Source organism: Mesitornis unicolor, unplaced genomic scaffold (assembly GCF_000695765.1).
Source record: "Mesitornis unicolor isolate BGI_N332 unplaced genomic scaffold, ASM69576v1 scaffold41600, whole genome shotgun sequence".
NCBI lineage: Eukaryota > Metazoa > Chordata > Aves > Mesitornithiformes > Mesitornithidae > Mesitornis > Mesitornis unicolor.
The window spans coordinates 1-55024 of NW_010161060.1; the positions used below are offsets into that span (position 1 = coordinate 1).

General features: G+C 34.8%; 1 protein-coding gene across 1 annotated transcript; it reads left to right on the forward strand.

Moving 5' to 3' along the window:
- Window positions 1–3962: 3962 nt before the first annotated feature.
- On the forward strand, window positions 3963–43599 carry AHI1 (Abelson helper integration site 1; the record flags this gene model as incomplete). Its single annotated transcript, XM_010191810.1, has 18 exons — window positions 3963–4088; window positions 4953–5068; window positions 11073–11683; window positions 12255–12415; window positions 13479–13692; window positions 14433–14625; window positions 16220–16303; window positions 17824–18006; window positions 20094–20246; window positions 22495–22627; window positions 23607–23730; window positions 25984–26213; window positions 27681–27784; window positions 28374–28492; window positions 31526–31656; window positions 32961–33101; window positions 34865–35058; window positions 43482–43599. Coding segments are annotated over exons 1-18 (3019 nt in total), but the record flags the coding sequence as incomplete, so codon positions are not given.
- Window positions 43600–55024: the final 11425 nt, after the last annotated feature.

Here is a 55024-nt window from a genome sequence, read left to right on the forward strand (position 1 = left end):
GCGGTGGCACGAAGCGGTGTGAAGGTGAAGCCTTAAATCGCTTACGTTGTATTTTATTTCCCCTTTTGGTACAGGCTTTGTACGTTACTCAGGAGAGACTGCGCCGTCAGTTCATATCCCGCGAAGATACGGTGCTCCTCCGTCCCTGACGTGTTAAGCACCAAAGCAGCGATGCCTCCCTCGCGTGGGGTGTGCATCTGTACGTTAAAGGCACTTAATCCTATCGGTTAGTCCGGTTCTGGCGCTGATAGGAATGTGCCTTTATATCGTTATTGTTTACCGTCGTTCCTCTATGCGAAGCAAAATGCCTCTTTGGAAATTAAAATACTCTGGGTGGTCTTTTGATGAGAACCCATTGTCAAAATTATCATCTAAGATAAGGCAGAAACTTTAAAATGTACTAAACAATATACGTCAGATGTATTTCCATACACAGAACTGAAGTCCGTAGTTTTGCCATCGGGGCAGAGACTGTTTTCAACCTTCTCCTCCCCAACAAAATGTGCCAAATCTTCTGGGGAAAAAAATGGCAGTTATCCTGAAGTTAAAGCTTTCTGATACATTACTGCTAGAAAACTCAGATGGGTAGCACCAGCTTTTTAAAATACCCTTTGAAGTTAGTGTGAACACAAGGTTTTAACAGGCATGTCTAAACTGGTAGAAAGCTACTACACTTTTAGATATTTACATGGTAGTAATAAAGCTGTCTGTCAGTTTTCTGGACTTAAATACTGAATTTTCATGGAAAAAAAAACCTGTTATTTTTTATGTCACACTTATCATTAGTGAAAAAGAACAGATTTGACTGATATTTTGCTGTCCAATTCAGAGCTTTTTCAGATATCAAAGTATGGTACATACAGATAGCTGAATTAGAAAGCTTGTAGTAGAACCCAACATTTCCCACTATGGTGACTGATCTCATCTAAAAGATGAGAACTAAGCAAGGCCTGGTCTTCTACTTGTTTTCAGCCACTGAAGATTACATCCACTTTTTTGTGATAAAAGTGAGGGATTTAATGAAATTCTTGAAGTGTGCAATTGTTTTGTCAACTCAAGTTTCCTAAGTGGTCCTAATTAGGTAGGAAATTTGTCACTTCCCATTATGTAATACAGATCTTTATGTTCTGCTTGATTATAATACAGGTTTGATTTTCTTAAATTTTTTTTAGTGATCAATAAAAGTATTTTGCGTTAATAGTGGGAATTGTGGCGTGTGTTGTACAGAGAATTTTTATCTTATGAATACAGACAGTATAGAAACTTTGAGTATTGTGAAAAGAGCAGGAATTTAATGTGGAATCACGTTTATAAATACAGTTGAAATATTAGAGCAATTTAGATGATTTATAGGAAGATATATAGTAGTTCTGGGAAGTTTAGTCTTCATGATTTTGTTTTCATGGTTTTTACTGGTGGCTGGAATATGCCACTGTTCTGGGTATGCATTTTGGCTATTCCTGGATTGCCTTATATTAAGTAACATGGAAGAGATCAAATCTGATCAGGCAAAATGCATCTTTCAAGATTAATCTTAATGATAGCTGAGTTTATTCAGATTGAGGCACTGTGGTTGCTGAACTTTGCTATAGGATTAAATCTCTCCTATTTTAAGGTGAGATTATACTGAGTAAACAGCCTTGTTCTTACCTTTGTTGATTAATGATCTATATTTACTCAACTGCTTTAATGCACCATGTCAAAGATCAAGTCATTCTCAATTGGAAATGTGTGCAAAACAACAGTCATTAGACGACTTCGTCTCTTAATTTTGTCACCACAAGAGGATAGAGTTTTACTGAATAAATAGAGGTAAATTGAACGTTATGCACCCATTGCTGAATTTGGCAAATTATGCATTTTGCAGAGAGTTCTGGTAGACATGAGGAAAGCCTAGCCTGTGGAAAGGTGTTTGTTCCGTTATAAGCAAAACTATCTGCAAAATTAATTAAACTTTTTTTTGGTGATGTGCTTTTATTTAACCTTTGACAATAAACTTATTTGCATACTTGGAACAGTTATACACTTTACTTTCTTTGGTGTTGTGTTCTATGTTGTCTTTCATAGTTTTTGTTTTAAATTTAAGAGCACTTCAGCATTTCATTTGTTGCTTGTAATTAGTTTTTCTGAGGCGTGGTTGAAATCACTCAACTAACCATAAGAGACTTTTCCATGTTCCTGCAATCCTCAGTGAATTATTAAAGTGATAGAATCTACTGTATTTTATAACTATATTTAGTTTTCTACTCTTTCAAATTATAAGTATTTTTTAGTCAATTGTGAAGCAACTATTTGGAAAGCAGCGCTTAATAACTATAGTACTTTTAAAATGGCCTTTTGGTGTAACTAAGTATAAATTGCAAAAGCAGATTTATCTTTCAGTAATATTTTCTGTTTTAGTTTCTTGTAAGAAGTGTTATTTTTAACTGTTACTGTTTTAGTTGTGACAGTAAAGCTTTGCTTTACAAGTCAAAATGTATTTTAGTTAGTGAAAGTATTGCTGTTTTGTCTAGGTCATCCTTGTTCATTTCAAACATCCTTAGATGGTTGGATACTTTGTATAAATACTGTGCTTAATACATGAAGTAAACTAATGACACCTGGCAAGTGAGTAATCAGCACTTCTATAAGCCCAAACCAACCCTAAGACTTTGCCATTTTTTTTTCCCCTCTTACTTTGGTTTGGTTTGCCAGTAGACCAAACTACTATAAGTAACAAATGTGAATTGACCTGAAAGTTTGTATGTGTGTATGACCTGAAAGCCCGTGGGGGACAGGGAAGAAGCAAGTAACGCTGTGAAAGAGCGATGAGAGAGGTCTGAGGGTACGGCAGTGCAGATGCTTGGGGACCTAAGTGTAGCCTCGACTCTTCTGTACTGGTAAGATATGTATGCCCAGGAGTGATTTTTAGTGTTGAGGCCAGCCAAGTGGTATGTTTGGCCCACTTTAATGCTATTACACTGTCTTATCCCCAGATCAGAGTGGCCGCATGCAAACTGCCTATTAACAATAATCCATACTAACTACTAAACTGTATTCAGGAATTGCTTGAGTGAGTGTTAGGTGGACCAAAATAGTGTCAAGGACAATGCAACTATATAGTCTGGCAGTATTTAATGCTATGTCTTAATTAATTAGGATAGATGTGTTCTGGGTATCCCATGGCTGGGAGCTAGTGGTGTTGATCAGAAGGTGTTACCTTGGGAGAATTTGGAGCTTTTGTCTGGTGGACTGTTGGGGATTTAGGTATGATAGTTTACTGCATGGAAAGCTAAGGGGAATATAAACACATTTGTAGAAAGCTAAGTTTCATTAGTTCCACTGTTTACAAAACAGCTTTTTGTATTAAAGTTTTTTGTAAAACATTCTGAATTTTCTTGATAAAAAGATAAAGCTGCACAATATTTTTATTTGCCTTTGAGCATTGTTTGAATTGCATTTGTAGGCTTTTCTCCACCACCAGGAGAACCTAATATGTTTTCTTTAGAGAAATGAGTTTCATGTAATTGCTTGTCTGCTTTATGTAAACATAAGTATTTAGAGATTGGTAATAAAGTTAGATTTGCTGGCAGATATTAATCTTTGCATTGAAAACATTCAGCTGGCTACAATAGGACTTCTTTGATGATGCTGTCAGGATAGGAACCTGATTAGAAAGGCTTCAGTATAAATGGCTTTATGGGTCATTATTATTTGAATAAATGCTAAAGTTTTTTAAGATGAAAGGACTACAGTACTAAAGTACTTGGCTATTACCAAGAAATATATAGCTAATTAAACTGCTGTAGTGTTGGTTTTTATTTACTCTCAAATAACAAGTATCAGATAGATGCTGAGAATCATCTGCTGAGATTTGATGGCAGAAAACTTCTAATAATTTAGACAAATATTCTAGAAATAAATCTTTCCATAAAAGACCTGTGCTCATCCTTGGTATTAATTAGCATGCATTTAATTGTTAGCTTCAAGTCTATGGACCAGTTATGTTAATGAAAGTTGTTAATTACTTTAAATAGAATGGTGGATTCTGAGGAAGAAGCAGCTGGTGTGTTGGGCCACTTCTAACTGAGGACTGAAAATGACAGCAGGTATGAATACTTTGTGTTTGATTTCCAATACGTATTTTATAGTCAGAACTAGATGCAAATGATAGGAGTTACTTCTATCTATAATTTTTTAATGTGACATTGGCTCTGCTTTGCATCCGTGTTTACAGCTGATTTTCAAAGTGTTGTTATTTTTTAATTATTTTTTTATTTTAAATTTAGGGGCTTTTGTAAAAATAGTAATTCTAATGGTAAATATACCATAGCTGAGGACTCAACAGCCTTTTTCAGTGCTGTGCCAGATTGCATTTTTCATTCGCTAGCTACAAATTAAGCATTACCTCAGAGGGGCTAGAACACCTGCTGCTTCAAGGGTTGAAATGCTGCCGATAGCAGTACCATGATTCACAGAAAGGTTGGAGCTCTCAACTCCAGCTGATTTCGAATCTGTGCATGCTCCTGCCTCTTACAGATCTGTCTCAGAGCGGTGCTCCTCTGGATTCCAGACTCAGTAAGACCGCAGAGCTGCTGCCTCTCCTGGAGACAGTGCGTCACCTCCATTATGATTGTGCTACTGTTCATAAACAGTGAGGGCAATAACCTCTACTTTGGCTGGCCTAAGTTTTGTGCTGATCCTGTTGTGTGCACTCTTCAAAATGTGCTTTCTTCAGAAAATAGAGTAGATGGTGCTGACTTCAGCAACAAGTCATAGCCTGGTGTGTTTGTTCAATGTTGCTGAGTTATCTCTGTATGGTTTACGTCACTAATGGAAATTCTTAACTGAATAGTAAGCAAATTTTTTAGTAAATTTTCCTTGATAAAGTAATTCTAAAAGCATGATTACACACTTTTTTAGTGGTGGTGATTATTGAGCTAGTGAATCATACTCTAAATTTCTTTTCACAGTTGAAAGTGAGGCAAAGGCAAAAACCAGAGTCCGCTTTGAGGAAATCTTCAGACGTCACGCTGCCCTATCAGACACTAAGAAATCAAAGAAAAAGAAGTTTCAAGAGAGTATTGTGGTGAGTTTGAACACATGTAAGCTTTGTTTGGTTGCCTTCCTTCATGGAAAAAAGATCGGGAAAATGTATTGTAGATGGAACATGTAAGCATTGAAAAAAAAATTAAAGTACATATGATTCTATGATTCTATTTCTGTACATATCCTTTGGTTTGGATGTGGTTTTTATTTGTTGTTTGTGTACCAGCAATGCATTCTTGTAATCTGGAGGTATGTCAAAATTATATAGAATGTAATACTGGTAAAAAGAAAGTGGCACATGCACTCATTGAAGGTCTGCCAGTACTTTTTTTCCATTCACATTTTTCAGAAAAGTTTTAAGATTTTAAAACTCAGTATTGACTTTAGGAGGAGTTTGAGTGGTGGGCTAGCAGAAATGTGGCTGTAAAATATTTAGTTTTGAGAGTATAAATCTCTGTAATACAAATACATCTGTGAAAAATTTCCATGAACTGAGAACTGATGAGAGTTTAAAATAATGTTAGGGATAATCATTAACATTATTCAGTTTCCTAAAAAATACTGGTATAAGAATAAGAATTTACAAACGATATTAAATATTTCAAACTTTTTTTTCAATTTGATCTCAGTAATCAGCATATTTCTGTATGTATGAGCTTTGTGTCCGAGTGGTCCCATGTTTATATGTCTACATAGGCAGTATACTTGTATAAAGATTTGTTTAAAAGACTTTGGCCTTAGCTTGTGACTTGCAGCTTAAGAGTGATTCTCTCACCCTGACCTCATGGTTAGGTGACAACTTTTTTTTGTGACATCTCTCTCATTAAATGAGCCTCAGAGATTCCTCTGAGTTATGGTTCATATTCTAGTTTTTTTCCTGAAGAGAAGAATAAATGTTTAATATGCATCCTGTATTTAAAAATTATTGACTTATAGTGCTTGGAATTTCAAAAGAAAGCAATTTGCTTAAAAGACAAATGTTACAGTTTATCTTCCTCCTGATAGGTTTTATGTTTTCTGTCTTCTGTCTTTTTTTCTTACAATTGCATCCATACCACATGCTGGAAGTGAATGTTCGTTCTGTAATAATGATTTAAGACAAAGGCATGCTATTTTCTATCAGTTCAGAATGTTACATATATTTATTATATATAATTATATTTGGAGTAGTTATATTAAACTTGTTATGCTGAAACATAATTTTGTCTTTTGATTGACAATTTGAGTATTTATTGATATAAAGTTGATATTTGTGTGGATTTCTTTTTCATTTTGCATTCTTTGAAGTATATGGTATTTAGTCAACAGTCTATCCAGAGAATCAATGTGATGTTTAAAATACAGCATAAAAGAGAGGGTGGGTTTTTTCCTTTTTTTCACTGTCATGTGTAAACAGAAGACTAAATTCTTCCTTGGTTAGCTTTAATTTTTTGCTGAAATGTGAGTTTTTCAATTTGTACTTTATAAGTATGATGTTATTATTTTTGAACATAAAATTGTATGTTCACGTGCAACTGCATATTACTCGTAAATATTTTAAGCTTACTTTGGTTTTATAATTGGTTTCCATTCCAGAACTCTCCGCTGTGAAACACTAGCGTTTAGGAGTTACCTAGAAACACTTAAAATCACCATGAACTGAATCAAAAGTTAATGGTATAGACACAAATTAAGAAGCGTTTTTAGGATCACCATGGAAACCTAACTTAATGCCTTTGTTGAAGCTGTAGATTTTTACTAGTCAAAGAACTAAAAACCAAAGAACTTATGGAGAGCATTTATCGAAACCTAATGCTGAACATTTTGAATAATTCCTTAAAGTCTAGCAAAGAGATCAAGTGGGTATTTTCCATGCTGATTGCATTCAAGTATAAATTTCTGTAAAAGCTTCAGCCAATAACCAGTCATTTATTTGTAAGAAATAAATGCGTATGGGAGGGGAAGAGGAGGTAGATGGAGGAGGTTGACTGGCCTTTTTCCGGTTTTCTTCACTTTATATAATTTAACTGTATAGAGCCTCACATATCTTGAAAGAATGTGAAATTTCTGAGTGATGGTTGTCTTTGTGTCACGTATTTGCCATAGATGATCAGAAGCAGGTCATGGTTGAGAACATATTTCCACTGTAAATGTTCCAGCCTGCTTCTTTCTTGTGTCTTTACTGAACTTAGCCTTTCTTAGATTAATAAAACCTTTTCTATCATAGTCCACTGTTTCCTTGAAACCTGAGTTCTGGAGCTTCAGGATATTGCTGTGATTTTTAAATGACAGATGTGAGGGTGAGGAAATTGCTTGCCTGCCTGCTCTGTTCTGTCTGCCTGGAGATAAGAAGAGCAGCCTGACTGTAAGAGGAAAGGCTGATGTCAGTAGGGCAGGATGAGTTTGAAGTTACAACTGTTAGGAATGAGCTTGAGGTGGAGATGGACATCGGCTGTGGCCAGTGAAAGGTCTGCTTTGTTGTTGAATAACCACAGGTGCAGTGGGTATGAGGCCTGAAGGTATGGCTGAAAAACAAGCAATTAGGACACAATCAGAAGGTGAATTTGCTAGTATCCCTTACAGGGCTAACAGTCACCATATTTATTTTTTACCAGTTATACCTCCTGTTACAAGTTTTTAGAATGAGGTAAGCTTCAGAGCAGACAGTGCCCAGAGAGAATAATCTGTCTGAAGTCACTGTGAAAATGTTTTCGCTTATTTGGTTCAATGAGTTTGTAGCCCTTTGTTTCTTATATTTAAAATAGGAGAACTGCTAGTAGTTGAGTATGTACTTGACCTACACATTTTCTCAATGTTTACCATTAAAATTTGCTGAAACTTCTGCAAGCCCATTCTATCTGTAAACTAATATTCTGCTAGCTTTGAGTGTCTACTTTTTGTAGTTGTATTATATTAACAACGGAAGTAAAAAAGGGCTCACTAATGCATAAAATTTTCTTAAACATCCCACCTAACTGGCCAGCATCACAAACGTATTCATTACCGATTCAGTTGTAAGTAAATGGTTTTCTACAACCAGTGCATATCAGTGGCCATCTCAGCCCTTCAGTGGGCTGGCAATGTCCATTCCTATTTTTTTCTAGGTGTGCCTGTATTATGGGAAGTTCATGTACCTGTGTAAATCTGGTTACCTGAGTTTCCAGATGACATGGGCAAAATCACTTGATGTGCTTCCAGGTTCCACTAATGCATATGTGAGAAATGTTTTTTAAAAAGGGTAAGATTATTAAGTAGTGTCCTTGCTGCCAGCTCTGGAACACAAATGGCAAGTGACATGACCTGGGGTTGGCTCACTGTGGTATGAGCCTCATGTCAGCCCACGTGCTTACATCTTGGCTGGCGCCCATCCCTCGCTACTGTTGAGCCAGTAGTGCAAGTAGGTCTGCCCTGGTGTCCTAATGTGGACATGGAGCTGGTTTGAAAAAAAGCTTTTCCATTTGTTCCATACTTTAAGCTGAGGAGGTCAGGCTCAGGTCAGCAACCTTCTGGAGTTACTCCAGAGACAGGCCTATCCTCTGAGCTGCTTTTCCAGCCTAACTGCTTTTTCTAATGCAGTTCAAGTGTGTTTATGTATAGACAATTGCTCTTTGTGGTTCTTTCTCAGTCCTGCATTTCACACAGAGAATCTATACCAGTATCCTGCCTCTGCCTCAGACCTAATCTGATGATTTTTATTAATCTCTTGGCTTTTACTTTATAATTTTGTGACTTCCTCCTGTCTTTCCTCTCAGCTTAATTACATCTTGTAATTAAACAGTGTAGGTGAAAAAAGTGTCCCGAGTTAAGATCATACAGGCTGTGTATCTGAGGAATTTGTGTTTGGACTGCTGAAGCAGCTTTCTGCTGCCTGCAGTAGTATCTCTTGATGTTCCTGTTGCTGTAGTTTGCAATTGTGTTTTGTTTCACTGTGAAGGTATTGTGTATTTTTTTATCACTTTGTTCCCATTAAATGGAGTGTTTAAGTCTTTACAAAATTGCAGTTTTCCTCAACAGGAAACTGACTCTCAAATTCTGTCCCACTAAACCAGGACAAACCTTCATTTCTTATACTCTGCAGTTAAAGCTAGCTGTAGGATTGCAGATAATGAAGTGGACAATCTATTAGAAAGCTTTTTTTTTTTTCCCTTTCTCTTACTCTATTCTGTATTTCAAAATATAGGTATGTAATCTTCCACATCCTCTTAAACTTGATTTATGAATAAAGAGGATGTTACTGGTCTATTTAAGCAAGTAAAAAATGAAGGTACAAAGACAAGTTTTTTCATAATTTGGTATTGAGATACTTTAAACTATTTTTAAATATAAGATGCTAAAAATAAAGATAGCTACTGAGAAGGTATATGTATGGCTTTAGTTTTTTTATGTAGTAGATAAACATACTTGCATTAAATTCTAGGTGCTTTCATTTTCTAAATTATACTTTATTAGGACAGTTGTTTAATATGTAGCATCAGTAAGCCTAGTTAGTGCATTTTTAAGCTTGTCTCTAGTTTCAGACATCAGCTTTTATTTCTGTGTTAAATTTTGCGTTGGTGTGTTTTTCTTGTCATACTGCTTTTATTTGGCTGTTTTCCTGTAAAAAGAATAAACTTCCTTGATTTTTTTATCTTTTTTTTTTTTTTTAACTTGTACTTCAAGCTTGCTTTTTCCTACCTCCTTCTTCAATACTTACAATACTTTCCTTGGTCTCCATGTTCTCTTTTCAAATGTCAGATGTGAATAAAACAAGATGGTGATGAAGGTTTGAAGGCTCACATGATTGAGGGTATACAGTATGGAGGCAGATGGCACATTGAGTGTTCTCTTCTTTCTAGTAATGGAATATTATGTTTACAGCTGGGGATTTTTAAGACAGGATCCATCTTCCAAAGCATGATTGCTAATGCAACTTCATTCTCTGTCCATATGAATTTTAAAATTATTATTTTTTCTTATAAGCTCGTACATTTTGGTGAACAGTTATTACACATATTGTACCTTTTTAAAAATGTTTGAAGTCAACATGATTCTGTAACTGGGAGAAGTATCCCAGCTAAAAGGGTGAGCTGTCTGTTTTTATTGAGGGAGAAAGATGGTCTTGGCAAAGAAAAGATTGCATGTAGATACTTACATTTTCTCCAACTTTCTTTTTGTTTGCTTTCTTTGTGTTTTGAATTCCTTTTAATGTTTTGTGTGGAGACTACAGAGATTTTTGGTTAAGAAAACAGAGTAAAAGAACTTCAGCAACTTTATAGAAGCTTCATCAAGGAGCAGAGATCTGTGGGTTGAGCTCCTTACAGAATTAGACCTTAGTTACTTGCTATGTTGTTTGGAGTTTTAACTTGTAGTAACCAGGAATGCAAACCTGAAAGAGAGAGCAAAGCTCCTGGTATGTTTTTGAAAAACCACCAGAAACTGGCAGAAGGAATGCAGAGAAAAATGCATTAGCTGAAATTTATCTTAGTTGTTTTTACTAGACTGTTCTTTAGATCACGTATTTGTTATCCTACTAAGAATAATGTGATAGGTTTTTTTGATTTTATACTTTTTAAAAAATAAAATCTTAATGGAAATCTGTTTTTCAGTTTTAGCACTTTTTAATATAATTTCATTGTTAAACTTTGTCAAGCAGCTTTCAGTAAAAAAGGCTCCAAACAAGTGAGCCTGAAGCCTGTCTTTAAATGATATTTTAAAAGTATGAAAATACTTGATTTCATGCTGCATATGGTCTTCAAATCTTCCATAGTCTAAAACATTAGCATTTGTTTGTTGAGTAGACTTGTTGACTTCTGTTTTTACTGGATATACATAAAAGTAATTTTAAAATACAGTGAAACAAAATTGAAGATGAAGTGCCCAGACATAAAATGTTGGTGGTTTGGGTTTTTTTAGTGTGAATTATCTGTTTGTTTTTTTTTTCAATCTCTTACTTGTTAGTTTTAGACAAGAAAATAACTAGATCTTTGATTTCATTTTACTTCGTGTGATGTTGCAAAAGAAATAAAGTACTATGTTTATCCTTAGAACATATTTTTTAGTACGTTTTATGTTCTGTTCATTTATAGCTTGACACCTTTAGAAGTAATATTGATCTAGCCAAGGAAAGTGTGAATGATGAAGCAATTATAAACAACACATATAATCCTGAAGAAGAGAGTCCGCGATTTACAAAAAACAAACTGAGAGAGAAAGCCTCAATTGCTGAGAAAATAAACAATGATGTTGTTAGTGGAGAGGAGAACAAGCAACCGAAGTCTAACAAGAAGAAAAAGAAATCAATGTTACAAGAACAGTTTAATGAGGAGGAAAATTTATGTGAGGCTAAATTGGAGAGTTATGAGAAAAAGATTAATGATTTTCCAAAGAAGAAAACAAAAAATAAATCACAAACAGATGTATCTCATCAAGAAGGTGATAGAAAGTTTAAAAATTCTTTGACTGAAACGAGAAGCGTAACTGAGATAGAAGAGGAAGAAGAGCTAATTCGAGCCTATCAGCTGCATGTGGCTGAGGATGAGGCAAATGCAATTAAAAAGAAAATAAGAATGAAACTTAAAGAGCAGATGTCTGAAATTACCTCCGGTGTTCAAAGCCATGAAGTTGCATTGAACAATGAAGTGGGCAAAAAAAAGAAAAAGAAGAAAGAAGTAGCAGTTTTAAGTGAAGCTGAAACAAGGTACCATGGCAAATTGTATACTGTGTGTTTGTGAATCTTAACTGAAATGTTTCATTTTGTTTTAAGATGCACAGAAGCTTTCTGATATACTGTACATATTTTCCGAGTGATTAACTACGTAATTTTGTTTTGAAAAAATGTTACCAAATATTTTTTCAAAATGCTGCCAAATTTAATATTAGACTTAGAGATTCTGTTTAACTTTTTTATAAAAGATCCTCCATGACTATCTGATGTTTATTTTCTGTGGAACTCACTCTTAACTAACTTAAGATAATTTTGTGCATGGCTTCTTAGTGATGAGTGGTGGCCCTGATCCAGGACAAGAGTATTAGCTTAGCTCTATTCACATGAATGGTTCTGCAGTTACCTGGAAATTAGAGGAAAATGAAGGGGAAGAGAAATGAAAAAGGCAAGGCACTAATGTTGAGGGGACAGTGTTGCATTTTCAAGGTACACAGATGATGAGTTGTAGAACTAGAGAGGAAATTTCAAGTGGATTAATAATGGTAATGAGCAATCCATATATGCAGTACAATGCAATTGCTGACAGTGATCCATTACATTGCAGTGCAATGTCCCTTTCTGAGCTACAGCGTCATCCAGCAGAAGATGACAATGAAAATCAGTCATTGAAAAAAAGAGCGGTTACATCAGAGGGACAGAAACTGGAGGAAGGCATGGAAAACCAGAAACCTAAAGCAAAGAGGATTAAAAAGAAAATCAGAAAAGGTCTGCCAACAAAATACTAGAATGACGTGCTGCTTTGCTGTTTTATCCAAGGGTTTTTTTGTTTCTTTGTTTTGGGTTGTTTGGTTTTTTTTGCACTGCTACAGAAATATTTTTCCACAGTAGTAGCACAATAGTGATTGAGCTGTTGAAGTTTCTTTGATGTTTCTTTAGTTAGTTGATTGTATTTTTTTTCTACCAATTCTGAGGCTAGTTTGTAAGGAAGTGAATTCTATGTATCAATCTGAAATCTTGATTGATTCAATGTAAGTAGTTTTGAAATTGATACATAATTTAAAAAATTAAAGGATAATATAATAATATTATACATACTACCTTTACTGTCTATTACTTAGATGCGTATTATAATTGTCTTTTTATTATTTTATATTTTTTTGTTTATGTTACAAATGTTGTATCATCACTGTTTTAACCTGATGCTCAGTTCAACCATAAGGAGTACTTTCTCATGCAATGCATAGTCAAAATGGAGTATTCATTTCCTTATTGTGGACACCAAAATAAAAAATTAGTTTAAAAAATGGAGATTAGATAAATTGATGAGAAGTAGGTCTTTATACTTATATAAATATATATTTATATATTATGGTCTCACTGTAACTTCTAAATGAGGAAGTTCTAAAAACAGTGTTTGGTAATTCAAGGAAAATGCACATGGAGAAAGTATCAGGTTCTGTTTAACTAGTTTTTGTAAGGAAAAAGTAGAAAACATAAACTGCTACAGGTTGTAGTCCAAAGGGTATTGAACTGTGTGGATTTTAAGTCATTCTGGCAGAGAAGAACCTATGTCAATCAAGAGAGAGACATTTGATTTTAAATAAAAATACTTGCTAATAAGAATAGATTATATTAATTAATATATCTTTTCATGTGTATTTTTATACTTGTTTACATTATCAAATTTTATTTTAACCTATTACATAAAGAACATGTTAAATATTATTGCTTTACTATTGATTGCTAAGACAACACAGAGCATTTTTACTCCTTTAAACTGTCACTAATAAGATATAGTAACCTCTGTTTACTTTGTTCCTATTTCCAGAAGAAAACACAGACATTGCTGCAGCAAATGATGAGGAAATGAAGAATTTAGAAATTTCAACTCAGTCTAAATTTAGTTTGGATGATGATCTTGTGTTGGGAGTTTATATTCATCGATCTGATCAACTTAAAACTGATCTCCTGGTATCGCATCCCATGGTTAAAATTCATGTTGTTGATGAGAGAAGTGGCTCATACGTCAAGAAAGATGATAGGTGACTTTGACAATAGAAACTGTTTATTCAATGATTACCGTAAATACATAGATTTTCCCTAGAAAATTTAAATATGAAAATAATGCTCAATTTTAAGCTTGTGACGTAATTCATTAGTTTCTATTTCTATGATAATACATACATATACCTACAGTAAATTAGGGTGGTATTTTTCTTCTGTTTTTTGGCACTTTAAATGTTCTGCCCTACTGTACTGCTCTCGATGTCGACACATTTACAGAACAGTTCATTCTGTATTCTTTCCAGAGAGAAGATTTCTTAAATCTCAAAAATGCGTAGAAACCAAGATATCGCAAAACTCTTGTTGCATAAATTGTCTGCCTTTTCTTTTTTTAGAAAAACTTTTTAAATCCTGAAATGAAGCTTAATTCTTCTTATTTCTCATCACTTCAGCTACTTCTTTCCACTGTTGTTATCCATAATTTTCCTGAAAACCAAATTCTGATAGTGTTTAAGCAGTTGACTCTACCATGATCATTATGCATAAATTTGGTAACAGTAACTTGATTGTTAGGTTTTTGAACTTCAGCCTGTAACTTTTCTATATACACTGCAAATTGCCTTATATTTTGGAAGGTTTTAGATTTTTTTTCCTAAAATCAAACAAATGGTATCTTGTATGTTTCTTTGCTTTCAGTGATTGAAAATACAGTTTTGTTTGAATGGTCTTTTTTTTAAGGCAATGTAACAATTGTAACTCTTTGGAAATTTTCAAACAGCAAGAGGAAAGTTTCTTCTTACTATGAGCCAGAAGAAATAGAGCACATTCTTCCTATTATGACACAACCATTTGACTTCAAACAATCTAAATCAACAGTTCCTGAATGGGAGGAGCAAGTCATATTTAATGAGCGTTTTAGTTATTTTGTTCAAAATACTGAAGAAAGCCCTCGGGTAATCCTGTTTTTTGAGGTAAGGTTAAATTTTTTACATCAAATTTATGCATGTTACAGTTTTGTTTGTTTCTTCAGCAGTATATATTTGACTGACTCAGGGTTTTTTAAGTTATATTTGGTTAATAGCATAGCATTAAGATACAGAATTAAGTGGAGATACCAAAAAGTGGTATTGGTGATTGCTAATACTAATAAGCAATTGCAACTAATTGCCCCCCCCCCCCCCCATTTTGATAATAGTAGGGGGGACAGAGCTTTCTGTCAACTCAACTGTCAGACTTCTGGGAAAGGCTGGTGAGATTGTTCCAAATCAAGAGGGGTGGCATCATGTATGAAGGATGTCATGTTTTACTTTTCCACATTCTTGAAAACTGAAAAGAGACTTAAGTACCAGAAGCTCAAAGGTGGAGTTGGTCTGCTTGTAGCAACACCTCTTTTCCCTTGTACCAGTGAGCAAGCTATTGCATTAATTTACATTAACATTTTAGGCATCTATTTCTCTTCTCCCATTTTTCACAAAGTAATGATTAATTTTTCCTCTAATACAATTACGTTTAAATGAAAAATTGTAAGGTATATATTCAACATGATTCTGAGCTTATATATGTCAATATTTGTGAAGAGAGATTCAGTAGTATTAACCTGAAAATGGGAGCCCAATGTGATAAATATTTTTTCATTCCTTGTTTTTTTGTATTTCAAATAGATTGTATATACAGTATCACCAAATGTTTATGTTCTGTGATACTTATAAATTAAAACATTTATAGAATTAAAAGTCTTTAGTTGCTTAACACGAAGTAACTACATTTGTATGTAAAGTTCCTTCATGGAAATCATCTTAATGTTGGGACCAAAAGTATGGCTACACTTGAAAACATGCTTTTTGACTTCAGCCTGGTTTATGAATTTTCAATTTGAAGATAGCATGATTTCAAGTTCGTTTTTTTTTTTTTGTATCCCAGATAAACATCTAGGAGTGGCTAAATATGAGAAGATTCTGGTCATTGACCAGAAAAATGAAGAATCTCATGGACAACATTAGAAGTATTCAAAGTCAGGTTAGACAGGACTTAGAGAAAGGTGATCTAGAAAGATGTTCCTGCCCATGGCAGGGGTATTAGACTAGATGATCTGTGAATGTCACTTCCAACCCACATTGTTTTATCATTGATTCTATGACATAAGTGATAAAGCTAGGAAAGGAAAACTAACTTTTTGACTGCTGCTTTCCAGCTAGTTTAACATCCGGGTGGTTTTGGTTATCCGTTTTGTCATCTATATGATTTGTGAACTATATAGGATTTATGAAAATTACACATGAACATTTTCCTTTTTTATTGAGACAGAAGGGAAGCAAAAATAGGTTTTTTTTAAGACCAGACATGTTCCTTTTTTAAAGCAGGTCATGAATAGTCACCAGGTAAATGCATAAGCATCTGTTATTTCTAGTTGCACACTTGTGTGGAAGAAGTACTGTTTTTGTAATTGCTTAAAATTGAAATCTGCTTAATTTAGTGAAATGCATCTAGCATATTTTCAGCAGTATTTTTTTAATTACCATTAAGCGTATATTAATTAGAAATATATATTTCTACCAATACTTTCAGATCCTTGATTTTCTAAGTATGGATGAACTGAGAGCCAGCTCTGATCTACAAACTTTCCGAAAAATTTGTTGGGCATTTCTAAAGGTATTGTAAATATTTAAGTGAAGAAACAAAATATATGAATCCTTTTATTCAGTTATCTAAAAGACCCTAATACTACAAAGTGGGAAAACATTTTTTAATATTTTCAGGCAATGGAGATGGAAAAACAGATCCTTGCTTGCTTGGCTGTTCTGTCTTTTCCCTTTGCTTTTGCTCCATAAAATTCATAGTAACATACTTGACAATAAAGAACGTGTAGTTTTCAAGATAGTATAGAATGTTTAAGAATTTTTTTTGTTTGTTAAATACAGAAGGAGGTTTTCCTTGAGGTATTTCTGTTTGTTCATGAGATTGTCTCTGCAAAGAAAATGACAAATCCACTAACTTCCATACCTCAGCTATTCTGTGTTCTAATGGCATTTTCAGTTGGCCAGTCTTTGAAAAGACTTCTTAGCCTAATTATAAAATGCCTGTCATTTTTAGTTGCAGTTTGACATGCTGCAACAGTGAGATACAGGTCATTTAGCCAGCCCATCATGTATCTTTTTACCCTTTTAGGAGAGATTTGAATGTACCACTTTGTCCTTTGAAGAGCTGGCAAGGTATTGCATTAATTTGCCTGAGGATTGTTGATTTCCATCTACCCCTGTGGATGGTAGATCTTGACAGCCATTGAGCAGACCTCAACATGATAAATACAGGAGAGGACAATGGACTGCAAGTTTAGGGGAAGGGAGAGGGACCTGCATATCATTCCATACAGAGTTTCTTCTCAGCTCTTCCCAAGATGAATCTGCAGGAATGAGAGGTCTGGTACTCCGTGTCTGGTGTATAGCTAGTGGGAACTGCACATCCAGACATTATGCACAGCCTGCTCCTGAACAAGGGGAAAGATGACTTTCCAACTCATAAATACAAATAAAATTGTCGCCTGGTCTTCATTTCTATTGCTTCTGTCTGAATTATGCTTTCATCAGTGTCGGTTAAAGTAGAAATGTCCTGATAAACAGTGATCAATGTTAATGGCGGTAAGCACAGACAGAATGAAAAACATAAGCGTTAGTTTCTATCCTGTTCTTTAGGTCAATAGAGAGAACTCAATTTCCTCTGAAGCTGGAAAGGTTACTGCTTTGCTGCATCCTGCTCTGAGTCAAAGTCTTACCAATGGCCTTTGCTGCAGTGTTCCAGGGTGCAGATTTGGAAGAGGCTCTTTGGATTAACAGTCCTCTGAGATTTGGGTGGTTTCAGCAAGCAGTAGCTAAAAAAAAAATGTAGTTGGTGCTGCAGAGGTCTTCCCACATACAGGATATTACTGTTGTGCATATGAAGCATATTTGAAAACTAGGCTGCCACCTAAGCTTTTATCTTAGTGATTTGATCCTGGGGGTGTTTAATACATGCTTACTTCATTACAACTTTTAGGGACAGTTTGTTTCCCTAATGGGAAGTGGATTTCAGAGTTTATACTGTAGTTATTTAAGATATTAGTAAAAAAGTGATTACTTTTATTAATTTTGTGTTAATGTAACACATTTTTTCCTCTTTTCTAATCACCCTTCCAGCTCGTAGGTGCAAATGGAGTTCGTAATGTTGATGGAAAACTTCGTCTGCAATTATATTACCCACCTAAAAGGACCACGTCACGTGCAAATGTTGAGGTTTATGACTGGTGGGCAAAATGTACTAGAAATCGTTACCCATCAACTTTATATGTAACTGTAAGAGGCATAAAACTGCCAGAACACGTAAGTTAAATATATAATATTTAAATAATAGACTTTTCTCTAGGAACTAGTAACTAGCTAGAACATGTGAGTGTGTGTTTGTATGCATGTATATAAAAACTGTACTTATGTGCAATATATAAAATAGCTACTATATCACTAGCTACAGTAAGAACTTTGCATCTTAAGATATGTGTTCCAAAGTCAGCCCTTCACAGCTGTTTGAAAAAGAAGCGTACTTTCCTATCTGCAACTTTGCATACTTTGCCATTGACAATCAGAAAACTTTCAGGGTACTTTTTTTGGAGATTGATATTCCTTCTTATTATGAGAAATGTAATTTTAAGTCACTGGACTTGTGCAGGTATGTAAATTCTATAAGTGATAGAACGTGTAAGTCACTTAACTGATTCCCTGCACCCTCAAGCTGTAATGAGTAATATTTTTTTCCTCAAATGAAAACCCCTTTAAAGACGGGCTTACATTGGTGCATGCTGAGATGTACATTCAAGATAAATACAGCATTTATTGCTCTACAATGTGAGTACAATATTGTTCTATTACATAATTTTCCGTATATATTTACAGTTGTCATTAGTCTTTCTTCTGCTCACTGTTCATACAATCAAGGGTGATCTGTGGAAGCCTAGTGAGAGGTGGTCCAAAACCAAGCTAGTCTGTGAGATTAGTTCAGATGTTTTTGGGACATTTTTGTAATCTGTGTACTGGAGTAAAATCTGCAGATCTCTTTCAGCTGCTGAGATTGTGAGGAATTCTGTGTATTTTGCTTGAGCAGTTGTGCTTTGATCTTTCTGGAAGTGTTCTCACTGTCTTCTCCATGATCTGAATATTTTCCTGTTATGTTTAGGTGCTATCACTGGTTTACAGCTACTCCTACTCTACAGTCCTCTGTGAAGCGCAAGAGATGTAATGAATTTGCATAGGCTTCCTGAGCTGTGCTTGACTTGGATTCATTGGTTACTGATATTATTTCATTCTTGTTCTGATAAATGCCAGATTAGCTAAGTCTGGGATTGAGCTTCAGATAAGAGCCATGGCATGATACAGTTTTCTATGCATAGATTCCTGCTTCCAATTAAGATCTGTTACAGGTCCTGCCTAGTCTCATGCTTCTCCAGAAGGGTTCCCATACCTTCTGCCTGGGCTGGTAGATACAAAAATAGGTGTCTCTGATAAAGCAGGCTGTCTTGCACCTATGTGTGGACAACTGATTTAAGCTCCTAAATTGGTTTCCACTTGTGTAGGAGGCATCCAGCCTCCCCTTTTAGTCATGGGAACCTAGACAGTTATTCACTCTGAAGTGGATAACTAGCAACTGTCAGTCCAGAAGAAGACTAATTTTGCCTGGTATTCAGATGTGTTTCTGAAGAGACTTGTCTTAGTGAAACCAATCAGAACGGCAGCAGGTGCTTAATGGCCTCTGTGCCCCTAAGCCGTGCTGCTGCTGCTGGGCTGCTTCACAGCATGAAGGCTTCCATGTTCAAGCTTGGTGTAACTTGTAGGTAAGGGTCAGTAAGTGTAATTATGGAAGTTTGGAAAGTATACTTTACCTGTAATTAAAATCACAAATATGGTGTGTCTTCCTTTTTTCTTTGCAATGCTTGAACATAGTTTGTTCGATACATAATGCTGGTAATATCTTTTGGTATCATGAATGGATTTTGTTGCTGAAGCAGTATCTTGATTTGAAGATGGTAGGTTAATGTCCTGGACCATGATGAAATGTTTTTGGGTTTTTGTTTTATTGTTTGTTTGATTTTATTTTTTTTATACAACACTATTGCCAGGTAGGAAAGGGTTACTAATTTTTACTAACTTGGATGGTTAATAAAAATAGAAAAGTATCCATTATTTGAAAAATCTTTAATACCATCCAAATGACATAGCTTTGGAAGCTCAGCTTACTTTGATTTGCTGCTTACTTTAAATTTTTGCTATGCAGTTTTAGTTTATTAAACTTTTTCCAATCTCTTTCAGATGGAAAAATGCAATGCATTTGAAGTTAAAAGTACCTTTTCATCTTCACAGATATTACACTGTTCACTTGAAAATACCTTTTCCTGACACTTAGTTTTATTTGCCTTAAGGTTGCTCCTTCTGTCCGCTCTATGATAGCTGTTCAGGAGGAACAAAGTAGTGCAACACTGTGTGAGCTCCAAAGAGAAGGATCTAAGAAACCATGTGAACCTTTGCCAGAGGAGAAAAAGGAGTCATTTAAATGGACAAGATTGCCTGGACAGGTGAAGTGTTTTACTTTGCTTTTCAAAGAAAAAGAATTTAAAGATCTACTATCTTTTTAGAATATAAATTTATATATTTTAAATGTATATATAAAAATACATGTCTTATATCTTTTAATGAGTATTATGAAGCAGCATTAGAGCAAATAAAAAAATACTAAACAAAATACAAAACATAAGGAACTCTAAAAAATAGTAGAGGATGCTTAATGTCTTACCAAATATGGTTGATTTAACTATCTTTTCCCAGAACAGTCAGTTATTTTTATCTCCATAATTCTTAAGGATTTTGAAAGAGCAGGGCTATTCAGGTAGTGGAAGTAAGACAGGAAAGCAGTTCTCAGATTTCAGCTTGATTGGAGATGTATTTTCTTCATTTTTTTTTTTGGTTGATTGGTTGGTATTGTTTTTTATTCCTTCAGTTAAAGTTGTAGTTGCAGTGTAACGGAATGAAGGAACTTTCATTGAAGAACCATATTAAGAAGGTTCTTGCTGACTTAATCCTAACTAGGGATCACTGTAGCTAATGGAAATTAGCATTCATCAAAAGGAAATATTTTTGCAAATGCGTATAGAATGTCCATGCAATAATTTCATATTTTTCTGTAGAATGACATTAGCATGAGTTCATGGTTTTGTAAAAATTCAAATAACATTACATTTGTTAACAAAGAATGTTGATTTTTATTTTGATTCCATACTGTAGTTCTGTACAGCTCCTTTCAAAAAGAACATTTAAATATACATGGACTTAATTTTATTTCCCAGTGTTTTCTGTTAATAATAAATAGCAAAGAATAGATGAGTCTGGTTTTGCAATGAAAATTTTCTTACCAAGAATGACAGTATACCTAAAAGGTGTATTTATGTTAATGTTCATTACTCTTCAGAAAGTTGCCATTCTCAAAGTAAGCGTGTAATCAAAACTAAGAGAAATATGATCCTGAGAGTATTTGCCTGCCATCATACAAATAAAATTTGGCAGCTCATTTATTCCTAGACTAGACCATGTACCTATTGAAGAACTGTAGTAGCAACAATGATGTACTTTGTAATGTGCTGTCTTGTGAAAAAGTTTCAGTAAGGTTAGCATAATGTGTCTTGTCTGTTTGCCAAAGAATATTCAAGGAGATATGCTTGTTTTAAAAAGAACAATTGTTCAAAATTATTATTTCCTTTTTATACATCTAAATTTAATTGTTACCTTTTAAAGCTAAATTTTCTTTTTAAAAAACCACAATATATTTGTATGTCTCCATAGGTATATATCGATTACATACTTTTTCCAGATTTTTCTATAGAATTATGAATTATTTGATATATGATTTAAAGATGAAATTAATTTTATGTGAATTGTAGCTACATGACTTATAAATAAAAGAAGTTGTTCTGAGTTGAATTATTGATTCAACGTTGTAATATTTTGATTTCAGAGAGAGGTTAAAAGGAGAAGAAGGCTTAATTGCATAGTTTATAATAAGATTTGTTTACCTTTATTCTGTAGTGAACAGTGTATATTCAGTTATTTCATGAGTAGATCTATCTGTATACTTTTAAGTGCATATGAATCTGTCCATGCTTTTCATTTATAAGGGTAAATCAAGTTTAGGTTAAATAATCACATAACTACTCTGGATATTTTAATTTCCCTTAAACTTTGAAGTTAGTTTGGGAGTGCTTGAGTGAAAAAGAGGAAATGTTTTTGGAGAGAGGAAGGAGGACTGTGCAATTTTTTGAAATGCTTTATCTCCAGTTATATTTTAAAAATATTTCAGGAATTGAACCACAGGTGAAGAATGCTAATGGTGATATGGTGTACTAGTGATTTGAGTGCCTGTACTTAGTCTTCTGATTTAACACTGCAGCCATTAAGTTACTAAAAGTTGTGCTTAGACTCCTTAAACTAGCTTGACTTACAGTCTAGCTCTACAGTTTATATTATTGATGATAGTCATCATTAAGCACTTCTTAAGATTAAGGAAATAATTTCAACTTTAAATTTCCTCAGGTTTTTAAAACTTGCTGGTTGTCTGTAATAATGGGACAGAAAAGAATATACAAACTAAATGTGGCCTAAGTTATGCAGCAAAACTGTCTCTGTTAACAAGGTTGAATTTTTCTTTTAAATTCCCTTAAGGTGTTAGTAGCTTTTTGAAACTTAAGCATGACAGGAATTAAGAATGTGTTTGAAGCATTGGGAAGTTAATATTCATAACTGTGTAATCCCAATTTTTACCTGAAAAGCTAGGCTTGCCGCATACCGAACAAGCATCTGTTTTCACTGCAAGGTGAAGATATGGGCTGTTTCTGTATTCGTTTCTCTCATGATGGGAAAATGCTGGCAGCAGCATGTGCAGGAAGGAATGGCTATCCCATTGTTTGTAAGTTGAATTTTTGTTTTTTTTTGTTATAACTCATGTAGTTTGAAATTAAAGGGTAAAAGATGTATTTTTAAATTGTGATTTATTTTTATTAGAGGATTTATTTTATACTTCTGGTTTGTAAATTGTTATATGCCCTTAAGAGCTTTAAGGAAAATGCTCCTTCTGTGTTAACAGGGCTGGAACTTGGTTTTCATTTGTGGTAATGTACATATAATTTAATGGTATGAAATCACAATGTTTCTGTGCAGAGCTCTAACAAAAATATTAAATCAGTTTGCATAAGGTACATATTTTCTGTTAATAAGGTTTTAAGGCAAATTTTTCTAGCTCCCACCTCACACGCTTTTTTGTGTAAATTTTCCCCTAACCTGTCATGAAAATTAGATACCTTGAATACTCTCATCTCCAGACAGACTACTGGAGGCTGCTGTCTTCCATGGTCCAGTTCACTTGGAACTGCAGATATTCCTTATTATTCAAATTTGAGGCTGCTCCGCTGCACAGTTCTTAAACTCTGCATAAGAATTTTGAGATTGAGAGAGAACAGTATTTGAAGTGTACACAAGGTAAATTTTTAAACACAAGGGACAGTCAGTCTAGATTCCTTTATTACACAGCCCCAGAAAATGTTGTCTGTGTTAATCTACTTCAAAGATTGGTTGGGTAGCTGTTAAAATAAATAAATAAATAAAAATATAATCCTAATCTGGTTCTAATAATTTAAAGCAAATAGGATGTTTCTTAAGGGTTAAGACATTTGTGACATCTGTGAACCACTAGATGGAAGTATATGCTTGCTGCCCATGCATATCTAGCAACTATTTGATCTTGTTCTCTGAGAATGAGAAGATAAGGAAATTTAGTTGACTTAAGCTCACAGCAACTCAGCCTAAGATTTGACTATGCACTAATAATTGCATATAATTGATTGTAAATACTTACCAATTTTTTATTTTTTCTATTTAAACTTCACTAGTGTATGAAATTCCATCTGGACAATTCCTGAGAAAATTTTATGGTCACCTTAACATAGTGTATGATCTTTGTTGGTCCAAAGACAATCAGTACCTTCTTACTGCATCCTCTGATGGCACTGTCAGGTCAGTATGATGATGTTCTGACAACATCAGAAGCAAGTGGTCCAATTTTGTGTCTTACTACAAACTGTGCTATGAAGTTTTAATTAAAAGATCTGATCACAGTGTGGCTTATGCTGTAATGTTATAAAAATTGTGATCGAGTTTATCACACTGTATTTACCATATTGGTTTCTAATGTATATGTATTTGAGGCCAAAGCTTTTCCAAAAACTGTAGCGTCTAAACCTACAGTGAAGCAAAAACCCAGAAGGCTTTATTTTTCAAGAAGTCACTGAGACTGTTAGTATATTCTGTCCTTGGAGAAATTTCCATATTATGAATGCAGTATTGAGTTTGCATATTTGAACACAAGGCAGGAAATTTAAAATTTAAGATTCAAGTTATGTGTATAAATTGGCCACACTGCACATATAAATGTTTTGTGGTTTGCTTTGGTTTTTTGGGGGGTTTTTTTTGTTGTTTTTTTTTTTGGACACTTAGTTAAACAATTTATCTTAAATTATTGTAAATGAAATTTGGTAGTGTTATTTCTAAGGCAGAGTGTGTACACGTTTTCCTCTATAATTAAAAAGTGTACTTCAGTATATTGTTAGTCATAAAGTGCTAATCTGTGCAAGGTTTAAAAGGAAAATGCTCAAAACTGTAGAAAAACATGAAAATACGGCTGGGACACTGCACAATTTTATTACGAGCAACTTCATAGGTCTCCATAAGGCTTTTTTTCTCTTTAGCTCTTCAGATCCCTATCTGTTGTTTCTGTTATGCAACTCAGTAATGCTACAGGCAGTTGCATAATTAAAATGTCAGAAGAATTGTAAAATTGTATGTGTGGAAGTGTTTTGCTTTTTGTTTGTTTGGTTTTTTTTATGCTTCTATGTAGTGATAATGAGATTATTTTGAAAGCTTAGCCCATGATTTTATTTTTTTATGTGGAAGCAGATTAAATAAGAATTCTTTTATATTGAAGTAAATATCAATTTCAGTATTTGTGACCTGTAACAACCAGCCCAGCTGTTCCTCAGTTATTGAATTTGTGGCAGCAAGTTGAAACTGCAATGGTCTGCCTCCTTTTCTGTGTACTGTGCATAGTCACTGCATGAGTTGTCAGTTCCCATATTTCTTGTCTGTTGCCTTGAGCTCCTTTAACTCTCAGTTTAGGCAAGGGGTTTCTTCTTTTTTTCCTTTCATATTGGGAGCATTTTGCCATTGCAACATGGTAGAATTGAAGGATGCGAACCAAAGGGCACGCTATTGCTTCAAAGTCATTATCAATTTATTACCTGGATTGTCTCTTAGACTGAGTTTTAAGGGAACTTGAAGAGAAATTGGAACTTAAGTGTATCTTTCTTTATACACTGTTTTATATGTTACTCTTGAACATTCTAAAGCTTTAGTCCCACGTTATTTGTGAGCAATAAATTAACTTTTATATTATTAGAGTAAAACCATTCTGAAAGATAGGTAGACTCCTTGTTACCTCTGCATGTTAAGTTCCAAGTTAATTGCTATGCTTCAAGGGATTGCAATTTTGTAATGAACTCAGCTCAGAGTAAGCTTAGAATTCTTCAGTAGCCACCAGAAGTAGTCATCCCACCTGGAAGTGTGGCACTCAAACAATTATATTCTGTATAGTAACTGGGCACTCTCTGAAATGTGCTGCTCACCTGTATTTTATGATCCAGGTACCATTCCATTCTTCATGGACTCATCTTTTGGGAAGGCTCAATAATAAAACTTACAGCATCAAATAAAAAACACTTCCAATGAAGAATTTGTTCTCACGTGTATGGGTGGTGAAGGATAGGAAATAGATTAATAATAAGAACTGAATTTATATAAAGAAAAATCCTTGAGATCGCAATCACGTTTTTTAATTTTCTTTAAATTAAAACAAGTGTTACCCTAGAAGGTCTTAATAAGTTGTTTGTAACTCAAAGAAAGAAATCAATAGATTCCAGGGAATTCTTTATGTGTATTTTAAAATGTGCAAAATATCCGTTAAATGAATAAGTCATCATGAATTTACTTTGAAGACAGAGTACTATGCAAAATATTAAATGTATCTTAATTCTTGTTAGAAACTACCATTTTAAAGGATTGAATATAGGGAGAAAAAATTGGTAGGAAAAACAGGTGGTGGTAAGTGCTGGCAAGCATTTGCCTCTGGAACCACTAAGACAAAATATGGCATCGGTTATACCTGTGTATGTGATTGCTTTATGCAGTAGATATCCTAACATCCTTTCCTTTTAGAATGTGGAAAATAGAAATGAAAGCGACATCTGCCGTGAGAATTTTCCCTCATCCCTCATTTGTTTACACTGCAAAGTACCACCCAATTGCTGACTGGTTGGTTGTGACAGGATGTTACGACTCGGTGATTAGGATCTGGAATGCAAATGTGACAGAAATTCATGGGCAACTGCTGCAGGAGCTTGATGGTCACAAAGGTTTCATCAACACGCTTTGTTTTGATGCAGAAGGTATGTATGTACTTAGTATTACCTTTTTCAAAGTCTTCAGTTGGAAACCAACTTGAGTGTTACTAGTTTGCTTTATTTCATAGAGGCAATGTGAAATGCTAGAATAGAATAATTTTAGCTGTGTTTGCAGTTAATACATTAGTATGATGCCTTATTTGGATGAACACAAAGGGACACATAGTCCCTGATATAAATTGAGAGTATTGAGAAAAGCTAAGCATAGAAAGGACAGGCAAAGAAATTTGTAGTGATCAGGCAATGACAACTGGGCCAATTTTGGTCATAGTTTAATTTTCAATGTCCCTATAACTGTCTGTTATTTAGGTCATGTTTTGTACATATTGCAGAAAAAAAATAGCAGTGGGTAAAGCACGTAGTCTTAAGAGGAGACAAATGCATCAGGATGCAAGTGGAAGGTGTAGCAGTTGCTATAGAGACGTAAGCTGGAAAAGGTTAGGTTTGGCTAAAATCCTTCTAGGTGGAAGAATTGTGTACTAACTTAAGCAAAAGCAGGAAATCTGAAACCAGCTTCTAGAGAACTCACAGAACAGAAATCGAGAACAGGAGAGTGCCTGATGAACAGTAGCAAAGTTCTCCACCACATTGTCACAGAATCACAGGAGTTGGAAGGGACCTCGAAAGATCATCCAGTCCAATCCCCCTGCCAGAGCAGGATCACCTAGACTAGGTCAAAGTTACCAACTCAGTACAAAGATAAATAAAATGAGGTAGCCGTAGTTAGGTTGTGAGAATTTTAATGCTAAACTGAAGAAGTGGGAAGTTGACAAAGTTTTCAACATTGACAGAGAATGTGACAGACTGAGAAAACGATTTGACCATTGTGAATAATGTTAACTTGTAGATTAACAATTGAAAGTGAGTGAGATGTACTAACATGTAGTAGTAAAGGGTGGGAAGTGCTGAAGGTAGTTGAATTAATGAGATACTTAAATTGTTTTACTTTCTCTGGTATTAGTGACATCATTAATAATTAAGTGATTCATTTTGGGGGGTATTCACTGAAGTAGGTACTGCAAAGATGAAACAGTTACATTTTTATAAAGAGTAAGTATTAGTGTTTAAGAACAACTGTTGGGAAGCTATTAGTTCCTGTTCAAGATGCTCTCAGTAAATGTATAGGTAAGCACTAGGCTATCACATGAAGTTCATTGAGCTATAAATGCTCATTTTTTTTGTTGGCTCTAGAATATGAGTAAAAATTTAAAAACTTAAAAGAATATTGAGCACCCCACAAACTGACTAGTGCTGAATCCAAAGTTATGGTATCAACTTAAGTCATGCAGTATGAGCAAAATGTATTTGCAGTAAGTACATCATAGCAAAGGAGAGGAAAGAATTGGTGTTTGCCTATTTGCACAAATCATTGAAAAAAGTTGTTTCTTGTTCATACATCCTTTTCTCTGTTAGTTCTTTTGTGTGATATTCTACTACATTATTATTTCACAGGGCTCCGCATGTTCTCAGGAGATAGTTCAGGTCTGATAATAGTTTGGGATACATCTCTCAAAGGCAGTTCTCAACACCTGTTTCAACACTGGAGGATTAATAAGGTATACAGGCTTCTTAAACTAGCATTTTAATTTTGATGTGAACTGTTACAAATCTGGTCATTTGATTCGAATCAGATTTTGTTTATACGTTAACTGTTGTTTAACTGAAAAGGTGTATTTTCCTTAAATAGCTGTACAAAGGAGCCGTACAAAGGAGCTGTGATTCACTGAGTTAAAATTTTTTGAATTATTTTGTTACTTCATTTTTTATATTAAACATGAAAATGCTTGAGATTTAATAGCATTATATTAATAGATAAATGCTAATGCATTAGGTTTGTTCAATAAAATAGACCACAGGCTTTACAAATCACCTTTGTTCAAACCTAAGAGGCCTAATGTTCAGTCAGCATTACTGTTATAAACTGTGTTTCCGAAGTTCAGAGTCACAGAATGTGCCCTGTGGTTGTGAAAAGTTGATTGCCTAGGATGTAATGCTTTAATATAGAAACAAACCTTTTCCTTAATAGAATAGAATGAAGTGAACAGAAAAAGAGTAATGCAAGAGAAAAAAATGTGTGAAAACATGAGTTTTAAAACAGTGTTGTTTGGATTGGTTTTTTTTACTGTATTTTCCTTCTTTCTGTAGGAAATAAAAGAAAATGGTATTAATGGAACACCAATAAATCATTTGGAGGTGCATCCAAATGGAAGGCGTTTATTAATCCATGCCAAAGACAGTACCCTGAGAATCATGGATCTCAGGATGTAAGTAGATTTTTGGTGACAAGTGCATATCTCTTCATTTTTTAAAAGTTTTAAAGTTTACTTGGGGAAACAAAGTACCGTAAAACTATTTAATGTGTAGTTCTGTAGAAGAAAGATGTCCTAATAATCAAGGATAGCAACATTAGGGTTAGGAAATGGTTTCGAAACACTGCTGTATTACAGACCTTTTGTGTGATGTTGGGCAAGTCTTTTGGGATAGAATTTCCAAAAATTACTTGATTACTTGGGACCTTAAGGTGGCATGAAGGAAAAGACGCTTGTCTCCTAAAGATTGAATTCACTTTTAGAAATGCAATCTGGGCTTGAAAATAACCTTGAAATCATAACATTTATTTGTGCATTACTCTCTCATTGTTAAGACTCTGGGAAGAGTAGTTTGATGGTAAAATGGAATGAAGATTGTTATCATAAATACTGAAAAATGCAGTGATGTACTTATAATATATTAAGCAGGCTATGAGTTAGTTGTAGTTTAGTTTTTGATTACTTTATAATTTTTAGTAGATATGAACATGATTCTTTAATAATAAACTACAATAAAAAAACAAGGGGATCACAGAATCACTTAAGTTGTTGAGACTGGAGAATGTCACATCCAACTCCAATAATCAAAGCATGAGAACATGTCACTCAGGGCTTTGTACAGTTGGGTTTTGAATATCTAAAAGGATAGAGAGTTTACAACTTCTGTGAGCAACATGTTTTAGTGTTCATTCACCCTCAAAGAAAAAGATTTTTTTTCATAATTTTAGATGGAATTTCCTGTATTTCAATTTGTGTCCATTCCCTCTTGTCCTTTCACTGAGGACGAACTGAGAAGAGTCTCACTCTTATCAGTTACACACATTGATAAGATGTGCCTGAACATTCTTTTCTGGAAAGTTGTGTTGAAAATATGAATGCTTTTTCTAAATGATTCATCCTTAATTTCGTGGGTTCTCTTCCTCTCCTCTCCACAAAGAAAACCAAAGGTCCCTGTTGTTCTGCATGAAATTACCTGGGGAAAATACCTTCATGCTCTTATAGCACCAGAAACTATTTTTAGAACTTTTAGAACATACTTTTGTACATATGTATACTTTCTCAGGAAATCTCACTCTTAAGTAATCTATTGGGTTGGATGTTTGAACTAGCTGAAGACTTTCCACACTTAGAGTGCACTCTTCATCTTTTACTATAAATTATAATGACCATGCTAGAAGGCTAAACTATCCACTCTTATCAAAATATGAAATAGCTGGATTAACAGAGAGAACCTGTAGTTTTTGAAGCAGATGGTGTTCTATTACTACCATTCCTAAAAAGTGAGAGAGTTTCAGTTCGAGAGACAAAAATGGACATCTATATTAATCTCTAAGAAAAGGTTAATGTGGTGTGCAGTTTCACAATTATTTTAAGCTAGTGTATCTGTAGGACACACCATCTCCTTCTGTCTCCCCCACATTTGGCCATGTATTCCTAGCATTTCCTTTTTATCAGCCCTAGAGATCTTTTGATGCAGGCTAAGTCCGATCAGTGAACTGATCTGACTGAAAAGCAGCCTGCAAATATAAGTGATTAATTTTCATTTTAATCAACTGTCTGATCTAACTGATCTGATAGCTGCCCAGGCACTAGAGAAGAAATGAAGGCGAGCCTGGGAAAATAAGGGTGGAGAGGACAGCAGTAGGACTGGTGCTTTGGCCGCAGCCCACAGTTACTTTGGCTTAAGTCTATCAATAAACCACAGGGTCAGATACCCAGCAGTGATAACTTTACACTCAGCATTAAATGTTCATTCTCTGCATGAGAAAAGAGGGGGTGGAGGTCACAGATCAGCATAATTCACTTTGATTGACAGCTAGTTGTTCTTAACTTTCTTCTTTCAACTTGCTTTTTTGATCTTTTTTGGATAAAGTTGCTGTCCTGTCACTCAGGTATGTGATCAAAGGTTTGGTTTTGGTTCAGACCTCTCCTTAGGGTTTCATGTGCAGGTAGTTTTTTATCTTGCAGAGCTCTTCTACGTGACGTCTAAGAGGTACTATCTTACTCACACCACCAGAACTCTTATTTGGGCTAATACGGTCTTGCACTGTGATCTTTAAAGCATCCTTTTCTCTTACAATTTTATTTGACAAGCATCTAAGCTATATTTATTCAGAATATTGCTAAAATAATTTTCCTGTGGTATTAACTGTACCGCACTTCTCCCAGCGCACCTCCATTGTTTCTGCTGTAACACATTTTAAAAATTACTGTCTTCTGTCTTGGAGGGCTGTTGTGGCCTATTGCCATTCTTCTTGCCTTGAATTCAGCATTGTATTGGTCTCCATTCTGAACTTTCTATCTTAGACATGAGGGACAGCTTGGAAACCCTCTTACAAGCTGGCTTATGCTTCTTTAAATACTTTTGTAGAGTCTTTCTTACTTGGTGCCTACAAACTGTTTGACAGTAGTTCATCAGTAGGTCATTATTTCTATGCTGACCGGTAGTGTTTCACTGAAAAAAAAGATTAGGTTACCTAAGTTGCTAAGTAATATTAAAAATATTGATGTTAGTAGTAAACGAACATTGATGCCTGAAATTTGTTGATTCTACTGCTGGTTTTCTAACCAACAAGATATTAGACTGAAGAGCTAAAGAGAGCTGCTGGATAATTTAAGCACTACTGGAATGTAATCAAGCTCAAGAAGAATATTAAAACTTTTTTGGCAGAGGTTGGAGTAATAATGCCAGATGCCCATTTTTTGCAAAGCCCAGGATCATGAAAATGCAAATTACTACATCTATATCCATTCCCTAGATCTGACTATTTCCATTTTCTACTGAAAGAGAAGAATGTACACTTTCATCTGTAATTTCAGGTGTATCATGAAAGCCAGGGAAAAGAAAGGGTAAACACTACTTGCATATCTATTTGGGGTGCAAGATATATTGATTTTTCTGAGGAGTAGGGGTGGGGCTGACATAAAAAGTTAGGTTGTGTACTCTGAAAGTATCTGCTACATTTGCAAACTATTCTTTATCTTTAGCTTGGTTACAAAGAAATTCATAGGTGCCACAAATTACAGAGAAAAGATTCACAGCACCTTAACGCCATGTGGTACGTTCCTATTTTCTGGAAGTGAAGATGGAAAAGCTTATGTTTGGAATCCAGAAACAGGTAACTAATTATTTTGTGGTCATAAGCCAGGTTGTCAAGGCTGAAGGGGAAAAGGGTTTTGTGAGTTTTATTGAAACACTTCTGGTATGGAAAGATACTTTAGTAAGATGTTCTTAAATCCTGAAGCCTTAGCTCCACTTTGCAAATAGCTATTATTAATGTCTAAGATTTAATTCTTCTAGAGGAAATTAATAGGCAGAGGTAGCATTTGTAATATCCAACAGGAATGGAGCACCTGAAACTCAGCTTTTTGTGGTCTGCAATTCTTTACATGTGGATGAGGGTCTTAAAAATGTTTTAAGTCAGATCGGTCCTTCTGTTTGTGGTTTTTAGATTTGGGAATTAGACTTTTGTTGAGAACCACTTCGTCAGTTTCCCAAGGGTGGTCAGAGACTCTGGATACTTTTACCCTTTGTAATATAAGGTTGCTTTGTGAATTATTCTCCAAACCAAGTAGTTTCAAAATAGCTACCAAAATCTTTCTAGAAAAATGTTAAGCAAATGTAAGATAGAGTTTATCATCTTCATTGTGCAGTGAGGTAAAAGGGACAAAAATAACAGTGGGAGGTATCAGAATACACTTTTTGGTTTTGGTGACATTACATTCTGTCTCCAATTATGATCTAAATAATTTTTTAAAAGGAAAAAGTAAATATTATAAAACTGGCAGCTAACCAACAGTTCTGCTTTGAATTTCTTTACAAGTTTCCAACTATATTAGTTTACATCTGTGTCACCACATAATTTGTCTGAAAACTTTTAAAAAAGAATAAAAGTAAAAAGCGGGAGGAACTTTATTAGTATGTTTTCACCAGGCTTTGACTCTGGCTTTTCCACACTGTGCTTGCATTCATAATGCCATCAGCTGAAGAGCTAAGTTTATTTATTTTTTTTCTTAATAATTTTGAACTCAACTTTCAGTCCTATTGTCAGTATTATATAATTGAAATCCACAACTAAGATAGCTATCTGTGGTAGAATGCAAGCACAAACAAATACTGTTGAACGCCACCTTTCCAGAACTTGCTTATCAGAACATGAGAACTCGGCTAACCTTATGCATCCTCTGGGATTTCCTGCAGCTGTTGCAAGAGCACTAACTTTTCTGACTTACTGAATAACTTAAAAGCATGCAATATTTTTTTGTCTTATGCCAAATATTATTTTTCAATAAGGAAATTGACTGAAGAATATTCATTTACAGTGGCAGTCACTTACTGTATTAATACAAGCTTTGACCAACTGTTGTTTTGCTGTATCAAATATGTTTCCATGTTATTAATAAAGATATTTCACTTCCGTAGGAGATCAGGTGGCCATATATTCTGAACTCTCCTTCACATCTCCACTTCGTGATGTTTCCTTTCATCCACACGAACACATGGTGTCATTTTGTGCCTATGGTCAAAACCAGCCAATACTTGTATACATTTATGATTATAAAGGTACAGTACAAATTTTGATACATACTTGTAATATTTTATTTTTAGAAGTGATTTGCTAGCAGTTGTACTTCTTTTGAAGGAGAAAGAAAACAGTCATTTGACGAGAACATGTCTTTATCCTGGGAGATATCAAAACCAAGCTGAACATGATGCTGAGAAACCTGCTCTAGGTGACCCTGCTTTTCGCAGGGGCTTTGGCCTAGCCAATCACCAGAGGTCCCTTGCAACCTCAAGTTTAAATATATCAAGTTTGTATATCTTCCTAAGTGATTCTTACAGCGCTTTATCATGTAGAGGCAGCATCATACAAATATTTAGAAGCCTCTTTTCAGTATCAAGGTAGATTATGGAGCCAGAAAATAGTGTTATTCTGTAAATTTATGAATAGCTTAATAGAAAGCTCAGTATTTTGTGCTTACTGTGTTACAGCTCCTCAACATTATTTTGTATAGGAATGAATTAATATGAGAGAGTATAGATTGTTTTAATAAAAAGGTGTTACATTTATGGAGTGATTATAAGAGAGATATGTGTATTCCTGGTATTATATTAAAAAGAATATAGTGATAAATGCTAACTTTGATTTTTTGATATACTAAATAAAATTCAAACTGTTCTTTGCAGGCTTTTCTGATAGTTGTATTCTTGTGGTTAGCTTTAGCAGTGTAATTTTTTCCATTAAGGACAAAGTTTCAGATGTCATGTTGCATTTAGACAGTAAATAATTTTAATGGGACTTATGCAATAAATTTTGCATATCTGTAACAGATTTTTTGATTGAATTATATTTGCAGCAAACATAGATTTATAAAGTTAATCTTGTCTTTATACATTTGCTTTTTAAATAACATGTAGTAATGAGATTACTCATATCAAATCTCTCAGTTTAGGTTATTTGTCTGGTGAACTGGTCAACATTTACAGGAAAATAAAGTGGAATGACTTTACAATCAGTATTCAGTGCTAAAATATCTATGTGTGTGTGTTTGCATGTTTAGAGATCAAGCAGATAACACACTGGTAGTTATCTGCTTAACTAAGTCACTGGTGACAGTAAGATTTTTGCATTGCTTATGGTCTTTTTGTACATTGTTACTAACTTTTTATTCCTTTTTTGGTTAAAAGCATACACTTTGCTTTCAGAAGACAGTCTTACCGCCTTAATGTTGAAAGAGTTAATCATATAGTAATACTAATTTTAGTCACTGACACAGTTTTTAAGACTCCAGCAGTATGTGTTTTGCATACACCAGCACTTTTATGAATATCCTGGACAAAACTTTCATAAAGAATTCTTTTAACCTTTGTTGGCTTGAGACTCCAGTACAAAAAAATTGCAAATGTTTAAATAACAGTGAGCACAACGTTCATCAAAAGTATCCTATTCTAGACCCGGCTACCTTTTAAGAATGGCTCCTGTGCCTGTATATATGTCTAACAGCTTCTGAAATTTTACTCAAGTATTTACTCAACATTATCATTTAGAAGCAATACAGAAATATTCGTTCCGTGTGAGACTACTGAATGCAGATAACAGAAGGGAGACACTGTGATCAGGAAGAGTTAGGGGAAAAATGGGGTACTATGGGGAAATTTCATGTCATTTTCAAGTTTTCCCTAGAGCACTGTTAGTACAAGTTCTGCTGGTGTTTCACTGAAGACATGGGTGGCAAGATGACAGTGATCATTCAATTTTATTTTATTTTTTTTCCCATGGCAGTGTAAGGCTTCACCTGACACATTAATATTGGTTATTTCTACAGTTGCACAACAGGAAGCTAAACTTGTAAAAGAACTCAGTTCATCACTTACCTCAGCTGCTCCGAAGTTCTTTAGCAGTTTTTCTGAGATACCTACACACAAAAGTTCAGTGGTGTCTCCAGCAGATCGGTTTGTCAGTGTTGCAAGAGTATCAAGGAGAATGCAGAAGGTGAAAGAAAAACTCGATTCTGTTGTGGTAAGTCAAATTTAGTTACTTTCCAGAAGTGTATAGTCTTCTCAGCCAAAGTTCATAATGTTTAGGAAAAGACAGGAGGAGATGTGTGAGGACACATGAGAAAACACAGAAGGTGGTACACCTCTGAAGGGATGGCAACCCATGGAGGAATCTGCACTGGACAGGTACAATTCCTGAGGGCATTTTGGCCAGTGGAGGACACACACTAATGCAGTTGAAAGGAGTAAGAAACAAGGAGAGGCAAAATAGCAAGCCACTATGCACTAACTCCATTCTCCTGTACCACCCATCACCTTACCAGAGGGACTAAGTGTAACATAATGACAAAAGCAAGGACACTAGGAAGGAGGAGAGAAAGGTGTCTGAAGCAAAGCTGAGACAAAGAGGGAAGAAAAGTGGGTGTTTGACCATTTGTCTTGTTTCTCAATACCTGAATCAGTGCTTAAAGCTTTTGTAATTGGCAATAAATTTAATAAAGTGAAATTCCCCAACTTGAGACAATTTTGCATGTGACAAGGTTGCAGAATATTTCTGAATAGTATTGTACAGTTATATATATTTGGAGTATTTCTAAAGCCTCTTTTTCACTGAGTAAGTTCATAGAGTTGTTTTAAGTTGTTCTTTAGTTTTTTCCCCAAGAAAACTTGTAAATTAATAGGAAGCCAGAGGTTTTTTATACTGTGTATGCCATAGTTGAAAAGAAAAATATAAAAGACAAAAAACCCCACTTAATTTTATTTCTTATTAAAGACAAAACTGTAGGTGAATAGCTTTTAGAAAAACATAAGTAAGAAGCATTCCAAACTAAATATAAGGAGGATGCTTATGTGTTTCTACTTAAGAAATCCAGGACGAGCTCATATATTCAACACTATAATTAGTTCTGGACACCCCTTCTCAAAAAGAATAAAGTAAAATGAGAAGAAGTTCAAACAAGAGTAACAACAATGCCAAGAGCTATTGAAGATAAAAATTGACTGGAGCTCCTCAGCTTTCCAGATTGTGCAGGTGGAGATGAGAGAGAGGAAAGTTGTGACAGAAATATGGGAAATCATGAATAATAGTATTGGAAAAAAAAATTCTCATATCTGAAGAGGGGACTTGCACTGAGGTATACACAGGGTGCTGTGAATGCCAAAAGTCTGCAAGGGTTCGCAGAGATTTTGGGCAAATTTGTAGAGAGATTCAGCAAAAGCTGGTGTTAGTGCCAGCTGATGCTCAAGAAATTCATAAGCTGTTGAGTACTGGAAGTGGAAGGGCCCACAGGCCCATAGAAAGATGGCTTTAAACTTATCCATCTTATCTGCTGCAGTTTACTGTTGAAAAACATGAGGATCTTTGATCTAACACAGTATAATTATGTTATGGAGTATATATACAATTATGTATAAAAGTTATACTGACAAGCGTGTGGCATTAACATGTTATTTATGAGTGGGTTGTGTGGTAATTCTTTATAAGAGTTACTAACATTCTTTTCATTACTTCAGACTAGTAAGTAATTTTTTAAAATCTATGTTTAAGTTCAGTTGAATTTTAAAATGTTTATTAAGATTACTTTTCTTCCAGTTTTGTTTTTGTAGCAATTTCAAGTTAGATCCATATAGCCCACTGCACAATAGGTTTGGGATTTAGTTTTATTAATTATCGTACTAGTGGAGAACATAATCTTGTCATGTAGGATGTAAAATACAATGTGGATGAAAATCCACTCCACTGGAGTGGAGGCTTTTAAATTAAATAGGTGCTTTTCAAAAGTGCTTTCTACTGTTCCCTGTTCCTCTTCCAATATTCCTCTTCAGAATCCTAGGAAATGTTTTTCTTGCTCTGGGAAACTCTGCTGCAATTATTACTTTAAACATAGTTACTCCAAACTGCAGACTTATAAGGGTTTTTACCGTTATAAGGGTGTTTTATAAGCCATGGTGGAACCACTTTTGGACCTGAAATCCTATAACTGTGTGTATTTCATTTACTGGATACAAAATTTTCTTGTAAACCTTTTTTTCCATTTGCCACATAGATACTGTTGAATCATTGTAATTGCATAAAGTGATTGTTGATATGACATGGCTGAAGTACTATTAGAAGCTTTATATAGGTTAAATACTTGTTAGCATATGAAAATTTTACCAGATTTTTACTTTGTGTATCTTTAATAAGTACTTTATTTATAAAGTAAGGTTTTGGAAATTGTAATGAATTTCTCTTGTCAATTCATTAAATTTGCCAGTTTTAATTATGTTGCCTGTGTTAGAAAAAGTTGAACAAATAGCTGTTTCTTTTTTCTGTGATTTGCTGTTTTTCCCCATCCCTCCCCATCCCTGTGAAAATCTTAAAAAGCAGGTCAGATCCTTAGAATCTGTAATATTTTCCTACAGTAGAATATTCTTTTCTTGGTAAGAATTTAATTTTTTTTTGCCTTCCTCAATTTTAGCAAGCATCAGATGAGCTTTAAAACAACACAGTCAAAATAGATTTGAAAGAAAGGAAACTATTGTCTGTATTTTGTAGATGAAGGAACTTTGGCAGATGTGACATGAGTAGTTTCACAAACTCAGTCCTCATACTGAGCTGCATGGATGTACCACATTTAATTACTCTGTAGTAATTGCTAGTCTTCCCACACTTAATCAGAGAATAAAAGAAAATAGGTAAGATACCTTGCTTTTACTATTAAGTAAAGGTCATTGTCTAGGTAGTTACCTTAGAAATAAAGCATTATAAATATGCTTGGCAGAAGTGCAGCCTGAGCTTCCTCCAGAGTTAAATCTGGTACCAGAACTCTGAAATTTTCCACTTGAGAGGTAGCTAACATGAAGAGGCTGAAGTGGCTCTGAAATATGTAAATTAGTTATATTAAGGACTTTTTCCTCTCTCCAAGTTTCTATTTATTGTTAGCAATGGATATAAGGAATTTCTATTTTAAACTGTTTCTCTACTATTTCTTTATACTTTTACTTATAAAAGTTAATGAGAAATTGTGTGCATCTTTTGTCAGATACACAAATTCCTAATATCATAGTGAGTCATTACAAATTTGATTCTGAATGTGGAATTTAAATCTATGTGCTCTCAGCCTATTACTCAAGTGAAGTAAATGACTGTATGAACCTAGTTAGAGTATCAAGGCAGTAATACTTACACAGCGATGGTCTCTCATCTGTCCTGTAAGCACAAGATATCTGTCTTTTAATTCTTGCTTAATATTTGCTGACATTACTATTTGAACAGAGGTTTAAAGAGGCAATAATAAGCTGCAGTCAGCTGTGACAGAAGGTTTTGTTCCACTACTGACTTTTTTCAGCATTATATTTCTCCCAGTGGTTTATGTAACTTGTCAGATGCAAGAAATGCATTCATTTTTAGAATAAAACTATATCCACATAATAATTTTAGCAGAGGGTAAAATAAGATAGCATTAAGGATTTTTAATATGTGTGGATTTTACTGTTTGGTTCTTTAATTTTATTTTGGGTTTTACCATCTTAGTTTTCTTGCCGTAAGCGTTTGTACAGCATTAAGGATAAGTTACTCACTGTTTGTTTTCTCACTGCTGAACAAAGTAAACAGGGACATCTGAGTAATGCTATGTTTATTCAAGTTGTATTTTAGAGCAAAGAAAGCTAGATTCACTCAGGCTGGTAAAAACCAGCAAATTATGTCTCCTTCTGTCAGCTGGCTTATTGTCACAAAGGTGTGGAGAAAGCAGCTTTTATTAAGAACTTTTAATGAAAGAAAACACCGTAAATGTACAGGTATCTTTGGGTGTGTTTTGTTAACAACACTATTTACATATATCCTTCATTTGCACAAAAAAGACGTTTTAAAAATTTAAAAGTAATATTTCTAAAGTAATAGATTTTTTTAAAGTAAAGGATCTTTTTTCCTGATCACATGTTCTTTGATAGAAAGAATCATAATGAGCTGCAGAAGGGGTCACAGTTTACATAGCAACCTACTGGGCTTTTACTAAAGATAAATCTACGTTTTTTGTTATTGGTGATGGCATTGGCTAATTCTGCTAACGTAATCCAGGTATGTTCTTAAACTGAAATGCCAGTTTATCCGATCTAGGAATGTTCATACCCTGTGTGCTCAATAGCTGAGTAAGTCTACACAGTCTGTGTATAGCTGAGCCTGTACTTAACTGTTTTGTCTTTTACAATGAATTTGGTTGTCCTTGTGTCTAAAAGAAAGAAACTTACTACAGCAAATGTTTATAATAATCTTAATTTCTTCTTAACACTTTTTTAAAAGAAGAAAAAAAAAAAAAGGAAGCAAGCTTTTGTGGTAAGTCTGTAATTGAAATGCCGGAACTCCGTGGCAAAACTAAGGCATTTAACATATATAATTACTGTGTGATAAAACACACAATCTGTAGACAATAGATATATCTAAACTGTAGGATTAAGCACCTTCTAGCTTCAGTTTTCATATATAAGCCCTGGTCACTTCTGGTCTTCTATGGGATTAAACAGTGGAGCACCCAAATTATGAGGGAACTACACTGCCTTCTGGACAAGTTCCTAATCTGGATAATCAGAGTAAGAGGACTGTAGGGAGCATCAGGGGAACACACTTACTTCAGGCAAGCAAAGTAAATACGTTTCAATTTTGCCTATGTGTAATGAAATGATACCTTATTTCAGCTATCTTCGGTTTTCCCATTTAGTCTAGAAGTGACTGAAGAGCAGAATAGATGAGCCTTTAAGTGACTGCAGCATGCCCACTGCAATAGAACCCCAGCCTCAATGGAGGAGTCCTAATGCTACCGTTATAGAAATAATTGCATTTTACATAGGTGCAGACTTCATTCAAACTTTCATTGCAAATTTAAAAGCTGCAGTACTGTACTCTTACTTTAAGCATTAGTGCTTATGTATTTTCTTCTAGTATTGAGAAAAGCAATAGAATTTGTGTTTTATTTTTATTTCAAATTCAATTGTCAACTTTTCAATCCTGTAGAATCATGGTTTAATAATGTTTTTAAACTGTCTTTAAAAACAGTGTCCTAGAGGCCTAAAGTGTCAAAAGGGAAGCCTAAAACTAAAAATAAGAGATAGTACAGAGCTGGCCAACTTGATTTGACTTGCAAGTATATATGGAAATGTTGATTATATTAGTTCCAAAGGTCATAAAATTGCATTCTCTGGAGAAAAAAAAAAGATAAATTATTATTGTCAGCTTGTCAAGTCTTGCAGTATTCGTTTTTGTCTCATGCAATTCACTTTTAATGTGAAAACTGGTTCCACTGAAAATGTGTATTTGCATAATTTGCATAGAGCTGCCCTAACGCAGAAAAGAAAATGCAAATCAGCTTTTTTTTAAACTTGACAAAAATTATGTAGGTGTCCTTTTTTTGCTACAAAAACTAAATTAATGTTATAGCTCTTAGTTTTACTCAATTTAGGATAGTAGTAAACTGTGTCTTTGATAAAGCTGTGGTTTGTGCATGAAGCAAGCAGAGCCTGTTGTGAAAAATAAGTAGATTGATGGTTGGCTATCTTAGCCAACTTTACTCGTTGTAGAGGTATTTAGCAATGCCTTTCCACAGCATGCATTTCAAAAAAAAAAAATGATTGCTTCACCCTGTTCTATAGGTAGTCTAAGTTTGTCTGTTGTAGCAGAATTAACTACTCTATAGGACAGTGTAATTCACCTGGAAACAGTTCTGCTGAATCATTAGTCCTTACTTGATCCCTGAGGGGATCCTCCCTTTGTGATAATGTTGTGGGGTTTTTGCCTCTTTGGGCCTTTTAGTGATTTAAATAATACTTCAGAGCTAGTGACAGAAAGGTCACTTAAACTCTGATTTTGTGTTTACTTTGGATGGGCAGTCTTTTACAGCTCATCTGTGCTGAGCCTTACTACCGTTAAGGGGAGGAATTAATCATTCCTGTAAGACTGCTTAAATTAAAAACGTTCTTTTTAATATCTACTTTTTAAATTTTTTAATCTTGTTTATAAGTAGTTGGAGAGGAAATAAGAGTTGTAAGATAGAACTTATTTTGCATTTTATAAAGACTGATTTTCTAATATCTTCAGAAGCATACATTCAGTCTTTTAATGTACGTGTCTGTTGCATTTGATTTCAAAGCATGCTATTTGGCATGTACAATGAGAGTGTTGGGATAATACAGCAGGAAAATAAAGAGAAGTGAATTAATTGCTGTACAGGAATAATTTACATACAGAGTTCCATCTCTCTCATATAATTCATTCAAGCGCCACAATCAAGAGAAGTTTCTCCTGATATGTTTTTCCCTCCAGGATGAACCATGAATCTGTTAAGTGCCAGTTTTGAACAGTGTTATCTACTGTGTTTAGTTTGACTTCCAAACGCTGGTATAGTCAACCTGTCTTCATTCCCTTATAGTGTCTGAAAGCAACCTTCTAATAGCAAATTTGAAAGAGAATTCCATGAGAATACCTGACTGGAAAACATACATTTCTATCACTGATAGTGTAGTGTGCACTCATCAAGAAATGAACGCAGGGGGAGATCTTCTCATTTGTCTTACTGCAGAAAGGCTTTGCTTAGAGCTAACCGTGGATAAAAGGTGATGAAACACTGGGAAGCTGAGCTCAACACATTTGCAGAACGTATTTTTTTTTCCTGTGTTTGAGAAAACACATAAGCTAATGGCTTTCTACCATATTTGTGTGTATTAGAAAAATCTATATTAATGAAACTTGGTCTTTTGCATATGTAAATATAAGAAAGCCAGATTGATTTTATTGTTCAGAAAAACTGGCCTCTATTCTGCTTACATTTCACAACTACTGTTTATGAACATTCTGTTAAATTTGTACACTGCTCTAAAACCTAGCTGGTTTAATGCTTTTTTATCATGTTCAATGGTTGATCTGCTTTTCTGTCTTGTTTTTCTTTCTGGTCAGTTTTGAAGTATAGTCGTTATAATTACACACAGTTTCTGGGAGAGTACTAGTCTAATAAAAGACAGTTTTTATTATAAACTTCTTTCAGTAGAATTGAATCCATATTGCTACACAAAAAAACAGATACATTGCCGTATCAGTAGTACAGAGGGATGATAGTAGATATACTGTATGGCCCAGTCAAGTTACTCAACACACATTTTTAGTGCTGTATTACCTGCATCCCAGTACACCTGCCAATGTCCAAATATTCAGCATTGTTGGATTCTGTTGAATTATTTAATATTTATTAAATAACAGAAATAGTAGTTACATAAATTATATCACTTCTGTAAATAAGCCACTGGTTCACTTTGTTTTAGCTGTCTCCTTTCTTTTAAACCAAATTTATGAGCCAGTAGATTGAAAATTTGCAAAATGTCAGTGTTCTGTTTTGGCCCACAACTAAAATTCAAGGGTCTGATGTAGAGTTTACTGAGGCTAAAGGAAGTGCTCCACTGAGTGTGGGCTTTTAATTGGATTAAGTAACCATGTGCATTTATTCTAGATTGTGAAATAGGCTTGACTTTTGAAAGGATCAAGAATTGTGCTGTTTTATGTAAGTAACTCTCAAAAAAATTAGCATATGAATCTATTTTGTTGGAAGAAAGATACAAATAATTTATTTAAGGCCTATTTTCCCTGCCCTTTGGCTGTATTATCAAGGCAGCCAATGAAAATAAATTTAACAAACAGTAAAATTCTCAGTTGGAACACATAAAAAAACCTGAAATTGTCATATTGTATTTTTTACATAGGCTGCATTGGATAATATGTCAAGACTAAAGTTTTGGAAAGGTTTTTGCTTTTTGATAGCACAATGTGTATCAAGAAACTCCACAGCAAACCAAATTTTAACTACATTACCTTTGTTGCTATGGAAATTAGGAGGTATTTTTTATGTACTTTACATAAAGGAAGTGTCTGGTGTTTTGGTCTATGTATGCTGTATTTATTTGCAGAAATGAGTTATGTGTTAGGACTGGTTTAAGATTTTTTTTTATTCCTTTCATTGCTTCATATTTCATGTTCATATATTGATATATAAGTAATTGCTTCATAGATGTAGTTTAGTTTCAGTACTCAAAAATGAGAAGTTATTTTACACTTAGAAATTTCTAACCATATATAGATGTAATTTTATTTTTATATACAAAGATGTAATGAGATGCCAGTTAAAACAGTTCTGTTCCATTTTTTTGCACTACTTGAGAGTTTGTCTGTATCGAAACATGCAGTTCCGTTTATAGCTGTGTCAGTAATGTTTCCAAGTCTGTCTCTCCAAATATTCTTGGGGGGGGGTGGAGAAAAAAGAAGAAAATAATCGTTTAAATTGTTATTTATCGTTTACTTCAGTTTTAATTTTTTTCCTGTAATTTAATAGTTATTCACAGTAAGCAAATATTTCTCTTCTAGCTGTTGCATCAGTAAGTAACCCAGGAAATTACACTTCACTTTCTGATTTGTCTTTCCTATTACAGGCGAGCTCAAATCTCTTGCTTCCTGCACCATCATCGCTGTCACCACACTCCAAGCTAAGGCTTCCAGACACTCTGAGCACTCCACTGAATCCTCTGTATTCTTTCACTACTACAAGTGGTAAGTGTCTTTATTTCTTCACTCTCAGTAGGGAATGGATAATAACTTCCATGAGCTGGGTTTTTCTGCCTTTATATATTTTGCTGTGCAGCCCTTTCAGGGAGTCTCCTGCTTGTTATATGTGATATTGTTTGTAAAGTGCAGTGCAACACAGTCCAGTATTGATAATGTTCCCTTGTAATGCGTTTTTTCTTCAAGCTGTACACTTATTGATCAGTGACGTACATTCCTGGAACAGTATGAACTTGCCAGCTTTTCTTAATTAAATATTTTTATTTTAATAGTTACTGAAGTAGCTTAACCACACATACTGAAAAACAATAAAATCATATTTTTAAAAGCATATGTACTGATATAAGAAAACAGTAATAAGAAAAGCAATTTACTTAAGAACCATAGTGCTCAGTAGTCTATTTGCAGTTGCATTTAATCTATTTTTAGGGGCTTGTTTCTAAAGACAATTTCTATTCAAACATTTTGAGAAAAAGGTAAGTGATGAAATCATGCATTTTTGTGACACTTCATTAATAATATCTGTTGCATTGCTAATCACAATATTTAATAGTAAGATGGATAATTTCACATCTATTTCTCTCTTTGGGGAGCACTTATAAAACAAGACAGAAACTTGTAACCTTAGTTTCAAAGTGTTTTTGTTTTATATCCTTGAGAAGAGTAAAAAGAAGTCCAGAGAGAAGGGTGAGTTCGTATATAATGAACTAAAAACAGGTAATAGATTTAAAATTCAGATAGTAGAGATAGGAATAGTCTCTACAATTATATAGAATTATCTCCTAAATACAGACAGTTTTCTTTGCAGATCAAGTTACAATCATTTTCTCTGAGCAATGGGGAAAGGGGTCCTTAGCTATGGACTGAAAGTTTGACCACTAGTCTCAGAATTGCTCTTAGTCACTAATTCACAGTGCAAATGGCCATGCACCAATTAACTTTGTATTTCCATTTTCTGCCTTAAGAAGGAGTTTAGAGCCATAGTAATATTCATCTGTCACACAACAGATTATTGTTGTTTCCAGTGTAAATTTTACAGAAACTGTAGAATATATGCTGTCTTACACATTGTGAATATTTCAGATTAGTGGACTAACCCTTTAAAGAAAGTTAACATATAATTTAAGCTGTTTTAAATGACTGTACTTTTATATTGCTCAAACCAGTACATTTTGTTGTCTTGAATTTTATTTTATGCAGAAGCACAGGTAAACATGTTGATGGAGACCTCTTAAATAGCATGGACATTTATATGCTGCTATACCTGTCCATGTGTGCTCCCAGTGTAGTTGTTTCTAAAACTAATACATCAAGACAATCTACAGATACAGGATATTATTTATGCAAGGGAAGAATAGTTAAAAAGAGGTACATTTTAATGGTCTTTCAACAGTCAATGAAAGCAATAAGGAAATTAATATTTTTAGAGGAAAAAGACTGTAACAATGGTAGTGGACCACAATTGAAATAGGTTTTCCTGTTAGAAAAGATTGTCCTAAATTACTTCTCTGTCACTTTGGGCAGCCTCCAGATTGTTCTACTGTGATAGTTGTTTCCAGTGGAACATATAAGAAAGATTTACTCATCTATTTCATCTTTCCCCATTAATTATAAAGTGTGAAGATAGGTGCTTGTATTCAGAGCTTCTAACTATAAGTTTAGTTTTTCTTTTTTTATAGTAGAAGTAGTGTAATTAAACAGATCTATTCAGTTATAGATTGTGCTGGAAGCACAAAACCTTTTTGTTTCTGTGTTGGTTTCATATACACAATGTATCTGTTTTTCTGTACTTCTGTTGTTGGGATGTTGCATTGTTAACAACTATCTGCAATATAGACATCCTTCATTTTTGGCCAGCAGATGGTTACGCATTCCTGAGGGTTATGTGGACAGTTATTCAGTCTTTTCATTCTCACACTTCCCTGTCACCTTTTGCTGTGTATTTAGTGCTTCTTAAAGCAAAATGCAGAATTCTCAATACAGTGAAGTCCCTATAGACAGCATGTGTAAAGCTCAGTTAGCAATCTTTTTAACTATGTAACTGGTGTATGTGCATGATATATTAACTTGGTATGGTTGTAGCTGATATCCTGTGCTATGGTCAGTGTAGCCGCCTTGAAACATGCAACACTTTCTTAACAAGACAGTTTAATTATCTAGGACTTGAGTTAGTTAGGAAACAGTAGAAAAATAGAGTATCCAACTTCATGATTTACGGGCAGTAGCAGTAATAGCAGTAATTCTGCAGATCTTTCCTGACTGTCTGTATTCAGATATATTAGCAGAAATAGCTGTAAGTGACTTCTTAATACTTCAACTAAAAGTAATATTCACTACTGTGGCTTTTAAACATGCCTGTTCATTTCAACAGAGGGGTTTTGTTTATTCTGAAACATATACTATGTTTTGGCTTTTCTTCAAGTGTATACTTTCACATGTATACGGGCTTTCATGAAGCCCCAGTCCTTGTTTTGCTATGTACCTTCCTCAGTTCCCTTAAGATGAGCATCTTATGGTTGCTGAGGCAGGACTGCCTTTGTCTCCAACCAGTTCTGCGTTATTTGTTATTAGCATGCTCAGAGGTACAGCCCCCTTAGTCAGCCTGTCCAGCATCTGCATCAGAAAGTTGTCCCCAGCACATTCCAGAAGTCTGAATTGCTTGTAGCCTGTGGTTTTGTCCCTTCAGCAGGTATTGAGGTGGTTAAAAACCTCCATGACAGTCAGGGCCTGTGATTGTGAGAAAGACAATTTTATCTACTTCCTCTTCTTGATCAGGCAGTCTATAGCAGGTGCCCCCACTACCTTTATTTTTGGCCTCTTCAATTGTGACCCATATGCTCTTGACAAACCTGTCATCTGCTCTGTAGCTCTGCACATTTGAGCCTCTCCTCCCTTTCCTACAGCACTCTCCATTCTTGTCTTCCCTGTCAGTCCTTCCTAAAGAGCCTGTGTCCGCAGGCTCTCACAACGCTGCAGTCAAACAGTAAGAAACATAAATTTATAAATATTCTATGTGAAGGAAAAATTCATGAAACACTGAAAATATGATTCAGTGCCATTTATCATTCCAGTATAGCCCATTTCCTCAGCAGTACTATTCTGTGAAAGCAACTTGCTTTACTTGGAAACCACTTGGGTTCATACATCCTTGAATATTCCATACTGTGATAGCAAAGGTGCCTCTTCTTATTTCAGTCTTCTCTCTATGCTATAATGAGACTTAGACTGAGCACCCCTTTCTGATTATTTAATTATTTTTAAAAAAAGGTGAACTGTTATCCTTATGAAGTGACTCTGCATAGACTGAAACAATCTGCTAGTGTTTTTTTTTCTGCATGCTCAGCTTCTGTAACTTCTAATTGTAAACTAATGTCAGATTCATCCTTGTCTCCTTAGAAAGTTTGTTCAGCTATGTGTTTTTTTTTTTATCCCTGGTCTTGAGTTTTACATGTGATATTTACATATCATAGCTTACTTTGTTCTAAATTAAATAATTCATTGTTTAATCATCAAATAGAGCATTTCAGCACCTTTCTCAAACACAGAATGTTCTAAGTGTGAGAGGAATAGAGACAAGATCATGGTGTTGTTGACATGGGAAGGCATCTCTGGAGACCATGTAGCCCAACCCTCTTGCTTGAAGCAGGTTCACCTAGAACAAGGTGTCCAGGACCATGTTGAGCTGTGTTTTGAATATCTCTAAGGATGGAGACTCCATAACATCTCCACAACAAACCTATTAGTTTGACCATTCTCATAGTAAAGGGATTTTCCTTGTGTTTAAATGGTATTTTGTGTATTTCAGTCTGCGCTGGTCTATGGGATTATTCCATGCCAAATACACAAGTTTGCATTTCCCTTTGTTGAACTTTGTGAGGTTCTTATTGGCCCATTTCTGCAGCCTGTGAAGGTCCCTCTAACTGGGAGCATGTCCCTCCGGTGTATCAGCCACTCCTCCCATTTTTTTTATCATCTGTGAACTTGCTGAGAGTGCACTCAATCCCATCATCCAGGTCATTATTGAAGATGTTAAACAGCGTGGGCCCCAGTATCAACCCCTGGTGTGCACCACTAGTGACTGGTCTCCAGTTAGATTTAATGCAAGGGGTTACAAATCTCTCATCTCTGCAGCTCAGCCAGTTTTCAGTCTGCTGCACTGGCTGTTTACACAGTCCATCAGTTTGTCTATGAGAATGTGATGGGAGATAATGTTGATAGTATTGCTGAATTCAAGGTTAACAACATTTGCTTTCCCCTCAGTGCTGTGCAAGAGATATACTTAAAGTTTTGTCAAAAGTATGGTTACAATTACTAGAAAAAAGTAATGAGTTTTGACAAATAGTAGTTAACAAAGTAGTTACCACAAAGCAGATACAAGACATAGATGTTCTAGTTTCTTTATGCGTTACATATAAAACACTTCATTACAGAGATTTCTTAAAAGTTAAAAAAATTCATTTAAATTTAAGAAAATGTGTTGTGTGCCTTTCTTTCACAAAGATTGTGTTAAATTAGAGAAGAAGGCATGGAACTTAGGTTTTCTTCCTGTCCATCCTGATAGCCTGTCAGTTGGAGTTTTTCATCTAGAGGTTAACTCATTTTGCCATATCAGGCTTCTTTTTTTGTATCTGCCTTGCTAAACCTGCAGCTGTGCTGAGAGCCATTTCAGTCAATTGAAAAGTTTGCTAGATGTGTATCTTTGGAGAAAGCCATCTCCTTTGAGTTTTACATTTGTAATTTGGATCCATGAAGTCTTATGGCTGGTCCTATTTTTCATTCTAGTCAAATTTCTTTATGTTGTATGTGTGGCAGATTACTTTATTCTTACTTTATTATTGTCCAGTTACACTTTAAGGAATCTGTCCCTAAAAGTATGTAATGTTTAAATTTGAACTGACTTTTTTTTTTTAAATAAAAATAAAGTTTGTCTAAGACTGGTCTTTGATAGTCAGACTTGAGGTTTTACCTTCCTTGTTCCATATGGATCTGCTTATATTCATGCTTCAGTGCTAATTTTATCATACACTTCCTGTAGTACTACTCTGCAGCGCTACACTGTAGTGTTATCCAGGACTTTGTCTTAGACATTCCTCTTTTCCTTGTCTTGTTCTTGCCTATGGATGAGAGGTATCTTGAAAGGCACTTCTTCCAGGTTAACCTAGTTCTTAGGTTTGGTTTTTTTTTTAAACAAATAAGGAATTAGCAAAAGCGCCAGCTTTCAATTACCCATTTTCCGAGAGACGTTAAAAATCCCACTGGTTTTGTTTGCCTTTGCTCCTTAAGACTGTGAGCATCTTTGGACAGTGAAATCACTTTCCTACACTCTCAGACACTGTTTTGCAGATCATGGCATGCCATGAAAGAAATGGCCTGCATTTTTAGGCTTTACTCAACACTGAATCTTCAGTAACTCCCAATGTGTTCAGGGCATGTTTTCTAAATTATGTTTTAGGTTTCACGTAATTGTAGTTAGCAGTGACCCTAATGGTTAACTATGTGGGAGATTGAAGCTCGACTATAAATACTGCACAGATCTTTTCACTAAAATTTTGACTTCAATAAAACTAGTTAATTACACTTGCTCTTAAAAATTAATTACATATGTGCTAGAAACGTGATGGCTCTTGTATCTTAAAAAAAATCTCAAAAATAAAAAACACAACGCTTTGGCAGGGTTGAGAATAATTACAAATTTTCTCTCCATTAACACAACTGACAGTCAAAGGTGTTTTCCACATATGTAAAGAGAAAGCTTCAAAGAAAAACGATCTCTGAAGATACTAACAAAAAACTGACTTTACATTTAAGTCCTCTGTTAAATTTTATAGGCTGTTTAAAACACCTTTTTTCGGTCTAAAGCAAACAGTAAAGTAAGTTGCTATGTCAAAGATATTAAAAGTGTTTATGCTTCAACTAAATGCACTTAAAATACTATTCTGATTGTTTTTTTAGAAGCAGAAAAAGGAGGTGCATCAAGTAGCAGAATTCACGTTTTTGCAGAGATACTGCAGAAACACTGTCAAAAGTTACATTCTTATATGTATGTTAGTATCATTGATTACTTTTTCAGTATTTCATACTTTCTCCCCAACTCTGGAGGACTTTAATGTTTTTGTTTGTGTCAGTGGTATTTATCTTGCTTCTGACATAACTTTGTGCCACTCAAAGAAGAATTCCTGTAGAAAGCTAGTTCAGTGTGGCGTTATTCTTTTCATTCAAAAAAGTCTCATGTAAACTCTCATTGAAAATGTACCAAATGAACAACTGGATTCACTTTCACTGAGTAGCTTAGTTGTCTAATTTGAGAATAAACAGTAATAAAATATCCTGAAGAGACTGAAAGGATGTTTTAAAAGATTAACTTTTAAAAGTTAATTCAAGGCTGTATGTGTACTATATAGTCCAAATATAACACTAAATACAATAGTTGTAGTGTATCTCTGGCTGTGTTTGGATACAGCTTGGTGGCATTTTTAAAGAGGACTGAAAGAACTGATTGACAGCTACAAGATGGCTAAGAGAAAGCATGTGGTCCAACCAGCAGCATTGCTGGCTTTGCCACAGTCCTGTGCTGAAGTTAGATAATGCTGACCATAGGGGACCATTTTTCTTTAGTGGTAGTGCCATTGGGAGTGCCAGTTGGAGAAATCTGTTTACTGGGATCCAGTCCATGCAGGTGAATAAAATGGCACACAGATCACTGAACAGTAGGATTTAAAAAAAAAAAGTATTTATGTAAGTACTGTATTTTCTGAAATAGGAGTGAAAACTCTTCCTATTCATTTTTTTTAAAGAGAAATAGCTTGAGTGTGTGTAAAAGACTTGTGGAAAAGATAAATTTGTCTTGAAAGATTCTGGATATATCCATTCGTTGCTAAACTATAATTTGTGGTGCCTCATTAGCTCAATCAACAGCTTCATTTAGATTTGCTGTGGTGGGGAAAGCAATTAAGCCTGCAGGGCTGCACAGATCAGAGCTATGGAAATGGTGTAGCAATTTGCCATAATTTCTAAGTCACTCTGAGATATTTATTTTTAGCCTCACATCTTATTAAAATTGGGGCAGGAGCGTACTGTGGTGAAGAGTACCAAATACATACCTAGAAGTGGTTCAGTACCTGCACTATTAGTTGAAAGTGGTTTGAGTGTAATACAAGCTGCTAGGAGAAATAGGTGATGGTGGAAGCTAATTTTCATTATTCTTATATATGTGAATGCTTACAAAAGGGAAGTAGTTAATGTTTAATAATCTCACAAATACAGTCTCTCAAATTCATTAGTATTGGTGAGTCTGCTGGGCGCTTCTTCTGATTTTAAGAAGAAAATAAAAGTGACGTTATGAGGCCTGTGAAAAAGGGCTTTAGTATTTTTTCCCTGGGTGGCCTGATATGTTTGTCTTTTCCTATTTATGCTTACACTACAGAAAGAGAAATGTAAGTTTCCTGTTCACGGTGGGGTAGTGGTCTCAATGTGATCAGGCAGTCCAGTGGGGGAAGTATCTTTCATTAATAGTCTACTACCAGTTGTCTTTTAAGTCTTAAACTGTGTAGAAATACAGAACACTATTAGTATGTCCTCTGGAGCTGCAATCTGCTTGTGGTAGATTATCTCATATATTTGAAAAGGGTGACTGTGCTTTCAGATGAAAAAACTATGTGCCCACTACTTGCCTCTCACTTTTCAGTTATGTTTCGATGTTTGTTTTTATGCAATTTGCTGTTTTCCAGCTCCACCATATATTTAAAGAACTGATCTTACCTGACACATTTTTCAGAAATTTAACCTTTTAAAAATTGTCAAGAGAATTATTCTAACGTTTTTGTAGGGGTGGATTTTTTTTTTAAATGTAGTCTTTTCATTAATTATTCTAAGGGGGCAATGCTTCTGAAAAAAAATGAAATTTTATGCCTATAATTTTCTTTTGCGTTCCTAAATGTAGAAATAAGAATTGATTTTCGTTTTTGGAAGAAGTATCTCTTTGCAACTTTGCAAAATTCTCACATTTTTCGTTGATATGTAGAACTTGATTGCTTTTAATTCTTTGAATGTATCAAGTGTGTATGTTTTTCCTCTTTTGGAAACTGAGTTACTTTAACATCCCCCTCACTCCCCAGTTTGGGTAACAGCAACATTTGAAAACTGTTATGAGGAAGTGCAAAAAGTATAGTATATTTTTTTAAGTGAATAAAACTTAGCTTAATTTAATTCCTAGTTTTTTGAGTCTATTATTCTGTTGTGGTTTTTTAAAAATTTTCTCTTACTAGCCAAAGATAATGCCTTTACATTCCTTACAAAGCTTTCTTTTAACTATAAAGCACTGCATAGTCACACAGAAATTATGATAACAGTTTAAGTTTTATATCCGATTGCCAGAATTTCTCTTTATTTCTCAAAAGAAGGTAAGAGAATTGAGTAGAGACAAAGTACCAGCTAAACACCACGGATCAGATCTTCAGCAAGAGTGAACTGACTTAATTACCCTGAAGTTAGGTAAAAATATTTTTTCCAAAAGCAGAACATTATATCTAAAGTGTTTTTTCTATGTGTCTCTGTGTTAATTTGAACGGAAACTCCCCTAGGGAAAATGATAATTCATTTTAGGATATTTGTATCTTTCACTTTTACTTAGAGAAAAAGTATAAGAGAGAAGGGAGAAAGAAAATAAAACTTATTATTATTTGCTCTTAGCAGAATGGAAAGAACTGAAAAATTCAACTTAAAAAATATTTTTCTCAAATTTAATTTTATTTTAAAATAATAGAAACCTCCATCACAAGGTGTTTTTTTTATGCCTCTCTGGTTCTTCTGTAAGCTATTTTACTATACCACTGGCATTCTGAAGACAAGGCACTTGAATATTGTCCCAGTTTCTTCAGTGCAAATAGATTACAAAGGCTTGATTGTCACCTGCAGCCAACCTTTGCGTGCGCTTCCCTGATCGTACTCCTCCTGCTCAGTCACTAGAACCAACCCTGGGATGTTCCACCTTGCAGCTGACTTTGGCGGTAAATAGAAATTAAGCATCTCAGGACTCAGCCATGCCCTCATTGTGGCTTACAGGCAGCTCAGGTGATCCTGCAGGGAAATGAACTTCCTCAGAGCTCTGTGGCCCTACGGTGCCACCACCATCAGTTACCAATGTCAGAAGCTTGACCCAAGGCACAAATACAGGACATTGTTTTAAGGCAGAAGAGCTGAGTGTTTACATTTATAAAATGAGTAGTAAAATGAATTTTTAATTTGGAAATAAAAGGTATATAAGTAGATTCATCTAACCACAGAAGTGTTCCAATAGAATACTGAAGACACAGAGACAAAACTATTAACGTTAATGACAATCTAGTTCTTCTCTTTTAGAAGGTTGGTTATCCAGTTTCCTCTCTCTGATTGATAAGATGTTATAAATGTCAGAAGAGTTTGTATTTTCTAGTTAAACTTGCTGGAATTGTTTATACTAAGATCAAAGATACCCATGCTCCTTTTTTATGTGTTCTTTTTCATGTTTCTTCTAGGCAAGTTAATTAAAATATTTCACTAAAAATTACACTATATAGAGAGCACAATAACAGCAATCTTTGAAGATTCCAAAAACTTTATCAAAAGAACACCGTTTATATTTACTTGAAATTGGTGTATGTTAGGGTAATTACTGCTATGCCTTCAGGGTAAAGGAAGTTCTCTCAGCCAAATTATACAAGGGTGTGGATTAAATGAAGCATTACTCTCTGTTTGGCAGCAAGGGATATAGATTGCAAAATTGGGGTGTGACGTAGTACTGTGGAAAGACTCTGCCAAAAGTGATTTGGCCTGAGAGTGTCCTTACTTTCTCAATTATGTGGATCCTAAAACAACTAAATATAATTAATTCCTAAGTAGAGAGGTCCTGTTAACTGTTTTGAGTCTGAGCTTGTCTGTACATTCATATAAAGCTTGTTTGGGATTTTTTGAGTTGATGAGACATGGGACAGCAAGTGTTGACAAAGTGCACGCTTAAATGCAATTCTAGCTGGTTTCGGAAGTTGCAACAATTCTTCTGCCCAAGGACTGTGCAGTAAAGTATCAATTCTCTGTCCAGCAGAGAGTTCAAGTCAGCAAGGATGCTGTCTGCCCAGCAGCAAGCATGAAGTGAGCAAGATGAGCAAATCAATCCCTCCTTGTATTGCTCCAATTCTTCCATTCCTATAATTTCCAGAGGAGCTGGGAGGACTGTTCAAAAGACCCAGTAGCAGCCATGATGCCCAGAGAGGTGTCTCCCTCTTTCAAGAGGAGACCTAGGTCGTTTATCTTCATACCTGGTTTTGACAACTGAGCAAGAACCAAGCACATTAAAAAACCCCACATATTTTTAAGATACATTGTCAGTCCTTTTTTGGTATACAGATATACTTTTTCAGTTATTTTAAAAACCCTTTGTTAATTTTGTATAGGTTTTTATTTGTGGGAAACAACTAAACTTTCATGGATTCATAGGCAGCTGCTGTTACCCTCACTGCTGAAGCACCAAGTTCAGCAAAAGCAAGCTTCCCTCATGAATCAATCTAGTAATGTAACACTTTTAAAATTAACTCTGAGTATCTGTGGTCCCTATTATGCTCTGTAATAGGCTGCAGTACCAATGTAGATTGATATTGATCATATTGGTCCTATAGAAACTAACGATAGATGATGGTGACTTGGTAAAGCATTGAGAAAGCAGAAGGTGCGTACAAAGAAGTGAAGGTCTCTATGGGTGTTTTGCTGCTGTTAAACAACCTAGTGGCTCAGTATTATTTACAGAGCTGACCTCAGCATTGCTGCTTGGATGAAATGAGAGCTTCACTGGACCTTGCCTCCTCACTGTCAGCTTGCTTCCTTGTTCAGTGGAGGTTGTAAGTAACAGTGACTCATTGCTTCTTAGCTTCAAATGAGGTGGTAGAATTGCCTTACAAGTTTTCAGGAGTAGAGTTAATTTGGGTGTTTTCTGCAACATTGTTGCATGCTCCAGTGAGGGAGCAGATTGCACAGATTTCTTCCTCATCTTTTCCCCTTACAAGTAGGGCTCAGCCTCTTCAGTTTTTGCTTCTTCAGCCAGAGGAAAAAAGATTTGAACAACACACACAAATTCAAAAAAGTCTTTAGTCTTTGCTTCTCAGTTGACCTCAGGCTTTGCTCTGGCATGCTGGGCAGCCCTTCTGCAGAAGACTCTTACTCAGACTCTATAACAGATAGTATTTGAAACTGTGTATCTCATCTGAAGGTTGATGCCAGCATATCACATCCCCATATGCTTCTAGATAGCACATCTCCTTTTCCTATCCTGTCAATAGCTCCTGTTTTCAATAGAGGACCACTGTCTCAACTTTAGCTGTCTGTGCTAGCTTACAGTGCCTCATAGATTTTTATTTTTTTTAATTTTATTTTTATTCCCCCCCTC